Below are 72,089 nucleotides of genomic sequence, written 5' to 3' on the forward strand. Positions count from 1 at the left end.
GGACCTGACAGCTCTGTGAGTCTGGTCCCTCTTTTTGTTGTGTGTATTGCTTCAGCGTGTAGTGCACTGGGGCCCTGGTCCTCGTTGGATCTTCTGGGTGCTACTGTAATACATCTATGTAATTATAATTAGCTTTATTAGAGCCTGGGCACCAGAACTGCAATGGGAAGAGAGTGGAGATTAGATTAGATGGCGATGAAGAAATCCTTGTTACACCAACTGATGGAACTTTTTGCCAGAGAATGTAACTAGACTATAACAGGGTTCAAAAAAGAACCAGATAAATTCATGGAGTATAGGTCCATCAATGGCTATTAGCCAGGAGGGGCAGGGATGATATCCCTAGCCTCTGTTTGCCAGAAGCAGGGAATGGGTGACTGGGGATGGATCACTTGATAATTCTCTGTTCTGGTCATTCTCTCTGGGGTACCTGGCATTGGCCACTGTTGGAAGACAGGATATTGGGCTAGATGGACCTTTGATCTGACCCAATCTGGACATTCTTATGTTCTTATGTTCAACCTGCAAGGAAATAGGTGTGAGTGAGCACCTCTCACGGGGGCATGGAGATGGGAAAGGAACCTCCAATCCACAGGGAATTGCACTGACTCTGACTAGCACGGTTTCTCTCGCCATCTTGTAGAAGCTGCTCTAGCCAACAGTCCCTTGTTTCTGGCACTACGCCTGATTTCACAGGCTTTCCATGATGGCAGCCACATACTTTTGATGCGGTCACCTCGCCCAAGGGCTAGGTATCATTTTCTTCTTGACTACCTCTCCCAAGAGTCAGAAGGTTCTTTTGCTCTGGAATGGATCAGCTTGTGGGGTGAATCAGTTATAAAATGTAAACGCTCTTGAGTTCTGTGGTGGACTGCTCTGCATATTAAAATGTTTGCCCCATGCTCTTCCTCCTCCCTGCATGTTTTAATATCAGAGAGTCACTTGAAGTGGAAGATTAATATCAAAATGAACTCTCTCCTTAGCCTCTACATTCAGCACTAGGCACCAGCTTCCGCAGGCAGCTCCTGCAGTCCTTTTACAGGGGCAGAGAGACTGGTGAACGGAAATGTCTCTGTGGTCGGAATCTGCTGCTCCATCAGCCATGAGACTGCTGGGGGTTTCTGTCTCGAAGGCTAGAATTTCCTCTCCTGCTTGTCACTACCAGCTGCTGGAGCACTGGATGAACTAGGGGCTGATTGTTCTCCCACCATGTCCTGAGGTAGAGGTTTCTTCCAGGGTGCTCTCTGAGAGCTTTTTTCTACGAGTTTTTGGGGTCATCTTCTCCCTGTCCCTCTAGCTTCCCCAGACAAACACGTGCCATGGGAGGGCATGAGGAGGGGGAGGAGGAATCTCTTGCCTGCATCAAAGACTTTTTAAAGTCTGGAAATCCCAACATTTCCAGCTCAGTCAAGCAGCTGATTCCCACTCAGAGAAGACAAAAAAATGACAGGGGACTTGCAGCTTCCAGTGGAGGCAAACGGTCCCTGTCCTGGAAGTTGTAGTGTTCAATCCAGCTGGACATCAGGCCACCTAATGGAGATGGTTTGAAATGCTCAGTTTAGGTCTGAATAGGTGGCCCGGAGTGCCCACATATGAGGCAGTGGTGTGTAGTGCAGGATACTCTCCAGTGCAAAGGAAACGTGTCTTTTTAAAAACACATGTTGATTGAAATAACTGTACAGAAAGTATCTTAAACATGCTGTCTATATCTAGCAAGATTTCTGTTTCCCCCACACCAAATATAGGTACTTTTCTGGCAAGCACGTGCTTGCTTAGATTACTTTACACACAAGTAGATGCTCTTCCTCTCCCTGCATGTTTTAGTATCATAGAGACCTGGCACAGAGATTTCACCCTCCTTCTACTCAAGTGACTAAAGTTAAGCATGTGTGAAAGGGTTTTTAGGATTGGGGCCATATGGAGTGCAATGAAAAAGTTTATATATATATATAAACACACACACACACAAAATCGATATACAAATAGTCTATTCTATGCTATTGCACACATGGGTGTTGCAGGTGCTCAGTACCTCTGAAATCTGACCATGTATTTTGGTGGCTAAATATGGATTTAGATGCATTACGTTTGGACCTCCACATTTCAAGCCTGGCATTAGAGAAGTAGGTAAAAGTATGATTGCACCGAGAGGTGAAGAGCTGCCAAGTTTTGTAATGATCATTCATTCATTCCAAGCAGGAGCTGTGTTTTGATAGATAGAGAGCCCAATATAGGAACGGGCACATTTGCTCTGTGTGCAACAGTTCACATTTGTGTGCCCAGATATGTATTTGCATGAGCATATTAACTATGTGCTTAATACCTTCTTGCTACTACAGTTATCCACATTGCCTGTGAAAACGTGCAGGAGGAAATAGAAGGTTTTTCAAGTACATGTTTGTGGACATGCCCATTGCACACAATAGCTGCAAGTGTATCCCATGCTCTGAGGTTAGTAGCTTTATAGATGTCTAGTAAGTAATTGAGCCTCAGTACCTAAGCAGCAATTTGCTTATGTCTTGTTATTTATTTTCAAGTGCCATTATTTGAAAACCTAACTTGTGCATTTTATCTAATTGCTGGTTTTGCATGGGAACTTTTTTTCCCCTGCAAACTTTAAATTGACTTTCTTTGCTCATTTGAAGTATCTTTCAGCCAAGATAAATAAACAAAAACAAAGGGTCAGATACTGATTACACCTTCCTCAGCTTGCTGGTTTGATGAAAGCTTTCCCCCACTTGGAATAAGCTGTTTGCGATCCCATCTGGCAATTGTTCAGTCTTTGCAATGTGCACAATGTTGGAAGCATTGATCTCCATTCCCTTTTTCCTCTTTTCATGTCTCTTGCTGAGGGGCCAAGGACAGCCATTCCTGATTGTCACTGACAAAGCTCACTATGCAAAATATCCTCCTCTCCAATCTGGTCACCACGCCATCAAAGCCCTAACTGCCGAGAGATTTCTTTATGCTTCTCTCCGTTGTTCCTCTTTCAGATTATTTGTTACAGTTTTACAACTCCCCGGGTGAATGGTGAAGTCTTTTAGCTTAGATCTAAGAAGTATTCTGCAAATTACATGACACAGCGCCAACCAGAGATGAGCCTGAGCAGATCAAAACCCAGATAGAATTCATAACTCCACGCTACCTCTGGAAGGGGCCAAATCTGAAAACTCAGGCTCAGGGGAAAGTTCACATTTTGTAGCTGAATTTCAGACCTCCAGGTGTGGGGAAATTGAGATTTCGTGTGTTCTATTAGAGAGGCAGGAAGTTTGCATTTGGTGTTTGTACCTGGGACTTTGGTTCTGGACCAGCTCTGGTATAAATTATCCCTTCTCTTCTCCCAAACAGGTGACGTGGGTGTCATTTGCATCTTGTTTTTTTTAGGCACTGAAGTTGTGGCCATTTGTGTTGTTTTCAGGAGGCAGCATTTCTATGTTATGGCATGACAACACACTATGTTTTGACAGAGTTGGCAGTTAATGTTCAGTTCCAATAAGTGATTGAATAACAAACATTGATTTACACCTCAGGATGTGTGTAGTAAATCAGACCTTCAGTTAGCCTAGTTGGGGGACAAATCTTCTCTGAGCCTCCTTAAATGACCTCATAATCTCTGCTGATAATACATAATATAATCGTTCATTTCCATACACAGCATCTCACAAACAGGGCTCTGCACATGCAACTGGGCCTGCCTGCAAATGCTGGAGCAGCAGTTAGGGAGTTCTGTAGAAAGCTGGCTGTGGGGGGTAACTGTTCTACCAGGAGATGGTCATCTAGGCTCAGATTTTCAGATACAGCTTCCCCCACAAATATTGTGTATGCGCTCAGCAGCCTGGGCTAACAGGTAGATGCATGTTCAGACTAGCATCTCTAGTTACCAGTTTTTGCTGGTAAATATGTAAAAATCATGTACATAATTTTAGAGGGCAGCTTGAAACAGCTGCTCATAAAGACAGACATTTGGAAATGGTGAGCACAGCTGTTCTGCTCAGCTCAAGTAGAAAGTGAACGTGTTCAACAAGTTGAGAAGAAAGTAGAATTTCTAGCTGAACTGCACATCCCTGCTGTGATGTAAAAAAAACTTGAGGTTTTAATGACTCAAAGTTTTCCTATTAGCTAGAAGAAACAAGCAATGCACCAAATAGTTTGACATCATGGGTAAATAGCTCTGCTTCCATGGTTTTACAGATCACCTGTTTCTTTGCCCATGATACAGCTTCTTCTATGGGTGGGGGAGATTATCTGTCAGTAAATACACTATTGGTTTATTGTTTTGTCAGTATCCTGTGGTGTGAAATAATGCCCAGCATTACAGGAGTTTAACAATCCCTAACTAAGGAACTTTTTATTCCTCTTAGTGCACATTAAAGGCCTTGACAAACACCACAGCAGAGAAAAATCTATTTTTGAGTGTCTGACTGTGGCACTTGCTATAACAAAGCCATAATTCTAAAGGGAAAAAAATCAAACCTCTCTGTTATCCTACTGCACACATCACAGCCGAGGTGATGGCTCTAAAGAAGCAACAGCGAGGCACATTCAGCGTTAGAATCAATGTGCTTTCTGTGCTGGCTCTTTGCTAATGCCTAATGCTGGGCCACTCACAAAGGGATGAGGGCTGTGAGAAGAGATGTGGCAGAAAATTAATGCTAATGCTGCAGGAAAGATCACAGACTGCGAAAGGAATAAAACTGCTGCCCACGAGAAAGCAGCGTAGAACTGCATAGACTTCTCTGCATCTCCGGCAGGGAATCTGCTGCTCCGTCTGGCTTGGAACTGCTGGGTTTCTCTGCTTCCTCCAGCCCAGGGCAGCAGGCAGAGTCCTGTTTGTACCTATAGTGCAGACAGCCTGCCAGGGCCCTCTCCGGGCTTTCCTGGGGAAACACTCCCCACTGTGCTCAGAGCTAGAGGGTTCTGCAGCGGAGAGAGCGCCATCCTCGAGACAGCATCCAAGCAGTGCAAAGGGGCCCAGCTACCACCAGATGCGAGCTCATGTCCCTACATTCTGCTCCATATGTGGGCATCTCCCATCCCCCCGTTTTGTGTTGGAACGTCTCCGCAGCTGGTCGTGGGCTATTAGCCATTTCCCACAGCTTAGGTCCTGCTGCTCCAGCCTAATGCTGCTCCGTGGGGGACTGAAGAGTCACCCCCACATAACAGCTGGCAGCCCCCAGGATTCCAAGGAGGGTGTGTGACAGGGCGGGGAACAAGCAGCCAAGCCTGCACTCGATCACTCTGGCTTGCCCAGGGAGGGTGACTGGGGAAGGAAGTGTAATTAGCTACCTGGGGTGGCAGGCTGGTGAGCTAAAGGATTAATTAGCCCACCAGCTGAGGGCTGATGAAAAAGGCCCAGGAAGGAAGGGCTGGGGGAGATGCAGGGCTGCCTGAGCCCGGAGTGGGCGAGCTCCCCAGGAAGGGGACTGCATCTCCTCTTCGGGAAAAGGGCTGAGGACTGTAAATTGCATTGTGCTGTAAGGGATTGTACAGGGTGGGTGGAGGGACACAACGCAGCTGCCTCACCAGCGGAGGTTGCACAGGGTTCTGTGGAGCGCAAGGGCAGGAGCAGCCTGCACCCTGCTACGGGCTGCCGCAGGGCCTAGGGAGTGCCCCTCCTGCAAGCCCACTAGGGCTGGTTCCCAGGCTTTGTCCTGCTCCTGGAGCTGAATGGAGCCCAGCCACTGCCCCAGTCTCGGGGTCCCTGAGCACACGCCTTCTACCCGGGGTCCCCTCCAAGTGCTGGAACCTGCTGTCCAGCCACCTAGCCCCTCTGGGCAAAGCACTGACCCTTCAGAGCCCCCCCCCCCGCAGACCTGCACCCCGTGAAGCTGCTGCTGGTTACGGTGTAACTCTCAGGGCAGGCAGCAGCTGTGAAACAGTCAGTACACAGTCAGTACACATCTGCTTGGCACAGGCTAACACCTTTATACTCATTATATTTAATCATATAAACCCCAGAGAACACAGATCACTCAAAACAATCCAAATCCTGAGTCCCTCACTAGCTCCCCTTCATAGGGCGTCCTGGGGGGGAGATCACGCGTTTTCCATCAGGCAGGCAGGGGCCTCCACCCCACCGCCTATGCTGCCCTGGCAGCAGCCTCCCTCCCCTTCACCTGGTGCAAAATCACCCTTGCTTCCAGTTCCCCTGGGAGTCCTTTTATAGCCTTCTGCTGGGCTCCCCTGCTCCTTTTGTTCTGCCTCCTGGTAATTTCCCATTACTCCCCCTTCCCCCCATCAGACAAGAGGGGGAAATGGCTTCTCCCAGCTAGAGCCAACCTCTTGTCCAAAGGTCGTTTATCTTGAACAGACCATCTTTGTGTGCTGCTCACTCCCTGTTGTGGCCAGGCAGAGCCAGGACAGACCCCGGCTCACTCACGGGGGAGCTGCATACCTGAGAGCTTTCCATGACACAGTCGTTCCACGAGGTCGTTGTTGTTTGAAGCTGACCATGATCTCGCTGATCGGTTTGGTTTTTGTGAACACGTGAATGGCTGATTGGGCCAATTTGAGCTTTGAAGTGAGATGCTGCTGTGGGTGACTTGATTAACAGGGAGATTGACGCTCCTGGCGTTTCTGCTCTGCCTCAGCAGTTCTCTGCTCAGAGGCTGTAGCGCTCCAGTGTGGATGACGCTTCACCAGGCAGAATGATCATGGGTGAGAGGAACCTAAGCATCCTCACCACCCTCAGAAGCCCCGTAAGGCCCAGGTCCATCCACACCCCCTTCAGTCCATCCTCAGCTGCTCCCACAGATCCACACCACACAGACATCCTTGGTCATGACTCCTCCTCATCTCCTCCCCTTCCTGTCTCCTCAGATCCCTGCCAACATCAGGGCAGCCTCATGTGATGCTGACAAGGGGTTTCAAAGATGCTAGTGTAGACAAGGCTCCAGCTGGAGGGGGAATGCAGTGTATTGTGGGAGTGTGGATAGGCCAATGTAGGAAGAACTAGCAGCCTGGAATGAATGACAACCCCATCCCCAACTCAGATTTCATACTCCAGCCTTCAAGGAACTGAGCCCTTCTTAGCGTTTGCCTTGGTCAGGACTGAACAGAAGAAGAAAGACGCAAAGTGTGGATGCCAAATGGCCTTTCAAAGCAAAAAGCGACTTAAAACATCTTCTTCCTGGCAATGATTTTTAATTGTTCTGGCTGGGTCAGAGAAGCAGGTGCAACTGTGGGAGAGAAAGTGAAATTCAATTTTACTCAATGAACTCTAATGCATTGCTCTTTAAACAGCAAAGTGTTTTGCTTGTATTCTGACACCTGGTAGATTTAGGGAAATCTTTTCCTGCTTAGCAGAAATTAATAACACTTATAGTGCAGATATTAAATACATATTCACTGTAATCAAGCCAAATGAAGTACTCTTTCAGGAGGGAGAAATGTTGCACTGAATGGTAAAGATAAACACAGCACAAAATGTATTTCTTATTAAACAGTTGGGCCACATGATTTGTTTCATGCATTAGTCTTGATTCATGCTGCCCCATTCACATTAATAGCCAGCCATAAACCATTTTTGTCAGCTGAGTTTTACTCAGAGTTAAAATGTTATAGTTTCTGACATATTTACCAACTTTACTGCATCCTGTTGCTTTTCCATAAGAGCCTGAACATCATTTTTTTAAAATGCCTCTAACATACTGCGTAAGCCGTCATGAAGTTGTGGTAACATGTGACTCTTTCAGCGTGATTACACTACGAGAAGTGCTATAAAAGTGTTATGAGAGTACCAGAAAAGTGAACAGTGAGATGAAACACTCAACGCAAATGCTCCTCCCTGAACTTTACCAAGGAGCACGTGCAGGTTGGTAAGTGTGTCACAAGTCTTGTTAGAGGATGGGTGCTGAGCCTTAACCAGAGAATTGACTAAAAGTAACGGAACCGGATGGCTGAGTAGCCCACTAGCATTCGTGAAGATTGTTCCATGGCAGCTAGAGCCAGTGGACACATTTCAGGCTGCAAACTGAGAACAGCCAGCACAAAGCCAGCAGGTCACTTGCAGAGTTGAGCCTGGGTCTCCTGAGTCCCAGACCAGTGCCTTGCCCTTTGGGTCATGATGCCTCCTCAGTATCTGAAATGTTTTTTGTCAGCCATGATATTGTAGACTCTGTCCTTATCTACACACTGACCTCGCTCCAGGTTCATTAAAATCAAATTTTAAATCAATTTGAGTTAAACTGATGCAAAGCTTTGTGTGCAATCAGATTGCAACTGGCGAATACAACCTTAGCTTGTGTCTGTAAAGTCACCCATAGAAGCTGAACTGATATAAAATGATTAGCGTTGCAACCAGGGCTTTGCACCACTTCAACTAAATTGTTTTAAAACACTTGGTTGGTTAAAGCTCTGTAACTTTGTGTTTAGACCAGGCCCAAGGCCGCAGTCCTGCAGTCACCCGCCCTCAACGATGCAAGTCAGCCTGTTTGAGTCTGATTGGAGCATAATTTTCATCATTTTTCACACATTGTGTTCTTTTTATTTTTTGAGCACCCTAATGCTGCTTCATTAACTGTTGAAACAAACTGCCACAGGGAGTGGTGGGTCCTCCATCTCTTGAAGTCTTCAGATCCAGGCAGGATGCCTGAGTCAAACACTAGTTACTGGACTCAATACAGGGGAAACTGGGTGAGATTTAATAACCTGTGATCTACAGGAGATCAGACTAGATCAGGGGTAGTCAATTATTTTTTGTCAAGGTCCAAATTTCTTGGTCAAGGTATAGTTGAGGACCAGACTCCAGAGAAAATAATAAGAAAACTACAACAACAGTAATAATAATAATAATAATAAGTAAACAAATAAAAAGATTTCGGGGTCTGTTCAAAAGTGTCTGAAGATCTGGATTTGGCCCATGGCCCTCCTATTGACTACCCTTGGACTAAATAATTTAATCATCTCTTTGGGCCTTACTTTGATTTTTTTTTTATCCCAGTCACCTAAAAATGGTCCAACCTATTGTTTGTTTAAAAGAAAGTCCAGCAAAAGAGTCTGGATTAACTTCCAGACTTATGCTCTTCATAGATCTTACACAGGGACATTTTCATAGATAAGGTATAATTTCTTGAAAATGCCATTACTAATGAAAGTGCTGGTACAGTCATAACAGTAACTGCACAAACTGCCTGGCACATAATTAAAACCGACAGAAATAACACATGCGGAGAATGGCATTTTTAAGGCTGTTTTTTTCTTATTTCCCAAACATGCCCCACAACATTATGGGAGTGATTAGAAGAGCGGAATCGGACTGTGAGCCCATCCTCGGGACTCACCATTCTCCTGTTTTGCAACTTTTCAGCAGCATTTAAACAAGTGAAATTTGTTCCTGATGAACCATTGTAAAAATGTCTGGCTCAACGTAACTCCTGATTAGTACAAGTCCAACACTTGCATTTCAAATGGCAGTTTAAAGTTTTTGGTGTTCAGGAAAACAGTGTTTAATTGCTAGGCACAGGGCACAGTTTGATCTTTTACAGAAAAAAAAAACCCCAAGCAAAAGCCCTATTTTGTTTGTAATCGGAATTAACAAGATCAAAGCCAAAGTTTGCATGCTTAAGCAGTTGTAATTCAGAGGTACATCGCTAACCACCTCCGTTTAGCACATTTCTTGCAAAATGTTGAAAGAGTTCTAGGAGTTTTAATTCTTGTTGCTCATTACTGGGTAATTAATTCTGACGGGGCTCATAACTTCTCTACAGGTTGGTGGTTTGGAGTCATTCGAATGCTTTTGCATTCGGAACACAGCTGTGTGAGCGCTTGGATTCCTATGCAGTCCAGCCCTGACTCGCTCTTCTCTCTTCACAGAGACTAAGAATAAATCAGGAAGAGAACGTAAAAGCATTTGAAGTTCTTTAAGAAATATGGGGCAAAGCTTGGGAGATAATCTACTGTGGCTACAATATGCAGACATTGTGTAGTGCTTCTCTTTTCTTGACATAGGCTTGGCTCAGCATGAGCACAGGCCCTCAATTATCCTCCTGGACTTCCAGCAGACTCTCCAGACTGGATCAGCATCACCATGTTGCTCCAGGCTCTCTGGCTCTGGCCAGGACGATCTGGAAAGTGGTTCCATTAGGAACTGTTTCTAAATTTCGGCCATGCTAATGAGAACAGGCAATAAATTACACAGAAGATGTAGCCATGGCTTGAAAAACAACTCCCTTGCCAAAGCATGAATGGTACTAGCCCAGGGAAAGGTCATGAGCAAGAAGATGAGCACCTGCCCATTCCGTCAGAACTGCACTGCCCCTCAGCGACCTGTCCAGGGACCTAGCCCATGGGGAGGCAGCTGTCATTATTGCCTTGGCTAGCAGATGTCTTATTAGCTTGGAAATTGCTCCATGTTCTTTTCTCCTTCTGTCTCCCCGTGCCAGCATTCTCCAGCAGTTCTACCATGCAGGGCAGCTTTAGTTCCCACCAGAACTCCAGAAAATCTCATGGATACTGCTCTCCCATCCGCTTGAGCTATGCCCGCTCACAGGCCACCTACTTTGGGGGCTGCATGGGCCCTTTGAGGCCCCCTGGTGAAAGGGAGATGACAAGTGCCTTTCATTTGCTCCACCTCCCATGCCCCCCGGTTGGTCTTGTGCCCCCTGGAGCAATGGCACCTGATTCTGCACTTGGGGAAATAACGATAAGAGCGGCCATACTGGGTCAGACCAAAGGTCCATGTAGCCCAGTATCCTGTCTTCTGACAGCAGCCAATGCCAGGTGCCCCAGAGGGAATGAACTAAACAGGGAATCATCAAGTGATACATTCCCCATTGCCCATTCCCAGCTTCTGGCAAACAGAGGCTAGGGACACCATCCCTGCCCCTCCTGGCTAATAGCCATTGATGGACCTATACTAAATTAATGTATCTAGTTCTTTTTGAACCCTGTTATAGTCTTGGCCTGTCTAGCATGCTGAGTTAGAGCTGGTGGCTGGACATCCAGAAGACATGAGAACGACAGTCCCAGATTGAGAACAGAGCGGGGTGAGGCCAGCGAGGGGCCGACTTGTCCTGGGAAGTTTGACTGTCATCTAGGCCCTGTGATAATCTGTTTTGTGTCACCTTTGACATGATGCCTTGGTATATATAACTCTAGATGTTCCAAAGCCAACACCTTCGAACACGGCCTTCATCCTGGGTGCCTGGCTTGAGACACCTTGAGGCTAATTATCAGTTGGACCAACCAACCGCAACTGCAGCTGGAATCACTGGCCATTGGGCGAGCTCAGGACCCTTAGAATCAGGCCCGGCTCTCTCAGGTCGAGCACCCTGAATCTGAGGCACCTCAAATTAGTGGTACCTTTAGAATACTCTGGCTTGGGTCTGCGGTGCAGAAACAGTGATTCACTGTAGCCTGGAGGGAGGAGCCAGTCAGGATCTCACAGAAATTCAGAACAAATCCATTGTGATTTTAGATTGTATTAGACAGGCAAATTGGATCCTCTTGCATCAGCGCAGGTAACGATGACCCCCCATTCCAGGGGTCCCCACCTTGTCTATAGCAGCTTTGTGGGGCTTAGTTTCAGCCTGGCGGCTGGCTGCCTCCCCTTTTTCATGTGGTTTTTCACCCATATGATTATCAATAATTATTTATTTGCATTATTGCAGTGCCTAGGAGCCCCAGCCGTGGAGCAGAACCCCATTGTGCTAGGCACTGTACAAACACAGAACAAAAAGACAGCGCTTACAATCCATGTGTAAGGCAAGAGACAATACATGGACCCAGCCAGACTGACCGGGGAGTACAAGGAAACAACGAGCTGATGTTTGTCAGCAGGACAGGCTGCTGTCTGCACACGCCTGCACACACATGGTAGGCGAAGGGCTCGCCCCATTCAGGCTGTGTTATGTCCAACAGGTGGATGGTTATGATAATCCTTTTCCTCCCTTCTGGCTGGAGATGTGTAGCCCACTGTGCTCTGCAAAACTAACCGTAGCTTTTGGCATTAGCGAAAACAAAGCTTGTCGAAGGCAAGATACAGGAACATTTCGCCCTGGTACAAGCACAGGAACCATGATGACTACTGTTACCTGGAAAGTGGAAAACAAGACGTAAGGAAAGGTCCAAAACCAGTGAAGGGACTGGTATGAACTGGGCTTTGGATCTTAGGCAACATATAAATGCTTTTAGCTCGTAAACAATCTTATTATAATCCGAGGTAACTGTGAGGGTGTATTTTCGGAAGCACACCTTCAGTGTAAGGTGAACATGCTGCGAGATAAACATTGCTTCCCGAAAGATGGGGCATCTGCATCTCCCTTTCGTACTGGACTGTTCTGTCTGTAGGCAGTACATTGGCTAAGCTTGATTATTTGGTCTCTGGAACATTTTTGAATATTGAACAGCAAGTGCACTCAGTTGGCTATACGTTTTAATCAGACCTGCAGTCTAGTTTCTCTCTTTTTTGGGTGTTTTTGGTTTTAACCATGGAAGCCTCTGCTGCTCCTGCAGCTGCGTGTGCTTGGGGAATCCCTGCACCCGTTCAGGGCCCATTGGAGTCAACTCTTCACTTGGAATAATTTGCAGGATTGGCATCTCAGCCTGCTGTGGGTCAGCCGGGAACATGAGGCGTCCTCAGTCCCCTACTGTAAAATGAAATGACAAACCAAACAAACACACTGCATTCATCCACCCCCGTGAAAAGATGTCATGCTGTATTGCTGCCACAACACGGGGCAGGCTGAGGCTATAGATGGGAGCACTTCTGGGTCCCCTTGGCATTCTCAGTGACTACTGCTGGTTTTCCTGGGTTCCAGAATCCTGAGGAAGCCCAGAACCCCAGGGAACTAGTCCCAGGAGGTAGGAATGCCCAGGCCCCTGCCTATGTAATACAGTTGGGCTGGAAAGGGGGTGGGGAGGAAATCAGTGCTCTTATTTCTTCTTCTCAACCTTTCCCTTGTGCTTTCATGTTAGCTTTCAGGGAAGGGTTTCAGTGGAATCAGAATTTACTTCTGGGTAAATTCTTAGTGGCTCTGCCCCTTGGGCTCCATGCTCAGTGGCTGATTGCTCTGTCCCAAGTCTAAAATTGCATGGCCTTACTTTGCATTATATTGCAAACTCCTGTCTAATTTGCTGTTCCCCAATAACCCTGTCTCCTTCAGCATTAGCGCTTGCTAGTTTTTCCTCTGCTATTGAATATTTTCATTTGTTCTTATTTCCTGCACTCTCTCTGATGTACTAGCTTGCAATTTTCCTAACTGACTCTCCCATTATTGTTTCCCCATTTCTAATCTCTCTACACCTCTGTATTATTTCTTTGTTCTCACTGGTGTTAAGACTGTCTCCCTTTTACTCTCATCTGGGCATTTAATTAATGTACTGGTTAGTCCCTCTTCCAGATCATTAGTGAAGATTTTATGAGAGACTGTTCTTAAAATCAGTCTTGCAGTGTGATGCTGGACACTCCTCTGAACCTCAGCACCAGTGCATTGCTGATTATCATTACCCTTTGGACAGCCTTTCAGTATGTTTTCAGTCCACAGAAACTCTACATTCTCTACAAACTCGATAAATGTTTGAGTTCCCTTTATGGGAGCTGTCAAGGTTCCTTCCCCCCTCTGAACTTTAAGGTACAGATGTGGAGACCCACATGAAAGACCCCCTAAGCTTATTCTTACCAGTTTAGGTTAAAAACTTCCCCAAGATACAAACTTTGCCTTGTCCTTGAACAGTATGCTGCCACCACCAAGCGTGTTAAACAAAAAACAGGGAAAGAGACCGCTTGGAGATGTCTTCCCTCAAAATACCCCCCAAACCCTACACCCCCTTTCCTGGGGAAAGCTTGATAATTATCCTCACCAATTGGTACAGGTGAACACAGACCCAAACCCTTGGATCTTAAGAACAATGAAAAATCAATCAGGTTCTTAAAAGAAGAATCTTATTTAAAGAAAAGATAAAAGAATCACCTCTGTAAAATCAGGATGGTAAATACTTCCCAGGGTAATCAGATTCAAAACACAGAGAATCCCTCTAGGCAAAACCTTAAGTTACAAAAAGACACAAAAAACAGGAATACACATTCCCTCCAGCACAGCGAATGTACAAGCCAAACAAAGAAAACCTAATGAATTTTCTAGCTAGATTACTTACTAACTTTACAGGAGTTGAAGGGCTTGCATCCTTGAAGCAAAGGTCTCACACAGACAGACAAAAGCCTTTTTCCCTGCCTCGAAATGTGAAAGTATCTTGTCCCCTCATTTTGGGTCAGGTGCCAGCCAGGTTAGCTGAGCTTCTTAACCCTTTACAGGTGAAAGGATTTTGTCTCTGGCCAGGAGGGATTTTATAGCACTGTATACAGAAAGGTGCTTTATATTTATGACAGGAGCCATCTCAAAGTCCTTGGAAAACCTGGTTCAAGCTCTGCCTAATCTGGTCACCCCTTTTCACCCTCCAACATAAACCGATTTGTTTTACCTCTGTCTGCATTTTTGACACAATAAGGCAGGAATTTAGATAGCATTAAAGGAACAAAGGGCTGCAAAGTTGGAGACTTTTACTTGCAAATGAAAACTACCCACTGTGAATAGGCTTGCAGACATTCCTGGTGTTCATTTAAGCAGCTTTAATACAGCTACCATGTGCCACTTATCCGCTGTTTAGGGTAAATGAAAAGCATTACACTGATTCAGTATCTTGGCATCTTTCCAGTTATGTGGATGTAGCATTGAGCAGGGAAATCTATTAATTGCAATTTTAACTTAGCTCTTTCCCTCCAGGGATCTCAAGGCCCTTTAACAAGGGAAAATCACTTTGATCCCTGTTTAACAGATAAGGAAAGTGAGCTGGAGAGAAGTTAGTGATGGTGAGTCAGGGGTAGACCTGGTTACAGAAGCCAGGTCTCCAAACTCCCAGTCTGGTGTCCTGTGGTGTAATAAATCAGCTGCCATCATTGTTCTTGTTCTCATAGTGACAGCAGCCTCAGTGCTACTGGCTTTAGGATGCCAGCTGTGCCTGTTTCCATTTCCAGGGGTAGAAACCAGGGTCAGCCCCATTTAATTAGGACACAAGACTTGGGTCAGACCAAGACATGACTATGGGAAAAGTCCACGGGAAAAAATTGGCACCGCAGGTGAAATCAACCCCAAATTCCTGGACCTGAGCAAGTGAAGTGTTGAATGGGTTCACTCGGGGGTATTTACAGGTCCTGGGCAAAATGACAAGCGGATGAAGGGAGTAAGACTCTGCCATGTCAGTAGGAAATCCGTTATTCTGACAAACCAGCGACACCCATCAGAGAGGGATGGGGGTGAATTTTGGATTGGTATCCAGTGAGGGTTTCTGCAGTTTATTACCTGCCCTTCATGGGTGCACAACAAAAGTGCTCACGGTGGCCACTCTGAGGACCTGCAAGGGATGTTGCTGGGTGGGTCACGCCCTCCTGCGCTCACTAGTGCTTGTATGACAGACTGGCACAAATACGAGATAAATCTCTCTTGCATACACATGTGAAACAGAAAGTTGAAAATCCTGGTTAAAACTCAGGCCTCTGTTACCTGAGCTAATGGAGTTCCCCTCTAACTGTTAGTAGTAGTAGGTCCTTTACCCTCTCTGCGATCGAGACAGTAAGGGCAACTTTCCCCTCCCCCCACGAAGCCAGCACATTATACTGCCAAAGGGTTTATGATCTGACTTTGGAGAGCTGCCAGCTCCCCATGGGCCAGGTAGCCGAGACCAAACCTGATTCGCTCATATGCCCTTGGTGCATTCTTTCTTTTTTAAAGCGAAGTTAAATGTACAAGATGGCAACAGCCTCCTGCTCTTGGCATCTTTGTGGTCGCTAGTTGCAGGCTGACAGCTATTCGGTTATTTCCACTCTTTATGTAAGCGCGGTGCAACAACACGAAAATCATTACCATGATCTGTCAAAGCCAACTTGAAAAAATTCAATATTATTAGCAACAATAAGTGAAAGCTATGATTAAAATGTCCCAGCTCCTTACAGAGCAAGCAGCAAACACAGATCCTGAAACAATCATACATGCAAAATAAAAGTCCCCAAAGAACAAGCCTGACACAACAATAGTGCTGCTTAGTGCCCGTATATTGATGGGATTTGAAAGAAGGTATGTGTTCAGTGGAGATGACAATATCAATCAACCTAATTAGATCTTGTTTGCATAATCATATGCAATTTACATTAAGAACATAGAGATGGCTAAGAAAAAACAAGGTTTGAATGAAAAACAGAATGAGTTTTGAATGAGTTTTGCTGAAAAGGAAGTTGTTTACGAAGTTAAAAACTTGGCCAGAATTTTCAAATGTGGGGTTTGAGAGTTGGGCACCTAGACACTGAGAACCTGCAGCTTTCACCAATGTTAGCTCCCGTTAAGAATAAAGATTTGCAGGGGGGCTGAGAACTGAAGGAATCCAAGAATTTGAGCCCCCCTTTTGGAACATTTTTTGTTTAGCACTTCTAGCTGGACAGCAGCTATGTCTTTGCTTTTCTAGGGACACCTCTTTATTACAGCCTGCCAGGCTCAAACCCTGGTTTACAAGGCTCTTAAGCACAAGTGCTCTCCGACCTGCTAGGGTTGAAGTAGCTAGGGTAGAAGCTGAAACCCAAGAGAAGACCCCTGTCCTGGAACCTCATTGGCAGAATAGTGGGGGTCCTGATTGGTCCACAGCTTCCATATAAACCCAGTGCAGGAACAGGAAGCTGTCCATGCAGTTGGAAGCTACTGTGGTCTTGCTGCCACTCCCAGTCTTGCCTTCTGGAGTTCAGCTTGTGATTCTGATCTCTGGTTTGTCTCCTGCCTCTGACCTCTTGCTGTTGTGACCTGGCCTGACTCTGGCTACCAGTTCATGATTCTGCTCTCAGGTTCGTCTCCTGCTTCTGATCTCCTTGTACCTTGACTTAGCCAAATTGACTCCTGTCCCATGCCAGTGGACCCTGACTCTGACCACTAGGTCTGGCTGCCCATGACCTGGCTGTGACATGTTTTCATGGTTCCTCCACCCCACTGCAGGTTCTAAATTCTAGATTCTGTACAGTTTTGAAATACAAACACATATGTAGATCTGGTTGAAAATTTTCTGCTGGAACATTTTTGACAAAATTGCAACGTTTTCTGGGAACACATAAATACTATTGGAATTTTTTTACTCAAAATATCAAAATGTCTGATATAGTTGGAAGGTTTTGTTTTGACTTTGGCTTTTATGTTACTTTAAAGTCAGAAGCTTCTGTTCTATTCACTGAAATGATAATGTCGAGAAGAAATGTTTCAACCTTATCAAAATGAAATGTTTCAGTCAGGTCATTTTGATGTGTGTGAAAGGAAATAGGTTGGAATTTTGATTTCATGGTCAATTATGACATTTCAACTTTTTGTTCCGATTCGAACGAAAACAAAAGTTGAAATGTCAGCATTTCCTGTGGAATGGAAATCCTGTTTTCTGACCAGCTCTGTGCATAAGCTTGGGACTTCCCAAACCGATATCATGACTAAGGGGATTTTCTATCTGTCCTTTTGATGTTTTTCTGCTATGTCCATCACTGTAATATCTTACAACTGCTTAGCATCTCTTTCTGAGAAAGAGAAGTTGAGGTTTACAAGTTCCTGTTTTGTCATGGACTTGAAAAGATGTTGGTTAGAAGCACTGCTACTGTCAGAAGGTGCCACTCCCTTGTAGCAATGAAGTGACATCAGCTTTGCAGAGTGATGAATCTGGCCTCTTACGATGACTTTGGAAGTGGGTTATTGTATCACAGCCTTGATTGGGACAGCCCTTGATTACACTGTAGGGTCAAGAATTGGCATCAAACCTCTGACAGCTTCTCCAAACCAAACCTTCTCAGGTGCTCCCAGCATCAGAGTTGATATGAATTTCCTTCTTTCCCATGTTGCAGATAGGTTCTGCCACACGTAAATGATCTTTCTGGATCTCACATAGGACAGTAAAGGAGGGCTATTGAAAACAGAATGGATGTGCTGTCTCTGATCAGCCCTGCTGCCAAGGGAGAGCAACATAAACACAGTACAATGTAGGCACTGATTTCTTTCAGAGCTGATATTCTCACACTTCCTCTAAGCAATCACACTTTCCACACCCAGAGCCCATTTCCACCTGGAATCAGGATAAACCAGCTGTATCGTTACTGAGATTTGCAGGTAGCATTCGAAATGGCACAAGTGTATTTGGACCAGGGTGTTAGAAACAAACCCAGCCTAGTCCAGGTGCAATTGCTAAGGGTGGTAGGGAGGGAACAAGCAGCATCCCTAACTCTGCAGTCCCTGTGCTGGGAGACTACGCCTCCTCGAGCCTCCTGTTAGGTGGGGCTGTGATGTGACCATGCGTGAGGGCTGTCAGCCGTTTGGCTTGGATTGAGGAGGGCAAACTGTGAAGTCAAACCCAGTCTGTCCAGGGCATGAGGCACTGGTCGTACTTCAGGCTGGTAGGGCTATTGGTTGGAGCCTCTTGTTTCAGGTGGGGACTAGGGGAGAGGTAAGAAACTGTCAGGCTTCCTGGTGGAAGGACACACAGTATTTCTTGATGTCCCTTCCTATGTGCTTTGGGAACTTCGGCATCCAGCGACACTCAGTGTTGTCCCTGAAGCAAATGGGCTCCCATGTTTTTGCAACAGGGAAGCAAGGCATGATGGAAACGTCATGCCCAAACTTATAGCTTGGGCTGGGCCAGAATTGGAGCCGGGAAGCTCTGGGCCCCTTTAAAGCTCTGAATTTACCTCTGTGTGGATTAGCTGGCAATCTGCCGCTGCAAAAAAATTCCTTAGAAGGAGATTATGTTAAAAAAAGCAGGGCTACACAGGCACTAGCTATCCAAATCATGCTTTAAAACGGGAACTGCAGTGGCAGGTAAAAACTAACTAGCCTTTGTATTTCAAATGTATTAGTTTAATAGGGCTAAGCACAGGAATCCCCAGTGGGATAGTGCAGTTGGGAGTGAGAAGGAAATCAGCCATCCAGAAATATTGGGGAGAAGTGACAGATCCTCCACAGTTAAGGTGAGATGTGCCTTCCATTACCAGCCTGGCTTGGGCTTCACTCTAAGAGCTTTTGAAAGGGCCCTTAAGGCTTCCTGTTTTGCATCTGTGGCTAGTGGACAATTTGAGTGATTTGGCCAAACCATTTCTGGGAGGTGAACCTTAAACTAGGTGCCAAGCAAGTTCTGAAACTCCTGAGGTATTGCTGATTGCTGGTTGAGAAGGCCCCCTGGAAACAAGCTTCTGCTGGGGCAGTGGCTTTTGAGGAACAGAAGGCCGCTCTTCTCCATCCTTACGCCCTGGGTCCAAGGCCCTGTCTGCTCCCAGCAACACAGCCTCATCTCCAAGAGGGCGCTCAGCACCAGCCAGGCATGGACTCTCCAGCCCCTGTCCTTCCCGCCCCCAGTGGTGCTGTGGGCTCCTGCAGTCAGTATAGGGAGGCAGCTGGACCTTTCCCACCTTCTGACCCCTTGCACAAGGGAAGCTGGTGACAACAGAATCTGCCCCCAGCATGCTTCCGTCTGGCTGCCCTGGAGCGGGAGGGGCGACAGGGCGAGCAGAAGCCCAGCAAGGGCGGGAAGAGCTGAGCTTCTGCTCCTTAATTCTTCTCTCCTAGCCGCTTGGTAATAAGTGTCCCCAGGAGAAATACTCCAGGACTGTAATTACTGAGAGGCCCTACAGAATTAAACGGCCCAGTGGGGAGCTGCTCCTCTAAGCGAGAACGTCCGTCCCACTAGGGACAGCTGAAAGCCGATGTGTTTTGTAGTAGATCTTATTGCAGCATGCAGACTCCCGCAGTGATAGCAGCACCACAGAGTGAGCCCTCTTCAAAGATGCCCTTGGTGCTGTGTGTGTCTGGTTGCAGGCTGCTGTGGACCTGAAGAACACTATCCAGTTAAGCTGGATCTCACTCGGTGAGAACAGCCTGACTCTTCTGGAAAGCTCCAAACTCCCTTGGACACTGCCTTCTCTTGGAAAAGGGGCAGCTTGGAACTGTTCAGGATGCTGCAGAGACTCATCGGTGGGGATTGTACCTGATCCTCAGTTCACGGGGCAGCACTGGCAGAAGGGCCGTGCGATGCACGTGGGAGTGCGACAGAGAGGGAGAGTCCCACATATGCGACTATCCCCCTGCCCCTGTGAGTGGAGACCAAGCCAAGCAGCGCCTTTTCCAGAGGATGCTGCGTGTGTGTGTCAGACAGCAGAAACCACAGGGCCTGATCAAAGCCCATTGAAGTCAATGTTCCCCAGGGCTTCTGTGGGCTTTGGCTGAGGTCTCAAATCGTGAGGCAGGCAAGAGCCACCGGCAGGAGAAACAGGAAAGAGGGGTGTTCTAGGGTTGGGTTAAACAGGGTGACTGACCACACACAGCAGAGGTGCCGGGGCGGGGTCCCAACGGGGTGCTGGAGCAGCTCCCAGCCAGGGCAGCATGGCCACGAAAGGCAGTAACCAGGTAATACCACATTCCCATTTCTCAGCCAGCTGACCCTGAACTGAGCAGCCTCACGCTGACAGCCCTTGCTTCTAGCTGCCTGTCCTACCAGACCGTCTCGTGTGCATCAGTGAGTGCTCCTCCCCTGCCCCCGTCCCTGCGTCTTGCTGCAGCAGTAGTAAAGCAACAGCTGTTGCCCCTAGCGGTTCTGGCCCTTTAGACTCAGTGTGTGATTGTCCCATGAGTACCTCCTGGGCTTCATCTGTCAGGCCCTGTATGTACTAACCTCCGCGTGACTGGCTGTCATTTCTTTGCTCACTTTGCTTACTGAGCATGGGCTTATCTGGGGCCCCGATGTGACCATGCAACAAGAGTGAATGTTTGCCTGCTGCTGTGAGCTGCATCTTCCTTCCTGGGGAGTCACAAGCCCATCCAGCCCCAGCCTATTCCATCCTTTCCATTTCCCCCAGAGGAGCTGCACGTTTTTCTCCAGGGACCTGAGCCAAGAAACCACTGCCTCGGACCCGAGCAAGCCGTGATCCTTACAGAACCCTTTCCCTCATTCGTTTAATTGAATCAGCATATCGTGTGCCACAGCCTCAGACTTTTTGGGAGAGACGATAATCTAGAGGGAAGTCTCTCGGATCCTGTACTAAGGTAGTGAAATGGACTTTGCTGCTGTGTCTGGTCCCAGTAAAAGAGGCTTCATTTGTAGCAAAGAACCCAAATTTGCTAACGTTGCACTGAAATCACTGGGAGGCTACTCTTGAATCTTAAAAACCAAACCAAATCAAAACAAAAAACCCCACACGGTCGCTTTATTCAGAGAATTTTAATTTTGCTGCTTCTTCACGTTATGTATGTTTGACAAGTGACCTAGATTTTGATTAATGAACTGAATAATACATTCTTTGCTAGCTGCAAGCTACAGCGTTATTTCTGTCTTCCTCTTTAATCCTGAAAATAGGTTAGCCTTTATGTGGCTATATAGATCAAAAATACCTTTTATCAAGCTTATGAAATAAGGGGGTTATTTTCTGAAAGAATGTAGAAATTTATATTCGTGCATCATTTGTGGTCTGCAGAAGGCAGATAATCATGCAAAAAATGATCTGCGTGAGCAAGAAACAAACTGAATGGCCTGTTTCACATATTCTAGGAGACTTCCAGGTACAAATTCTATCAATGTGATTCCATACGAGGGTGCGAAATATCTTTGCATAACTGCTTAGGGCCTGAGGCCACTTTACCTCATTCTAGCAGCATGAAGCGCTCTCAGGTTGGGCATAAATTACGTATACACCAGAAAGAAAAGGAGTACTTGTGGCACCTTGCCACAAGTATTCCTTTTCTTTTTGCAAATACAGACTAACACGGCTGCTACTCTGAAACCTGTCAGTATACACTAGATTAAGGCTTTTTTACAGTGCCAGAGTGATAGTGCCTAGCACAGTGGGGCCCTGATCTCAGTTGTAATATAAAAATAACAATAGCTAAAACGGCTAGGAGGGAGAGAACTTTTCATGGATTCATAGAGTTTAAGGCTAGAAGGCCAGGGAATATCCCCTAGGCACCCTTGTTTTGAGCCCAGTGACTCTACTCCAAAAGAGATTCAAGTGTTGTTCTCTGCCAGTCACACACAGGGGAGAGTGAGGTGCCACCCAGGTCCCTGCACTAGCAGGGAATTGATTAGGTGAGACACGCACACATGATCCCAGCAGGCAACCCATGCCCCAGGCTGCAGATCAAGGTGACTGCGCCTCCCCCCACTGCCAATGTCTCTGTCAATCTGCCCTGGGGCAAAACTCCTTCCTGACCCCAGATCTGGTGATCAGTGAGACTCCTGAGCATGGGAGCAGGACACACCAGCCAGGCACCTGAGAGAAGATTCTTTGTCCCAACTCAGAGCCCTGGTGTCCCACCTCCAGCTGTGGCCATCTCGGCTTCAGATGAAAAAACAGACAACTCCCCAAACTTGGGCTTGTGCCCTCTTTTACTCTTCCCAGATGGCTGAATGGGCCCCAAAGCAGTATCTTTAGTATATTTTTATTAACGCTGAAAACACTGGGGCAAGTCATTTGTTTTCCTTAGTTTGTCTGACTGGCCTCCAGGAGGGCTCAGGCCATTGAGTCTCTAACAAACTCTTGTTCAAAATGTCAATTAGAAGAATCAGTCTGACCAGCCGTCCACCCCTCTTCTGCTCTCAGCCAGTGGGACGGCCCCACGGGAGTCGTTCTCTGGTCAGCACAGTCTCTCCTTGCCTAGCCAGGAACTAATTCAATCCCCAAACACTTGTTTTGCTTGGTCTGTTGCGAGCTGTGATGCTCGGCACTTTTGATAATTAAGCCGCTTATTAAGAGGTCTAAGTATGGAGCTGGTGTTAGGTACAAACACTTGAAAACTGGAGCTTCATTTCACCCTGGGCCCTCCTCATTTTGCTCACATGTGCAGTTCCTTGTCCTCTTGGGTGAGTCAGTTGTAAACCACTGTCAGTTGCTTAGCCTCTGATAGGGTTTTTGCTGAATTTTATTTCACTCTGTTGCCCCCCCATTTCCCAAGCTCTTAGAGCCAGTGGGAACTTTGTTCCCAGTTTCAGCTTCTGGTATCCGAAACTCTTTATCCGTTATAGGGTGCTTTGTATTCTGTGGAGCTGTATAAACAGTAAATATACATGTCACCATTACCATTATTAATTAACATTTAAATTATAGCAATGCCTAAAGGCCTCCACCGGGGTCCCATTGTACTAGACACTGAACACACACTTAGTAACGGACAGTCCCTGCCCCAAACAGGGTACGGTTTAAAAGACGAGGGGTGGGGAAGATGGATAACCATGTTAATAGGATGTTTTGATGCAGACTGGCTGTGTGCGGTTCAGCGGTAGCAGTAATTACAACTTGCCACCTCTCTAAGTTATGATGCAGGAACAGATTTTTGTCACACCCACCCCAGCGGGGAGGTAGGCTGGAGCTGGAGTGAGGCTGAGGTTTGTATTAGTTACAAGCTTTTCACTTTCCAAAAACCCCAGGAGTGGCTATCACAAAAACCTTGTGTGAGTTTAACTCCTCCCCAGAGAAGATGCATGTGAATAGCAGAATACAAGGACTGTATGAAGTACAAGCACAGTGTGAGCAGAAGTGTTCCTGGAACCTCAGCCCTTGTGGTGCCTCTTTATGATTAAATATCACATGCACCATGATTGCTTGCCCATTGCTCCTTAGTGTGGCCCTTTGTGGTTGGAAGGGTGACACTTTTCCTCACTAAGTTGTACCTCCACTATAGCTAGTCCCATGTGGCCATCGGAAATGGCTTTATAAAAAGTAGGGAACCAGCAGTGGCAGCTGTTCATTGCTGATGTAGAACATGTTTGTGATACAAGCACCAAAATGTTCCTTTTAAAGTAGTACTAAGAAGCTCTTTATTTCTGATTTTTACTACAACACGACTGAATCTTGCACGTTTATTATTCACTGCTGGAAGTAAAAGGTTGTGGGGGAGAGTGTGATTTGAGATCAGTAAAAAATTAAAAAGAAATAGTCTAACAAAACAAACTCAGGAGAATTAAACAGCTGCTGATTTCCACGTTTATTTTCATCAAAAAGGCAAAGCTAGAAGTGGCACATTCACGTGTTTAAAAACCAATGCCACTGCGAGCTCCAGCCGTATCAAAGCTGGGGAGGCCATTCACAGCCGAGATAACATTTATGCTTACTGGATGTGTTAGATATCAGACTGGCCAAGACTTATTTTGTTGTTCATAAACCAGAAGAAGCACAATGTGCCCAGGCAGTGCTCCGAGCGCAGGGGCAGGATAAAATGATACACGAAAACTGGTCTTTCCAAAGTCCAAAAAACGTGTCCCTGCCATGAAAAGCAAATTGTGCCCTCCCCCACACTTTCCCCTGTCCCAGGGAAAGGCATGGGAGAATAGAGATCCAACAACATTTGTTTCTGGGTTCTTCAGCATTGTACTTTCAAAAAAAACCAAACAAACCAGATCTTTTCGAAGCTGGTAAGTATACCCAGTGTGGCATAGTGGATGGAGCACTGGAGTGAGAGTCAGCAGACCAGGACCATCTCTGGCGCTGGCCTGCTTGGGTGATCTTGGAAAAGTCACTTTGCTGCTCTCTGCCTTGGTTTCCCCAACTGTAAAAGAGGGATAGTGATCCAGTCCACCTTTGTAAAGTGTTTTGAAATCTGCCAATGAAAAGAGCCAGGTATTAACGGGCAATGCATATATGGTCTTAGAGTTTGGTTCATGCAGACAGATACGGGGACCTTTGTTAATCCTACTGCAAGAACCAGGCCTTATTTTTTTCAGTGAGCATCAGGATTTGCTATTTGTTGACTTTAGTATTACCTCAGTCAGTATCTCCCTCGCGGATCAATGAACACGGATACTCACCTTAACAGAGCTCAATAGCTGTTGACAAATAATAAAAGTAGCAAGTATTCACCTCTTTATGGTCAATACATATTTGCACGTGCAGTGTACGTAGATGGTACCTTGATGCACACACATGAAAACAAGTAAATGTGCTCTCTCAGAATGCGAGTTCAGTTTGAGGGGTCAGAGGTGCACACATTTATCTCCGGAAGTCAGGAGGATACATTCAGATGGTTACAAATTTTCAATTCTTTTTGTTCTGGTAGTTTGTGGCTGTACTGTTATGTCTAGCTCATGCAAAAGCAATGCAGGCACCTGCCATATGTGCCCAAGGAAGGAGAGAGCGAGCTTCTGGTACAGACCACCACAAACGCCGACATCACTTCCCATATGGAGCTAAAACACTCTCACGGGAGAGAATCTGAGAGTGACGAGAGGGCAGCAGGTTAACAGTGCTGCAGTTTCTGTCCATAAAACCATTGTTTTTGTCCCAGACTGGGAAGCCTGTCTTCTGAAGGCATTCATGAAGATGCTCCATCTAACATCCTCCTTTGGCACAACTGCAAAGAGGAACTAGGAGAACTTGGTTCTCCACTCACAAGAGGAACACAATCCTTTTTCTAGGTGTGTTTCTTAATGCATTGGTCACTGCTGGGATATGCTGCAGGTGCATGTCTGACAGCAGGTAATGGGTATGAGATGGAGGGTCTTTGTGGGGCTCAAACTCAGTTAATGTTCCCCCTGATCCATGCTAGGAGAGGACTTTCTGCACATGTCTCACCTCTGCCATAGGCATGTGGGGTCAGGCATAGCTCTGGGGTCCTGAGAGTCCATGGAGCTGGGATTTTGAAGGAGATTCTGCAGATCAGGCAGGCCCATGATGGATGGGGACGGGCAAGAGGGATTTACCCCTTCCCCCAGCACTGAACCTGCAGGGATCAGCAGGACCACCAGCAAAAACACAAGTCAGTGCTTGTGGTTGTACCCATCTGGGACCTGATCCAAAGCCCATTGGAATACTTGGCAGAAGTTCCATTGACTTCAGTCAGCTCTGGATCTAGCCCTTCTAGAGCTATTCAAACCTACACCAAACCAAACCCAAGAGTCTCTTATTTCTAAAGACCCAAGAGGTTTCCCCCCCCCACTTTATGGCCTGTGAATGGGTTGACTGTCACCTGAGAGCCTCCTCATGGCATTAAGACCTTCTACAGGCAACTGGCCTCAGTTTCCCTCTTCTAGAGGCTTCTTAAATGAACTCGACATCAGCTTTCTAGTCCAATAGCACCCCTTCTCCTAGAATCAAATTTATTGACAGAAAACAAAACTCAGGCCTGGGCTTTCTCTTCTCCCTCTACATCTGCTCTCCCTAGCTCTCGGCCTTCTGGCTGCTAGGCCCAAATGCTACTTCTTGGCCAAGGGTCTCCTGTAAGTCTTCTGCTCACTGCAGCTCTTCTGCAGTCTCTCACACAGCTTCCTCAACTTGTCTCTGCCAGGCATTTCCCCCTCCAGCTTCCTGTTGCTCATACAGGGGAATTATCTTATCCTTCCTCAGGTGTGCATACTGCTGGCCCCAGGCATCTAGCTTCCTCCACCCTGTGCAGATACTTGGCTGTTTCACCCATGAGGCAAGTCTTCTAATCTTCAACTCTTGAAGTAACTGAAATCTAGTTGAATCCACCTGAGCACATAGTGTAATTCCTATGGCCTGGTGAAGTATGACATCCAAGCTGCCCACAAACCCCCCCACAGTTAAGTGCAGCTTTTATGATAGTTTCTTTGGCTGCCTCTCTGAATAGCTGAAAGGAAAACCAGCTGCCTCGTGTGAAAGCTGCATTAGCCCAATAAACCCAACAACTTTTAGAATTTCAGGTGACTTTCTGCAGATTCCCGCCATTCAGGGAGGCAGAGCTAACCAGGAAAATATCTTCAGTTCCTCCAAAAAGGTGGATCTGAAGGTCATAGTTGTGTGTGTAAATTCACAATTGCTTAGCCCAGCCGTTCTCAGCATTTGCCCTACCAAGCCCTCTATCCATCGCTCTTTCCACTCCTGCTAATCTAACCTACAGAAAGGGAGGGTGATTGTGACGTCTTTATGAATTTGCTCATGGCCACCCTGGGCATTTTCAGGTTCCTGGTTTAAAATCTCAGCTGTAGGGTAAATTTTCAAAAGAACCTAAGTGAGTTAGGAACCTGGGTCTCACTTTCAATGGAATTTGGCATCCTCAGAGCCTACACCAGTTTTGACAATGGGTTCTATGTGTCTAAATCACATAGGCACTTTTGAGAATTTCACCTTTTTTTTTTTTTTTTTGTATTTGGGTTTGCTGACTCTGGCCCAGTCCTGCAATGGGGTTTGTGTGCAGACCCCGCTGTGTGTGCCCCATTGTGTCAGCCCACAGGGAGTTCATTGTGGGATTGGGCCCTTGGATCTCTCTTCTCCAAGGCTCAATGAGCATGCTCTTGTGGTGTGGAAAATCTACATGTTTGTCCTGAGCCATAACACACAGGTCGTGTTTGGAAATACTCCCAAGAGCTCCGTAAGTAGGGCAAGAGGAATATCAAATGCCAGTGTGTTACAGATTTCCCCCTCAAAATTGTCACAGCATCTTGAAATTTAACACGCTGTCACCATTGATGAAAGTGGATCCCCTGGTGACAGTTGCAGCCTCTCGAGCTTTGCAAGGATTGAGAAGGATCCAAAGTTGTGAAGTTGAGAGTATAAATTTAGAAAGCTACATGAATAATTTCATCTGAGTTGGTTTTACTAATCCATAAAGAGCTGGGTAAATGCTGCAGGAATGGTTGGTTAAATTCTGCAGTTGAACTTTGATGGCACTAGTGATTGTCTGGATTTGTTTCTACATTAAAAAGTGGTTCTTTTGTCACACAGATGTTCACGGAAGGTCAAATAATTGTGCAAATGTGTTTGCACAAAGGTTTCCATAGGGGTGGTCTCAAGGAGGCCTTGCTATCTCATTCCCCTTTTTCTGCTTAAAGAAGTCTCAGTGGTCCAACCAGGATGCCAAACTAATACCATGTGGCTTAGGTGCCCAATCATGTGCCAGGACTAGTGAATGGTCTGTAGACAACCCAGAGGATGAAATATGTTCACAAACTATTGGTTCAGCAATTGCAAATTTCCATCAAATTATAAAAATAAGTCTATTCAGGGAAGATTCACAAAGGAGAAATATGCAAAATACATTATTTAAATCACTCTCTCTTCAGACAGGTTTCAGAGTAGCAGCCGTGTTAGTCTATATTCGCAAAAAGAAAAGGAGGACTTGTGGCACCTTAGAGACTAACAAAGTTATTTGAGGCATAAGCTTTCCTGAGCTACAGCTCACTTCATCGGATGCATTTGGTGGAAAATACAGAGGGGAGATTTATATACACACACAGAGAACATGAAACAATGGGTTTATCATACACACTGTAAGGAGAGTGATCACTTAAGATGAGCCATCACCAGCAGCGGGGGGGGGGGGGGGGTGCAGGAGAAAAACCTTTCGTGGTGACAAGCAAGGTAGGCCTTTTCCAGCAGTTAACAAGAATATCTGAGGAACAATGGGGGGGGGGAGAAATAACATGGGGAAGTAGTTTTACTTTGTGTAATGTAAAGGTTTTCCTCCTCCCCTCTCCCCCCCGCTGCTAGTGATGGCTCATCTTAAGTGATCACTCTCCTTACAGTGTGTATGATAAACCCATTGTTTCATGTTCTCTCTGTGTGTGTATATAAATCTCTCCTCTGTTTTTCCACCAAATGCATCTGATGAAGTGAGCTGTAGCTGACGAAAGCTTATGCTCTAATAAATTTGTTAGTCTCTAAGGTGCCACAAGTACTCTTTTCTCTTCAGACAGTTCATTCATCTCTGGTTGCATACCATTTTGTGGCTTATTTTCTGTCCCTATTTGCACCAAAAATCCGTTTGAATTTCCCCATAGGCCTTGCCTACACTGGCAAAAACAGGATGCGTGGAAGGGTGAAATGAGTTTGTCATTGAATTCCCTGAATGCTGTTTCTACACAGCAGCTTCCTGCAATGCCTCCTGCAGGGTGAAGTACAGACAGGCTGCTGTGGTTTTCCCCAATCCCAAAAGGTTCTTCTGGGGCATGTATCTGGGCAAGAGGATGAGAAAGTGAACACAACACAGACCACACAGTTCTCTTTGGCAGCGTAGTCACTTTTCAAACGTAAGGACACACCTTGGTCACATGTAGAAGCTTGCAATTCTGTGAACAGAACATAAGGATCCGATTCCTAGAGCCTTAGTCCTTGCCTAGCTAGGCCAGCCACTCTGTCCCTGCCCACAGCTACCCGAGACACACGTCTATCATCAGTCTCTCTGGTTTTCAGCACCTAGCCCCTTACAGACTTTCCCCCACGCCAATCAGCATATGCTAAAACCATAATTGTTGCTGGGCATTCAAATTTACAAAATTCAGATTTCAACTGCTCTGCCACTTCACTTCCCCCATTTCCCACCCTCTGCCGTATAGCACGGGGACACCGCTTCCTTTCCGTACCGGGCTTAGGGAAGGGACGCTGCACCTTTCCTTTTAAATGCAAGAAGAGAACAAAGTAGGGTGATCAGACATCCCAATTTTACAGGGACAGTCCTGATATTCGGGGCTTTTTTTTATATTGGCACCTATTACCCCCCACCCCGTCTCAATGTTAAATACTTTCTATTTGGTCACCCTAGAACGAAGGGACTGAGGATTGCTTGCCATCAGTCATATTTCACCTGTGCTCCTGTTCTGGAATCAGTCTTTGATCTTTTGTATTCAGGATCAGTCACATTGTCTAAGTAATGGGAAGGATCTGTGGCTTTTTGATTTTGTCCTTGTATGATTCCAATGCTAAACCAAGCCAGTTTGGGCTCCTGAGGTGTTGATACTTGTGTTATCAGCTTGTCAGCTGGGAAGTTCCTCAAACCTCCTTTAGTTGCTTTTGCACATTAGTGCATCTCTCTAGAGTGTCTTGGGAAATGGCCTTATTTTTTAGTTAGTTATTTTCCAGCCGCAGCATGAAGCCCAACCCCTTAAGGGAGTTCCAGTCTGCTCTCATTTTGCGCTGGCAATCAATTCTGGGCACCAAGGTTAGCTCTTTGAAGTCTATGTAGTTTGGATACGTCCGGGTGTTTGAGAGCTATGCTCTCCCCTGTGCCTGCTGGGGTTCTGAGAGGCTGGTGCCCAGGGGTGTGGTGATGTGAGCAGGCAGGCATAGCTCCCTAATGCAGGCACCAGGAGACGTGCACAGGGTCTCAAACGAGGCCATGACTTTATCCCGGATAACAGAAGATTGTGCTCTGATGCAGCCGGGCCATGTTCTGGGAGTCAGATAATCCTTTCCACAGTCCATCAGGATGTTTATTAGCCATTGTGTCCTGAACAGCAAACCCTGTTCTAGACCCTTGACATTATTGTCCCTTAACGAGGGGTGCAGGAGGAACACATGGATTTGTCACAACAGGTAGAGAAGCTTTCAGGAATGTTCTGTCTTTTGTGACTGCCCGGCATGTCCCCCACATCTCCTTGGATGTGTCTCCTTTGGAGCTCCAGGATCTTGGGCAGAGGGGATGATTGGCCTTTGACTCTTCAATCCCAGCTCCTCTAGGGCACGGCAGCTACTTCTGAGATGTGAAAAACGGGATGTCTGGGAAATCCTGAGCCCCTAAAACTGGTCAGCTGAAAGCATGTATGAGCACCCTGACGGATCTCCCAGTGCAGCCACCGCACAAATGGGACAAGCCTGGGAAAAACCTGGACAGGTGGCAACCCTAGGTTGACGCTGTGCACTGTGGAGCATGCCGGGATCTCCTAAGCACTGAGGGCAATGCAAAGATGCTGCTACAGGTGCAGAGGTGGCATTAGGCAAGCTCTTTTGGGAAGGAGGGGAAGATGTGGGCACCAACACAGGGTATGCAAGAAAAAAGCCTGGTCTGTAGTGATTAATATCCAGGAATCATTTCTGCTACAGAGTTGCGATGGGCAGAGTCTTGTGTGAATTCTATTTGAACCACCAGTTGGAACTCAAAGATGATTTCACCTTCTTTTCCTTTAATTTTCAAGGCACTTTGTCAGTCATGAACATACAGGGGGAGTTTGATTAGATGAGGCAGTGACAGCTTGACGGGTGCAGGAACTGGTTAGAGAGACGTTGACCCTGAATTGTTCAAACCCCAGGCAATGCATCCCCTTCTATTTTCAGAATGAGCATCAAGTTAGGCTAAGCTGGACTGGAGTCCCCTTCTCGCTGGGCATTCCCCATTCTGTCTATTCCTTGTGTGGAAAACAGTTCCCTCGAGGCCAATGTAAATGCATCTGCCATATCTAGCACTTTTCAGGATATTCCTCTAGCTCTCAATCATGGTTGATAGCAGGAAGGAGCTGAGCAAAGACACCTGTTTGCTGTGGGTGTGGCGATTTCTGCTGTCCCATAAAAAGCCACCCTTCCCCCAGTGGCCTCCCCTTCACAGACCCAGAACACTTGGGCACAGCCACCACCCCTCTTAGACAACTGCAGGGTAGTTCTAGCCTGCAACTCTCCTCTCCAGGCATCAGTATGTATGACCCTGGCTGCTCAACCAAACTATGGAGAGCACTCGAATGGCTTCCTGCCTGAAGTGTATTAACCATTGACCTGTTGGAGGAAAGACAGCCCAAGTCGAATGAACTGATATAAACAGTCGCTGATAGCACTTATTGTAGCTCATAATGTACTCGGCGCCCCTCTACTCCTGGTATGCTTGACAACCCACTCCTACAATACTTGTGTAATAGAACAGCTCGTACTGCCACAAGCTCTGTTCATCTCTGGCATGGGTTAAACTCTAGTTATGCTGACCCTGCCCCCCTCCTACCCTGTGGGTACCTCGCTGATCATTGCCAGAGACACCCGGTTGTTGGACTAGGGAAAGCATGGTCCTGATGAAGATGAGTGACAACAGCAGGTCATAACATGTCCTCCAGTGTGTGTGAATCCTTAGAGCCTCAGGTGCATTAGTATGGCAGCAGTGGGTCTGGTCAAAGAAGTGGGTCACCTCTGTCAAAGACCCCTGGAATGTAGTAGTGGTGTGTCACTGAGTGTACATGGCATAGATTCAGACACGAGCAAATGAGCAGGTTTTGTTAATTCTCTGACATGTACATTTAATGATACAGTTCAATACAAGACTGAATTGCTCATCATTTAGGCAAAGTCATTTGAGGGCCAGGTTTGGAATCCATGTCAACTGCTGGAAAGAAAATATTTGGATGAATGGTACCAAACACACTTCCTGCCTTCAGTAGGCACGGAAAGCCTGAGACACACAGATATGCGCTGGAGGGGCAGCACCCTCTGAGTGGAGTCTGGCATTGTAACCGGGACGGGGGGCTGGACATGGAAAAGATACAAGTTTTAATTGCACTGTCTCAAATATAGCAGACATGTGGGTGCACAAAAGAAGGACACAGGAATGCATTTAAGTGGGAGACTGAAACTTCGTTAGCATCCCTCTACAGAGTTAACTTCTCTGCCTCCCCCCATTACCAACCTTTAACTGGGCCCAGTGTAGGGTCACAGGGCTCCCACTATATAACTGATACCTAGGTTAGACCCTCCTGACCCCAGGACTCAGCTCACTGAATGACTTCTCTCACCCTGTCCCTGCCAGGGGGGTAAAGGATACGTGGGGGCGACCTCAGTCTGCCAAGGTCCAGGTCTCCCTTTCCCCTTATGGCAAAGGCCCCCATCCATATCCCCAGGCCCCATTCCCCTCTGGGAGCTGTCCCTGGGAGCCTTATCTCACAGGACACTGACCACAATGGTGGTGAACTCAACATTCCCATGTTACTCTTAACGTTCGCGTTTCTATTCTGACCCCTGTGGCCTGAAGCTGGGAGTCCACCAACTCTGCCCTCCAGTCTCTGCCAATTTGGCCCAGCAGGACAAAATCCTTCCTGACCTCCAGAACCGGTGATGGTTTAGGACCCCTCAGTAATCTGTAAACACAGCTCAATATCCTGCAGCCACAGAAAGAGCAACAACATATCAAGATGGCCCCTGGAGACGTGGGGATGCTGCACATGGAGAGTGAGGCTGTGAAAGCCAATCGACATGTTCATGACTGACAAAGACTCTGCCCATCGCAACTCTTAGCAGAAATGATTCCTGGATATTAATCACTACAGGACCAGGCTTTTTCTTGCATACCCGTGTTGGTGCCCACATCTTCCCCTCCTTCCCAAAAGAGCTTGCCTAATGCCACCTCTGCACCTGTAGCAGCATCTTTGCATTGCCCTCAGTGCTTAGGAGATCCGGCATGCTCCACAGTGCACAGCGTCAACCTAGGTTGCCACCTGTCCAGGTTTTCCCAGGCTTGTCCCATTTGTGCGGTGGCTTGCACTGGGAGATCCGTCAGGGTGCTTAGTACATGCTGTCAGCTGACCAGTTTTAGGGGCTCAGGATTGTCCCAGACATCCTGTTTTCACATCTCAGAGGTAGCTGCCCTGCCCTAGAGGAGCTGGGATGGAAGAGTCAAAGGCCAATTATCCCCTCTGCCCAAGATCCTGGAGCTCCAAAGGAGACACATCCAAGGAGATGTGGGGGACATGCCGGGCAGGTCACAAAAGACAGAACATTCCTGAAAGCTTTTCTACCTGTGTGACAAATCCGTGTGTTCCTCCTGCACCCCTCGTTAAGGGACAATAATGTCAAGGGTCTAGAACAGGGTTGCTGTTCAGGACACAATGGCTAATAGACATCCTGATGGGTTGTGGAAAGGATTATCTGACTGAGCTGGGGCAGGAGATGAGGGGTTTGGGGTGCAGGAGGGGGCTCTGGACTGGCTGGGCAGAGGTGCGGGTTCCAGTGCACTTACTGCGGCTGCAAGGAAGCAGCCACCAGGTCCCTGCGACCCCCTACCCCAGCCCAGTGAAAGTGAGTGAAGGTGGGGGAGAGTGAGCAACTGAGAGAGAGGGGATGGAGCAAGCAGGGGTGGGGCCTTGAAGAAGGGGCGGGGCAGGGGGTAGGGCAGGGGTGTTCAGCTTTGTATGATTAGAAAGTGGCCAGCCCTAGTGGGTGGGTGAAAACAACGCGTCCAACTCGAGGGGGGTTAAAACCAGTGCGTCCCCCTCCCGGCGGGGAAGGGTTGAAAGCAGCGCAGACCGGAGCACGGCTCCTGCTCTGCTGGCTCCAGCTTCCTGGGCTGGCAGCCCCAGCGTCTTGCGGTAAGTGGCTGCCCCGTGGGGGTGGACAGGCAGCCCAGATGTGCCTGCCTTTAGATCAATACAGGGACAGTCCAGTATTTGCTTTTTTCTTTCCATCTCTGCTGCTGCCTGATTGGTTCCTTGTGGGTTTCACAGGGTGGTCGGTTGGCCGGTCAGTCCGGAGCGCTGGTGTTCGTACTCTTCAGGTTCTGCGGTACAGCAGCCTGTTTATAACTCAGCCCCTGGGGAGTGGGAGAGGCAGAGAAAGCATGTGGAGAAATCACTAGGCTTGGGAAGAGGAAAAATATTCCTAAGGCCAGGGACAGCTCAGGGATCAAGAGAGCGCATGGTCCCATCACGAGCCCTGTGGCTGCTCCTCATGAATCCCTTGGAGCGGGCAGAGCAGTGGCACACAGATCCCTGGCTGAGAAAATGGTTTGGTGGGAACCAGGGCAGGAGGGTGATGGTGTGGCCTGGGCTGCTGCCCATCTGGCACCATTGCTGCTGAGTTCATTGTCAGACAATCTCCCTGAATGGGGGTGGGGGCTGTGCCACGAGCTAACCACAATGGACACAGTGACCCCCGGGGAATGGCAGCTGAGGGGCAAGAAGGGGGCTCCCATGCAGCCAGGGAGTGGTTAAAGCTGCATCAGTAGCCAGCTGAGGGGTGATCCCTTTCTGGTCGCTGATGTCAGTGGGACTTTGGGTTCTCAGCAACACTCTGCTGAATGCTGCCTTTTGCTTGTGCTGCAGTGGGTCACACCGTGACCTTGCATTTGCTGCAGCCATCCAACGCACAAACTGTTGCCTTTGTCCTGGGTGTTTGCCTTTGTCCTGGTGAAGGAGCAAGACCCCTTCTTCTTCTGTGGCTGCTTGTGGTTGACGAAAAAGGGGCTAGGCCTTAAGGACCATGTCACTTGGGCTGGGACAGGAGACTGGCTGCACAGGGATAGTTCTTACTGTGGGACAATTCCATTTTGAGACTAGATCTGATTGTGAGATGGGCTAACAAGAATGGATACTTGATTTAAGTGGTTGAATGTGATGTTTTCATCCTTTGTGGGGGTTTTGAAGGGGCTCCTGCAGCTTGGGATGGCAGTTTATAGTACCTGCTCTAATAAATCTTCAATGAATGTGTAGCAATCCGAGTAACAGAGTCACAATCTCTGACTACAGTCAGTGGCACTGGCTCTCTCTGAATGTGGTTCATGACTTTTCTACAGCTGTGAATGTTCTGGTGCAGAGGCAGCTGTGCAGGTAGGTTGGACTCATTGTCAGCCAGAAGGGAACATTTTCAAAGACCGAAGTGACCTAGGACTCTAGGAACTAAACTTCTATTTTCAGGAATGAAGTGCAGCCCTAGGTGCCTAACTTCCTTGGGCTTTCAATGAGATTAGACTCCCAAGTGCCCAAGTCACTTTTGATGATGGGACTCGGGCTCCTAAGTCTCTAAGGCACTTTTGAAAGTCCTTGCTTTTGAAGTAAAGTGCATAGAGGAAGGTGAAATGCTCAAGCCCAAGCCAGAGTGCCAGGGAAAATAGCCCGAAGTTGTTCAAAGGCAATGCTGTGTCTATGGAGAGTTTCTCTAGTCACTAACCTCTCTCAGCTCTGATATTTGCTTTCCTTTTTTAATTAAAAAGCTAAGATGAGAGGATTACTGACTTTAAAAAAAATGCAGCCAGAGTATTAAGCCATGCTATTAAAAAATCAAAAGGCAATTTGAGCTGTAGGGGTTTGGTTATAGAGGGAAGGCAATGGTGTGTGTCTAAATGTATTTACATAACTATGCAAAACTAAAAGCCCTCCCAGTCGCTGTCACTCTATCCTAATCATTTTTAAGTCATGTATTTTGATTTGGTTGTTTACCTACCTCTTCACTGGCAGATTTAATGAAGTACCGTGAAAATATATCGAGTGCTGAGCCTTCTGCAATTCTCAATTGCCATTGATTGTTTTTCCAGCGTCTCTGCGACAGCAAAAATATACCGAGTGGTCCAGAAACTGCAATGTCCCTAAGAGCCCTGGGCTGGGACCTGGTGGAGTAATAAGGGGCCAGGTCCCTGTCCCCTTGCTCGTGACAGAGCCCCAAGGGGAGAAGCAGGGGTGTATAGGAGGGAGAGACTGATTGTAAATGATGTGACAGAGCCCCTCCAGAATTAACAGACAAGACACAGCTGGCCATCGGACTGACCCCCATATTGGGAGACGGTGATCAAGTGCTGCCTCAGTTTCTTTTCTCAAGACTAAACATGTAACCTTTTTTTGTAACCTTTCCTCACAGGTCAGGTTTTCTAACCTTTCATTGGTTTTGTTGCTCTCCTTTGGACTGTCTCCAATTTCTCCACATCTCTCTCAAAGTGTGGTGCCCGAAATGGAATACAGGACTCCTGACGAGTCATCATCAGTGCCAAGCAGAGCAGGACAATTACCTCCTGTGTCTTACATGTGACACTCTGGTTAATACACCGAAGCATGATATTAGCCTTTTTTTCACAACTGCATCACATTGTTGACTCATTCAGCTTGTGATCCACTATAACCCCCAGATCCTTTTCAGCAATACTCCTGCTGAGCCAGTTATTCCTCATATTGTAATTGTGCGTTTGATTTTTACTTCCTAAGTGCAACGTATAGCACTTATCTTCATGGAATTTCATCTTGTCGATTTCAGACCTGTGCTCCAGTTTGAAATCTAATCCTGTCCTCCAAAATTCTTGAAATGCCCTACCAGCTTGGTGTAATCCTCAGATTTTATAAGCATCCTCTCCACGCCATTATCCAAGTAAGTAATGAAAATACTGAATAATACTGAACCCAGGACAGACTCTTGTGGGACCCCACTAGATATGTCCTCCCTGAATTTTAATAGCTCTTCCATATTCAAACTCCACATCCTTGTTTGGTACCAGCCACTAGATCTGGGCATGGGGAGTCTCATGCTAGGAGTTGCACATCTTTTAGTCACTTCCCCTCCCCCTGAGCTGAGCACAAAAATGCAGTGAAGACTTCGGCAACTTCAAATTGGTCACATTTTAAGGTGTTGTGTCTTGGAACAGCCTGATCAACTGATCTGAAGTCTTCCCATAAAGTCCACCCTACATTCTGACCTGGTGACCAGTCTCAACATAGCCTTTGATCAATGTAGGGTACAAAATGCACCAGTCACTAGTAACAGGTTCTTGTAGTCAGGCAGCTCCTTGAAATTTGTTCTAGGAAATGAGATTGGTGAATCACATATATAGAGACACAAAGCCTTTATTTAATACCCAAGTACAAACAAGTATCATTGCAACCATAGAAAAATACCCTCCTGTATGGCGCATACTCATCCCTTTATGCAGCCCATCAGAAGCGAAGATGGCAAGAATAGGAAGTGAAGACGCACTGTCAATGGGATTGATGGTAATGTTGTCCCGATGTCCAAACTAGGGGTTGGTCTGAGAATCTTTTATAATGCTTTTTATTTTAATCCCCACACAACTGGCTCAGATTTGATTAGTTCGGGGCCTCCTGTTTGTTATTCTGGTGGGCCATTATTAGGGTTTCAACTGCTAGTATAAGCTATTTCCATCAATACATTCCCCTATGGTTTCAATACACAGAGGTGGTTTTGCTCCATGGTTACTGGCACCTAAAAAAACCCTACTAATTTAAATTCAATCTTCTCTCAGTGGTTTGTTTTTATTTCAAGTTACATATTGCTAAATCTTATAACCCGAGATCAAACACTTAGTATCAGGCCTGAGTAGTTAGCCTCGCTGCTAGGCCTGAAGCTTATCGCAAAGCCTATTTCAAATACTTTTATGTCTTATTTTTCCCTACTTACATTATAGCTTAAATTGTTCTATTGCATCTTAGCTTTTCCGAATATAGAGATTATAGTGTGATCCTAGGGAAGGACTTCTTAAGATCAGGTTGGGTCAAATGTCAACCTGCCTGTATTTGTGGATTTTTAGAGAGGTTGCAGAATTCATCTTGTTGGCTAAGTTTTCCTTTAAACCTTAACTACGGAGTGATTAACTAATCAATGCTTCCTAATGATGTCTCTTTCATTGTGGTACCTGAGTCAGACCAGTGGTTAAATTAGCCATCCACTCAGATTTTTTTATGCATTCAAAACATTATCAAAAGCTCCATAAGCTTCATATTTACTTTAATGAGATGCTTTGAAGGGAAAAATGCTCTATAAAGGTCATTAATGTGTAAAGATAAGTGTTTCCTTTGGAGTTACTATTTTACTGCTATGAATTAAAGTGCAGTGGTTTTCAATGTCATCTGTACCATGCCCTCGGATGCCCTTGTGTTACTTCCCTGAGGGTAGGCTAGGGTGTGTGTGTGTTCATTCATCTGCTGGAAGAATCTGCCCTTGTAATTAGAAAATGGATTTAGATTTTGAGAACACAATTGAAAATTGTATATGAGAAGGAATGCAAAGCATGTCTTTTGTAAATATCATGACAGTTTATTATATACTCTCAGTTTAATAGCTTTTTCAGAGTGTAGAAGACAATGCATTCCATTAGCATTCATGGCTGACAGCATTCATCCATTTTTCATTTCTCCTCTGCTGGCATATAACCAGGACAAATAAACCTGGGCACTGAATTACGTTAGTTACAGTACTCTGGCTATGTATTTTCCTTTCAAAATAATCTCTTTTTAACCAAGCACACTTTGATGGTTTAAAAAGCTTAATATGCAGTGTTTTGAAAGCCAGCATCTTTTATAATGAGAACTGGCAATTATAGCATTGTCTAGTGGTAAATATGTGATTCATGCTGGTCACCAGTTAGATGCACTTTAAAATGCTCTTGTCACAGCCCTGATTTCTACAAATCTACTGACTCCCCAGACCTAAGAAAAGCTCATATCCATACTAATCTATGCTGGGAATTTTCATATTTATATGAGAGAAACTTTCTTCCTTACATCCCTGTGACATTCTGGAGTGCAATCCAGACCAGTGAGGGGCTGTGTCACCCCTCGCCTGCAACGTGGTGTGCCTTACAATGCTTTGATGCTATAGCACCCAACTTAGGCTCCTCACAAACAGCCAAACAGCTGGCAGGTCACACCTTGAGTGTCTGTTTAGAGCTGCAGCCCTGGCCCCAGCAGCCTGCCAGCAAACACCAGCCACACTCTGGCTTCCACCAGCCTTGGTTACTACTCGCAGGGTGACCCCACCACCACCAGTCTCAAATTTTTCCCCAAACTGTGTATTCTGCACTTACCAGCTCTCTCCTGGACAGTCCACAAATATTGGGTCCATTGCCCCTCTAAGGGACTCAACATACAACAGTCTGCTGCCTAACATGGAGTTACCCAAACAATTCACAACACTGGATTAGTTCTAATTAAAGAATACAACAAGTTTATTTACCTACAAGGAAAGGGGATTTAAGTGAGTACAAGAATAAGGCATTGAAGTCAGAAATGGTTACAAGAGAAATAAAGATCAAATGCTTCCTAGTTCTAAACTTAACAAACTAGACTTGGTTCATGATGTTTCCAGTAACATTGCTGACCAAACTCTCAGGCCAGGATCTTTTCCCAAAGTCTGTTTCTTTTGTCATCTTAGGTGAAAAGGAGAGAGATGGATAGGGAGAGAACTTTGGGATGTTTTTGCCCCTCACTTTTATAGTTTAGTCCCCCTTTGAAATGCCGTTTCTCAAGGGTTACCCCTGGATAGAGTCCGTTCCCCTGGTGCGGTTGGAGGCAAGGAGTCTGATGGTGAAAGAGCGTCTGTGCTGTTTGCTAAGCTGCAGATCTTCCTTGCCAAAAAATGGCCACTTGATAGGTGATTGCCTACCTAGCTAGAGGCAGCAGCTTGGCCTTTGTCTTTACCCACTCCCCAGACTTGTCCAGTAAGCTGAAATCAGGACTGAAGTGTGTTTATGTTCCTAACTTTACATATATTGTTGCTACATATGTTCATGATATTATTGACCAGCAAGTTATTGGTTTTCAGATGATACCTTACAAGGCATAGTCTGTATAAAAATCATTATCGTGTTGTGTAGGATGTAGGTACATGAGTGCCTTCCATCACAGCCCCAAATTATTTGTAAGAAGAGTTAAAAGGAGGAATCTAAATGACGCTACAGCAGAATATGACAGATACACTGGGTGTTGCTGTATCCCAGACAGCGTGTATGTGGGTGGATAGGGTCTGTTACGTCACTGTGTCATGTGACAATGGCACAGAATCACAGTTGCTTTTTTATAACACTGAACAGGGAGCTTTATTACACTAAGGCAGCAGTTCTACCCTTCTCCACACTGACAGGTTTCAGAGTAGCAGCCATGTTAGTCTGTATTCGCAAAAAGAAAAGGAGTACTTGTAAATTTGTTAGTCTCTAAGGTGCCACAAGTACTCCTTTTCTTTTTCCTTCTCCACACTGGGACTCTCCCGCGCCACCTTGCTGGGATCCCTCTCTCATTTAGCAATATGGGAAGGGCCAGGTGGGTTGCAATCCAGCACCCTCCAGCCTGGTTTCTTGTTATGGGTTTAATGAATGAAAATGCCTCCCCCCCCGCCCCCGGTTTCATCATGGGGGATCAAGATCTTGGGAGCTGCCTCCTTCTTCCTGCTCCGCCCGGGCCAGGAGAGACTTAGAGCCAAGTGGAACTTTTCTGACAAATCTTTTATTCCCTGAAAAGTGCAGTTCCAGGTTGGTCGATGCTATTTATGAATTGAGGGCATATTTGGTGATTGCTTCAGCAAAAGAAACAAGTTGAAACATTTTGACTTTTTGTCTCCAAGTTTCACTAGATCTAGTTGAAAATATAAACATGTAAAAATACCCCCACAATAAACACAAACAAAGAAAAAACAAACAAAATTCTTTCAGATCAAGCAAAATATTTGAAAAAACAGGAAATACTTAATTTTGTCGAGAAACTGACAGCTGTCAGGCAGTGGCACAGACAGCTGCAGTGGCACAGGGGCCAGCAAGCAGAGCTGTAAACGGGGGAGTTTGAGTGGGAGCTCTGGTGGAGGACAAGGCATTTGTATTTGGTTTTGTATTTGCATGTGTAGAGGCTTGTAGGGGCTTTGTGCTGGGAGAGAAGCTGAGCCCTGATTATGGGGCGGGGCTTCTCTGACTATAAAGGGAGCCAGACAGTGGCACAGGAGCCAGCAAACAGAGCTGTAAACAGGGGAGTTTGTAAGGGGAGTTTCTATTGTGGTGCTTGTTTGGGGTTTGGTTTTGCTGTGGGTGGTGGTGTTTTGGTGCGGTCTGTGTTTCCCAGATTAACAGGATTTAGTTGGGAAGGCGATGACAGATATGGAGGCAGCAGTGGGAGTGACTCCTGTAGTGGAAGACACATTGAGGATGACTGGATGGGAAGCTGTGGTATGTACATGATCCTGGAGGGGGACCGGTAAGAGTTTTTTTCTGCATGAAATACCGTCTGATAGAGCTGATGGAGGAAAAAATCCGAGGTTTGGAGATGCAGGTGGAAAGTCTGGTTGAGGTTAGGAAGGGGTTTGAGCAGATGATGGAGCAAAGACATGAGGTATCTGAAGGGAAAAGCTCAGACTCACAGATGGAAGCAGGGCTGGGGAATTTTGAGGGGAGACTGGGTGAGGAAAGTGGTCAGTGGAAGCATGTGACTAAAAGAACCAGGCAGAGAAAAAGACGGGCTAGTGAAGGAGAAATAGAGCTTAGGAACAGGTTTGCAGAGTTGGAAAATGAAGAAGGGGCTCAGCAAGTAGTTGCTGAAGGTGGAAGGGTAAGGAAGAAGAGAAGAGCGGCTAGTCCTATAGGAAAAGGGAGACTACAACAAATATAGCTCCAGGAGGATACAGGATGGGTTGAAGAGGATTACAGGAGAATAGGAATGGAAAGAACTTGCACCCAGAGGGAACAGGGGAGACACTGGAGAATAGCACCGTCACCAGGAAAAGGCAGGTCTATGTGATCGGGGACTCTTTATTGAGAAGAATAGACAGGCCTGTAACTAGAGCTGATCCTGAGAATAGAAGGGTGTGCTGTCTTCCGGGTGCTAAGATACAGGAAGTAGACCTGAGGTTGAAAGGATCCTAAAGGGAGCAGGAAAGAATCGCCTAATTATCCTTCATGGGGAACAAATGATACGGCTAGATTCTCGCTGGAAAGTATTAATGGAGACTATGTTAGGCTGGGGAAGACGCTTAAGGAAATTGAGGCTCAGGTGATCTTTAGTGGGATTCTGCCTGTTCCTAGAGAAGGCAACAAAGGTGTGACAAGATTATGACTATCAACAGATGGCTTAGGCAGTGGTGCTATAGGAGGGCTTTGGGATGTATGGCCACTGGGAGGCATTCATGACAGAGGATAGTTCTCTCAGGATGGACTTCATCTGAGTAGGGAAGGAAATAGACTTCTAGGATCGAGGCTGGCACAACTGATAGAGACCTTTAAACTAGGAATTTGGGGGATGGTTGGGAGAGTCCAGGTAATCTCCATGCCGGATTTTAGCATTGAGAGGGAAGAAGACGAAGTAAGAAATGATACAGCCGTGGGTAGGAGAATGTATATAAGGAGCGAGGGCGGTGTGGATACCAGTCTAATAGGTGATACTGGCTGTAGAATGACTGTGCCTAATAGGGTACAAAATGTAAGCGAGGCCAAACAGCAAAAATTAAGATGTTTATACACCAATGCGAGGAGCCTAGGTAACAAATGGAGGAACTAGAGCTACTGGTGCAGGAAGTGAAACCAGATATTATAGGGATAACAGAAACATGGTGGAATAGTATCGACTGTACTACAGGTATTGAAGGGTGTGTGCTGTTTAGGAAACCGAAATAAAGGTAAAGGTGGTGGAGTAGCATTGCATATCAATGATAAGGTAGAATATAAAGAAATAAGAAGCGATGGAATGGATAAGACAGAGTCCGTCTGGGCAAAAATTACATTGGGGAAGAAAAGTAGAGCCGCCCCTGGGATAGTGCTTGGGGTGTGCTATAGACTTCCAGGATCTAATTTGGATATGGATAGAGCCCTTTTTAATGTTTTTAATAAAGTAAACTGATGGAAACTGCGTGATCATGGGAGACTTTAACTACCCAGATAGACTGGAGAACCAGTACTAGTAATAATAGGGCTCAGATTTTCCTAGATGCTGTCATAAATATAAAGGGAAGGGTAAACACCTTTAAAATCCCTCCTGGTCAGAGGAAAATCCTTTCACCTGTAAAGGGTTAAGAAGCTAGGATAACCTCGCTGGCACCTGACCACTATGACCCATGAGGAGATAAGATACTTTCAAAGCTGGAGGGAGGAGAAACAAAGGATCTGTTTGTCTGTGTGATGCTTTTGCCGGGGACAGAACAGGAATCGAGTCTTAGAACTTAGTAAGTAATCTAGCTAGAGATGCGTTAGATTATGATTTCTTTAAATAGCTGAGAAATTAGACTGTGCTGAATAGAATGAATATTCTTGTTTTTGTGTCTTTCTTGTAACTTAAGATTTTGCCTAGAGGGATTCTCTATGTTGTCAATCTAATTATCCTTTAAGGTATTTACCATCCTGAGTTTACAGAGGTGATTGTTTTTACCTTTTCTTGTATTAAAATTCTTCTTGTAAGAAATTGAATGCTTTTTTCATTGTTCTTGAGATCCAAGGGTTTGGGTCTGTGGTCACCTATGCAAATTGGTGAGGATTATCATCAAGCCTTCCCCAGGCAGGGGGATCAAGGTTTTGGTGAGGATTTTGGGGGGAAAGATGTGCCCAAACAACGTTTTCCCAGTAAACTCAGAACGTTTGGTAGTGGCAGTGGAAGTCCAAGGGCAAATGGTAAAATAGTTTGTACCTTGGGGAAGTTTTAACCTAAACTGATAAAAGTAAGCCTAGGAGGTTTTCATGAAGGTCCCCACATCTGTACCCTAGAGCTCAGAGTGGGGAAGGAACCTTGACAGATGCGATAGCTGATGGATTCCTTCATCAAGTAGTTGCTGAACAGACTAGAGGGGATGCCATTTTAGATTTGGTTTTGGTGAGTTGAGGACCTCATAGAAGAAATGGTTGTAGGGGATAATCTTGGCTCAAGTGATCAGCTAATTCAGTTCAAACTGAATGGAAGGATTAACAAAAATAAATCTGCAAATAGGGTTTTTGATTTCAAAAGGGCTGACTTTCAAAAATTAAGGAAATTAGTTAGGGAAATGGATTGGACTGGAGAACTTATGGATCTAAAGGTAGAGGAGGCCTGGGATTACTTTAAATAAAACTTGCAGAAGCTATCGGAAGCCTGTATCCCAAGAAAGGGGAAAAAATTCATAGGCAGGATTGTAGACCAAGCTGGATGAGCAAGCATCTCAGAGAGGTGATTAAGAAGAAGCAGAAAGCATACAGGGAGTGGAAGATGGGAGGGATAAGCAAGGAAAGCTACCTTATTGAGGTCAGAACATGTAGGGATAAAGTGAGACAGGCTAAAAGTCGAGTGGAGTTGGACCTTGCAAAGGGAATTAAAACCAATAGTAAAAGGTTCTATAGCCATATAAATAAGAAGAAAACTAAGAAGAAGAAGTGGGCCGCTTAACACTGAGGATGGAGTGGAGGTTAAAGATAATCTAGGCATGGCCCAATATCTAAACAAATACTTTGCCTCAGTCTTTAATAAGGCTAATGAGGATCTTAGGGATAATGGTAGCATGATAAATGGGAATGAGGATACGGAGGTAGATATTACCATATCTGAGGTAGAAGTGAAACTCAAACAGCTTAATGGGACTAAATCGGGGAGCCCAGATAATCTTCATCCAAGAATATTAAAGGAATTGGCACCCGAAATTGCAAGCCCATTAGCAAGAATTTTTAATGAGTCTGTAAACTCAGGAGTTGTACCATATGATTGGAGAATTGCTAACATAGTTCCTATTTTTAAGAAAGGGGAAAAAAGTGAACCGGGTAACTACAGGCCTGTTAGTTTGACATCTGTAGTATGCAAGGTCTTGGAAAAAATTTTGAAGGAGAAAGTAGTTAAGGACATTGAAGTCAATGGTAAATGGGACAAAATACAACATGGTTTTACAAAAGGTAGATCATGCCAAACCAACCTGATCTCCTTCTTTGAGAAAGTAACAGATCTTTTAGACAAAGGAAACACAGTGGATCTAGATTTACCTAGATTTCAGTAAGGCGTTTGATACCGTGCCACATGGGGAATTATTAGTTAAATTGGAAAAGATGGGGATCAATATGAACATTGAAAGGTGGATAAGGAATTGATTAAAGGGAGACTGCAACGGGTCCTACTGAAAGATGAACTGTCAGGCTGGAGGGAGGTTACCAGTGGAGTTCCTCAGGGATCGGTTTTGGGGCCAATCTTATTTAATCTTTTTATTACTGACCTCGGCACAAAAAGTAGGAGTGTGCTAATAAAGTTTGCAGATGATTCAAAGCTGGGAGGTATTGCCAATTCGGAGAAGGATCGGGATATTATACAGGAGGATCTGGATGACCTTGTAACTGGAGTAATAGTAATAGATGAAATTTAATAGTGAGAAGTGTAAGGTTATGCATTTAGGGATTAATAACAAGAATTTTAGTTTGAGCTGGGGACGCATCAATTAGAAGTAACGGAAGAGGAGAAGGACCTTGGAGTATTGGTTGATCATAGGATGACTATGAGCTGCCAATGTGATATGGCTGTGAAAAAAGCTAATGCGGTCTTGGGATGCATCAGCAGAGGTATTTCCAGTAGGGATAAGGAGGTTTTAGTATCATTATACAAGGCACTGGTGAGATCTCACCTGGAATACTGTGTGCAGTTCTGGTCTCCCATGTTTAAGAAGGATGAATTCAAACTGGAGCAGGTGCAGAGAAGGCTACTAGGATGATCAAAGGAATGGAAAACCTGTCTTATGAAAGGAGACTCAAGGAGCTTGGCTTGTTTAGCCTAACCAAAAGGAGGCTGAGGGGAGCTCTGATTTCTCCCTATAAATATATCAGAGGGATAAATACCGGAGAGGGAGAGGAATTATTTAAGCCCAGTACCAATGTGGACACAAGAACAAATGGATATAAACTGGCCACCAGGAAGTTTAGACTTGAAATTAGACGAAGGTTTCTAACCATCAGAGGAGTGAAGTTTTGGAATAGCCTTCCAAGGGAAGCAGTGGGGGCAAAAGATCTATCTGGCTTTAAGATTAAACTTGATAAGTTTATGAAGGAGATGATATGATGGGATAATGGGATTTTGGTAATTAATTGATCTTTAAATATTCATGGTAAATAGGCCTAATGGCCTGTGATGGGATATTAGATGGATGGGATCTGAGTTACCCAGGAACGAATTTTCTGTAGTATCTGGCTGGTGAATCTTGCCCATATGCTCAGGGTTTAGCTGATCGCCATATTTGGGGTTGGGAAGGAATTTTTGCCTTCCTCTGTAGCATGGGGCACGGGTCACTTGATGGAGGATTCTCTCTGCTCCTTGAAGTCTTTAAACCACAATTTGAGGACTTCAATAGCTCAGACATAGGTGAGGTTTTTCGCAGGAGTGGGTGAGTGAGATTCTGTGGCCTGCGCTGTGCAGGAGGTCAGACTAGATGATCATAATGGTCCCTTCTGACCTTAGTATCTATGAACTGAAAAATTTCAATTTCCGGTTGACCCAAAACATTTTTCAATTTATTTTTCAGTGTGGCCACCACACTGAATTCCGTGACTTGCCCAGCTCTGGAGGGAGTGTCCTGGGTTCTCTGTGGAAGTAAAATGGGATTGGGAGTCCAGCTGGTGAACAATGGGAAGGGGAGAGAAACCATCAGGCATTGCCTACAGGCAGCCTGGGGGGTAGAGATGAAAGAGGGAGAATCGAGCACCGCCCCATCTAGCAATAATGCTGGGCAGACAGGCAGGGCAACCCCTAAATACACCATCCTAGATGGCCGTCTCCTTCTAGCTTCACTGCAATCTCTGGCTGATCTGCCGTCACTTTCACTGCCTTTGGGAAACCAGCCTGCTGGGCTTCCAATCTCCCACCTCCTCCCCCTGAAGACAGAGCGCCTCAGCATCCCCTCCTTGGTGCCATCAGCAGCGGGCAGGGCTGGTTCCTCAGAGCAGGCAGAGGGGGTGCCCCTAAGTTCTTCCTCCTTCCCTGATTCAGTTTAAAGAAATACATCCAGTAGTGCTCTCTCGGGGGAACTGACCCTGAATCTCCCTTGTGGTGATTGAATGGCTGCCCTTTTAAAAGTCTCAATTATATTCCAAATGAAATCAAGAAACCTTAGAATTAAGACTAATAACATGGGGACTGATGCCCCATCCTTAATCCCCTCATTAACCAAGATCATGTGTTAAAAGAGACCATCCCCTGTGATGTGGGTGGAAGGCAGCTCCCTAGCTGCAGTGTTATGCAACATGCCGCACTTTGATATGGGCATGTGACTTCAAACCCTCTCTTAGAATTTGTTAGTCTCTAAGGTGCCACAAGTACTCCTTTTCTTTTTGCGAATACAGACTAACACGGCTGCTACTCTGAAACCAGCATTCGTTCTGTAGCACTCCCTTCTACTCACCCCAAACTGACAAGTGTTTGATGTACGCATCTGGATGCAGGCCAGTGCTGTTCTAAGCCATCAAAGCTTTTAAGATGTCACACTTTTTTTGTTACATTCGTTTTTCGCATCCATCAAAGTGAGAGCGAACAGAATTGAACATCCATCCCAAAGGCTACCAAGCAATTTACAGTCAGGTACTGTCGGCTCGTGACAATCCCAGGCCAAGAGAGAAGCACGAGTGGCTCTTCACAAAGCTCCCAGGGTGGGTGCCATTCAGTTCCATTGCTCATGTTAACAGCAGCTGTGTGTTTGGAGAGAATGCAAACTGCAGTGCAAAGACGGAGTGAGGAGAGGGCTTTCTGCAATGTGAACAGGGCTATGCAGGGAGAGCTGAGTGCTTAACATGTCTGAACTGGGCATGGAGGAGCTGTTTGGGCTAGTCTTTTGCGGGGGGGGGAGGGCTGCATTGCAAAATTTCTTCCTCTATTATTTTCATTATCTTTTTTTTCTCCCAATGGAGGTTCAATTAAAAAGTTTTTCCTAGCTGATGGGGAGCCTGTGTTGAACGTTAGAGATGAGGAAGATCTTGGCGGGTAAACTTGGGCTTGGTCCAATATCCATGTCTGCCACTGACCTCCTGTGTAACCCTGGTCACATCGGCCCAGAGTTTTAAAGATATTTTGGTCAATGGGACTAAGGAGCCTAAGTGACTTTTGAAACTGAGACTTCACTCTCTAAGTCACTTGGGCTTTTCAGCACCTAAATGCCTGTAAAAATCTGGGCCATGGCCTCTCTGTACCAAAGTTTCCCATCCATAAAATACGGATCATCCTTTCTTTCTCACACTCTTTATCTTTCCTGTCCATTTGGGCCCTGATCCTTCAAACACATTCCTGTGCTCCTGCAATATAAATAGCAATATCAGGTGACAGAAGAGCTCCCCAAAGAGAGGCTAGCACACGTTGTTCCCTGTACATTATTGTGGTGGTTTTTTTCCAGCTGAATTTCTCTCCCCAAATTCTCTGAAGCTGTCTCAGGATATTACATTCTGCCTGGACTAGCAGTCGCTGTTGATATCATTTACCCTGCTGTCAGTGCTTCATTGTTGTGTTCATAAGGGTTAAACTCCTTGATGGTGCTACACAATGAGGGGAAAAAGGTTGCTAGGGATGGGAGAGTCCAGTTATAACTTTCCTGGTCTTTAACAATAGAAGGCGCTGTCAGTCTAGTGCACAGGCCTCTCCCTGGTTTGTGGGTGGAGGGGCCGAGTTCCCCTCTCGGCAATGCTGATGAAGCTAGGGCAGCAAGCACATGGGAGGCTGCTTTATACCATCTGCTTGCAGAGCAATAGGTCATTGCTAAGACATATGGGCTTGTCATTTGCCAGCTCTCTCAAGAGTGATGTGTCACTTGACGGGTGCCCTGGGCTGTCCGTGTTCTCTGTTGCTCCCCGAAGAAGGGTGGCGATGGGGAAGTGATGGTGACGCTGTTCTGGAAACCTGTCCTGTCAATTTCACAAGGTCTTTCATGGCCATTTAGCACCGAGGTCTGAATAGGCAGAAATCGTGCTGCAGCTCTTTGGCTAGCCAGTGCCACGCTGGGACCGCTGTGATCAGCTTTATGTGATGGGTGGAGTGGAGGGGTAACTGGGCATGTGTGGCTAGGGACAGATGAGCTAGTGCAAGCTGGTCTGAATCTCCTCGGATGGTGGCACTCGCTGTCCTAATCTCAAAGCACTTGCTGATGCAGTGAGCTGTGTAACTGCAAAGTGGTGTTTGGTGTCCATTCTCCAAAGAACTGTTTCTGAGGGTTGGTGCTTCCTGCCCTATTTCTCCCATCTCACGGCTATCTTTTGGGGTGGCTAGTCTCATCCCCCAAAGGATGATCAGTCAGGGGGACAGTGGCATCCGCTGCTCTCCAAAAGTAGCTAATGCTTCCAGGATCTCAGCAGCATCTCCACTTGCACTCGCTGCCAGCATTGTCCTGCGGGCCTTTGTCACTCCTCCTCCTCCTCTGATTTGTAGGGCCCCCTGAACCTTGCTGCTCACCTCAGCTTTCCTGTAAACAAATAACTGCACTAGTTGTGTTTGGATAATGCCCATGGATTATGTCAGGTTTCAGAGTAGCAGCCGTGTTAGCCTGTATCCGCAAAAAGAAAAGGAGGACTTGTGGCACCTTAGAGACTAACAATTTATTTGAGCGTAAGCTTTCGTGAGCTACAGCTGAATGCATCCGATGAAGTGAGCTGTAGCTTATGCTCAAATAAATTTGTTAGTCTCTAAGGTGCCACAAATCCTCTTTTCTTTTCATGGATTATGCGTTTGGATAATGCCCATGTGTTTGGGGCCTTCATCTCTCACTGGGATTATCCATTGTGCTAAGTGCTCTACATGTACATGTGAAAAGAGGACAGTCCCGTCCCAGAGAGCTTAAACTAAGTTTTTACCCAAGGTGCCTTGTCTGTAGTAAGAAGAACGGCCATACTGGGAGATAGAATGACAGACAGCAAGTGTGAAAAATCTGGATGGGGGTGGGGGGTAATAGGACCCCATATAAGAAAGACCCCAAAATTGGGACTGTCCCTATAAAATCGGGACATCTGGTCACCCTACTGGGAGACCACAATGGTCCACCTAGCCCAGGAACTGGTCTTCCAACAGTGACTAGTGCCAGGTGCTTCAGAGAGAATGAACAGATCCAGGCAAATTGTTGAGTGATCCATCCCCTGTCATCCAGTCCCAGCTGCTGGCAGTCAGAGTTCCACAAGTTGACTCTTTGTTGTGTGAAGAAATGCTTCCTAGTGATCAATGGCTCCATGTCTAGTTGGCAGCCGGTGTCAAGTGGAGTGCCCCAGGGGTCGGTCCTGGGGCCCGTTTTGTTCAATATCTTCATAAATGATCTGGAGGATGGTGTGGATTGCACTCTCAGCAAATTTGCGGATGATACTAAACTGGGAGGAGTGGTAGATACGCTGGAGGGGAGGGATAGGATACAGAAGGACCTAGACAAATTGGAGGATTGGGCCAAAAGAAATCTAATGAGGTTCAATAAGGATAAATGCAGGGTCCTGCACTTAGGATGGAAGAATCCAATGCACCGCTACAGACTAGGGACCGAATGGCTCGGCAGCAGTTCTGCGGAAAAGGACCTAGGGGTGACAGTGGACGAGAAGCTGGATATGAGTCAGCAGTGTGCCCTTGTTGCCAAGAAGGCCAATGGCATTTTGGGTTGTATAAGTAGGGCATAGCGAGCAGATCGAGGGACGTGATCGTTCCCCCTATTCGACACTGGTGAGGCCTCATCTGGAGTACTGTGTCCAGTTTTGGGCCCCACACTACAGGAAGGATGTGGATAAATTGGAAAGAGTACAACGAAGGGCAACGAAAATGATTAGGGGTCTAGAGCACATGACTTATGAGGAGAGGCTGAGGGAGCTGGGATTGTTTAGTCTGCAGAAGAGAAGAATGAGGGGGGATTTGATAGCTGCTTTCAACTACCTGAAAGGGGGTTTCAAAGAGGATGGCTCTAGACTGTTCTCAATGGTAGCAGATGACAGAACGAGGAGTAATGGTCTCAAGTTGCAATGGGGGAGGTTTAGATTGGATATTAGGAAAAACTTTTTCACTAAGAGGGTGGTGAAACACTGGAATGCGTTACCTAGGGAGGTGGTAGAATCTCCTTCCTTAGAGGTTTTTAAGGTCAGGCTTGACAAAGCCCTAGCTGGGATGATTTAACTGGGACTTGGTCCTGCTTTGAGCAGGGGTTGGACTAGATGACCTTCTGGGTCCCTTCCAACCCTGATATTCTATGATTCTATGATTCTATGATTCCTTTTGTTTGTTTTAAACCTGCTGCCGATTAATTTCATTGGGTGATCCCTAGTTCGTGAGTTATGAGAAGGAGTAAATAACACTCCCTTATTCACTTTCTCCCACCTGACGTCTATCATATCCCCACCTGAGTCATCTCTTTTCCAAGATGAACACTCTGTCTCTTTTAATCTCTCTTCACATGGAGGCTGTTTTATACCCCTCATCATTTTTGTTGTCCTGGGCCCTTTTTCCAAATCTAAGATCTTTTTAGAGACGGGCTGTCCAGATCTGCATGCAGTATTCAACTATTATGTTTTCCAATGTGCATTACTTTGCATTTCAATATTGAATTTCATCTGCCTTTTTGTTGCCCAGTCACCCAGTTTTGTGAGATCCCTTTGTAGCTCTTCACAGTCTTCTTGAACTTATCTTGAATAATTCTGTAGCTTTCACAATCTTTACAACCTCACTGTTTACCCTTTTCTAGATCATTTATGAATCATTAGGGCCCAGATCCTTAAAAAGTAGTTAGGTGTCTAATTCCCATTGCATGTGGAGAAACCTGAAAACATCCTTCCAGGGGCAGAGGCTGGTCCCTGCCTTCTCCCCTCCCAGGCAGGGTGGGACAGCGCTGTCCAGCTCCCAGAGGCACTTACCTTCACAGCACTTCACAAACTTCTTTTTATAATCCTATCCATCTGCCACTCACCTAAGGTTTCCCCCGCCCCCCTCTTCTGCATCATAGTATCTGTTGTCCTCCTCTTTCCCTGGTCCTACCACACTGAGGATGTTGGGCTTTTCCTCTCCCATTCCTGCCACTTCCAATCCCTCTATGCACCCCTCCCTCTTCTTTCTCTTCTTTTGAACAGCACAGCATCCAACTCTTCTCTCCTCTCCCATTCAATGTTGCTGTTATCAACATCCACCCAATTCCTTCCCAGCAGCCTGCCTCTCTGGTCTTGACTCCTGGCTCTCTTTCTCTTCTCACAGTCTCCCACACTCATCCTGGGTGACTTCAGCTTCCATGACACCTCCTTAGCTTCTTAGATTTTACTATATGATTGTTACTGCAATGTAATGAATGATGTCCCCTTTTATGAATGATGTCCCTTTTATGTCACAGGTAGCTTATCTGTGCCATATTACTGGTCACTTGAATTTCCTCAACTTGCAGCTCCAAAGCTTTGCAAGTAGTGTTGGGGATCTGTTTTTAAAAAAGTGTGTTCTTTTCAGAGGAATCTTGAAATCTTCCATACAGACTTGCCAGGAAAGATGTTGCATTTTCCCATATTGCATGTTGTTGCTACAGATGAAACTTTGATGAAAACAATGCAAGAATTCCTAAACCATTTGATTGAAAATTTTAAAATGTAGGGCTGCTCTGCACTTAGAAATTGTAAGGCTCCAGAGCTCAGCTGTCTTGAAGGCAAAATTCAGAGAAGCAATACTTTGTGATTTCTGGACTCAATATGCTGACCAGTTTCAGAATAGCCAGAATCTAGCCATCTATCTTTTAATGATGTTCAGATCAATGTGCCTCTGTGACTCTGGATTTTCTACCACAAACATTTGTAAAAAAAACCAACACCACAATCGCCTGAAGATGAGGATCTTCAGCAGTGTCCTGACTTCCCACAAACCACTCTTCACAAAGCTTGCCAGAGATAGTTGATGTCACCTTTTCCATTAGAGATTGCTACAAACACAGGTAATTATGATTTATAAACATTGTTAAAAGATAGAAACACTCATACTTATGTTGCAATCAAGGTCTTTCTTTATTGGCAGCTGACGGTTTTTTTTTTTTTTTTTGGTCAGCCTTCTGTGCCAATGGCCCGCGTCTTGCCATGAAATTCTCCAATCAGTCCATGGGTAGATCTAACTGAGTATCTCTGCCCTAGAGAGTCAGCTCTAAGAACCTGGTCTAACAGAGTCTATGGTCCCTTTTCGGGGTTTACCTTCAACCCTCTTCTGGGGCGTGTTGTTTTACTTTTGGTCAGGGCGGCTTCGGAAGCAGTGTGTCTTGTGGCTGCTTCCTCCACTGCTGGGCTCATTCTACTCCCAGCAGTCCTGGGTGGAGCAACCTTCTTCGTGTTCACCGCCCCTTCCTGTGTGAAGTTTCCCCCTTTTAAGCTGCTTTCCCTCCAGACTGAGTAAGCCTTGCAGGTGTGTCTCCTCAGCCAGGAGCAGGCCCAGAGGAACTTGTTAGGGCGTGTCCCTTTACAACGCCAAATTCTGTGCTCCCAGGCAGGCTGTGCCCCTTCCTGTTCAACTTCTTCCCCTCCGAGAATCCCCAAAAGCCTTAAATCACAGACAGGATATATTGGAAATAGACAGAAAATTGGATTACAACGAGAGTCCATAGAACAGGTCTAGTCTGAAACTCTGCCAGAGCATGTCCAGAGAAGTCCCTTGGTGTTGTAACAGGAACAGCAACAATGCCTTGCACTTCTAGGGACAGCATCAGCGAGTCGCTCTGTGTCCTTTGGCAGACAGCATGTCAGAGAGACAGCTGCGGCTTCAGGTATCTTGTGCCATCCTCCTACTCTTTCCTCCCTGCAGATTCATTTATACCTTTCATGCCTCTTTGTTCTGCTTTCTGTGACATCCCTCACAAAGGCACCTCCCAGATGTCCTGTCTGACGAGGACAGGACAGTCTCTTAGGGTATGTCCATTGTATGTGTCCTGAATTCATTCTGGGGTTTGGTTTTTTCTGCTTTGGAGGAAACTGTTTCAGTTCCTGTTTTTCCTGCACCCTTGTTACAATGTACAAGTTCTTTTGCTCACAATGCTTGTCACCTTCACACTTCGAGGCACCTCTGCTCTTCCCTCTTGCCTTTCACGTGTCAGTTGTCCCAACTGACGGTGCTAACCTGGAACCAATATGCTGCTTGCCTTGCCAGAGAGGGCATGTCTTCACTGCAGAGATAGCCCAGGCTAGCCTCGCCTGGGTGGAATATCCCCACTGCAAAGCTTTACCAGTGCCAGACTGGTGTTACTGCAGCCACGGTCGTGGTGTACTAGCCCCTGTGCTGGGATGAGTTTCTGGTGGGCTAGTGGTTCTTAGTGGTGCATCAACTGGGCCACTCTGTGAATTCATTCATTGTGCTAAAAGCACTACAGCCACCGGATGCACCTGTGTCGGTGTAACGTGTCTGGTGTAACGCTTGCTGCCAATGGGAGAGAGCCCACCTGTCAGCATAACAAAAATAACCTCTGCGAGTGGCTGTAGCTATGTCAGCGGGATAGTGCTGTCCACACCGGCCCTGGTTCGCTCTAACTCATGTCACTTGAGGAGTGGTTTATTCACACCCCTGGGTGACATAAGTTATATTGACAGAGGTGCTAGCGTGTGCAACAAGCCCTGAGTGTGGTGTCTCTGTCTCTCTCTCTCTCTCTCTCTCTCTCTCTCATCTAGCGTGGTGCCTCTGTCTGTCAGTGACAGGAGAACAATGCTGCATGTAAAGAACTTCTAAGTACAGTTACTCGTTAGTAATGCCAGCCAGTCTGAAGGTGAAAGATTGCCATATTTGGCAACAGGAACATCTCATGAGAAAGTCATTAAGGATTTCTATCTGCAGACCCCAAAGTGATTTGTAGCGCAGCTGGAGGACATCTCTGTCTCTCCGTGTCTTTCCTGTCCATTAAACATAAAATGTCACTTTGGGTCATTTCCCCCAAATTCTGGGTTTTATTGATATCTCATCACAGCTTCACCAGATGGCTTCTCAGCCTCTGGCAGACTGGCAGCATGAGAGGTGGATTTTCTGGATGGCACCTCAGTTCAAATGCTGTGTAAGTGCAGCAGAAATGGAGCAGGCAGTTGTGGGACTAAACCACTGAACCAGTACAGAAAGGAGGAGGTAGACAAAGTACAGCTCAAGTGGAATTGTGGGATAGCATTGGAGGACAGCAGTCAGGCTAGATTAGCCTGTGTTCTCACTGAAAAATAGACAGGTTACCAACCTGGGCTGAAGCAAACCTCGAGTTCAAGCCAATAGCCTCAGCTGTGCCTGCTAACCTGGGTTAAAAGCTTCAGCAAGCCTGGGTTATACATTTTTCTGTGTGGACAGAAGGGGATGGGATGGGGACAACACCCAGGCTATAGCTGGAACTAACTCTGCAATGAGGACATACCCTGAATTTAAACAGACCTGGCTCATATTATTGTAACGTTCTCCAAACAGTCATTCTCTGGTATATCAGATGTGAATTACTAGTTGATTTAAAGGATTCCCTTTTCTGTCTTCCCTTCTCTTCCCTAACCATTCTTCTGTTCAGTCAGTCTTTGCCAGGAAAATGCATCATGCTAGAAAACTAACTAACATGGTTAACTGACATGGTATTGGTATAATTTTGCCCTGATTGTAGGTGGGAACAGTTGGGGTTAAAATGGTATTCACTGATCATGTGAAGTGTAAGGGTGAACAACCAGATGAGAGTGGCGAAATGAGGACACTTGTGTGAAACAGGGATATATTTTATCTCCGCTGTTGAGTGACATTGCCACAGACTGGATAATGAGGAAGTGTAAAGCAACATACGTTAACAGATGTTTGGCTGCGGGTGCTTGTTATCCCTGTGTGCTGTCTTAGGTCTACACAGACAGTTGGCACAGCAGACCTCAAGCGAACTGCCCAACGACCACAAGATTCGTTAAGGGACAAAGGCACTCAACCAGGTTGATTGTCGACAAAGCACGGTACTAGTATCCCACAGACTTTACCGGATCACTAATACATTTATGCCCGTAACAATGGACCAGCTCAGTGAATGGCAGGACTTTTTCCATTTCTCCCTCAGCCAGACAGAGACACTCCCTTAGAGGCTCCATTTTATACACCAATACAAACAAGTTACATACTGCCACTTTGACGTAGTTAGTTGACACACTCTGACATAACCGGTTACCACCCATCACCTTGTACATCTCTATTCATCATAGACCTTATTAATCATAGACCTCTATTCATCTGTCATCCTGATCTTATATTTAGGATGGGTCAGTGTGTTCCTGTTATCTTTGGGGAATGTGCTGGTATCAGGTGTTCTGGTACCACCTTTCTGGAATGTGTTTACATGAGTGCTCTGTGCCTAGCACCCCTTGGGAATATGTGTTTCTGCAATATCAGCCCTGTTCTTGCAAGGTTCTGTGAGCAGGACCTGCCTAGCTCACAGCTTGATTTGCTTTATATCAGCAAAGTTTTGACCATTACTTTAGCTCAGGCCTCTGATAGAAGGGCTTGTGTCTCAGGCTCTCTTCCTACTACAACATGAATGCTGGCATTGCATGGATAAATGGCACATGCCTAAAGGCCTGGACTTTACTGCTGATATTGTGCTATTGAACAACACCCCCGGAAAGTTATAATCAGAGACTGACAACCTGGCAAAAAAACCCAGGCAAAGCAGGGCTCAAAATTAGTTACGTTAAAACAAACATCCTTGAACGCAGATGTCAAGCGGTAAAACATCACGTTAAAAGACAAAAATAGTTCACTTATTTGGGCAGCACCATATTGGCCAATGGAGACCTCAAGAAGAAAGTGACCTCAAGGTTAGGAAAGGCATGCACAGCACTTACTAAACTCAAAACGTACCGAAATCAAAGATGTACAATCCCAGACCAAAACTGAGACCAGCGGCGGCTCTACCAATTTTGCCACCCCAAGCAGTTGCCGCCGAATTGCCGCCGCAACAGCAGTAGAGCTGCCGCCGAATTGCCGCCACCCCCAGAAGAACGGCGGAGCTGCCACCGAATTGCTGCCGCGGGACACGGACTGCCACCCCATTCTGAATGCCGTTCCAAGCACCTGCTTGGAAAGCTGGTGCCTGGAGCCAGTCCTGACCGAGACTCTTCAATTTAAACATGGTCTGAGTGCGAACATAGAGCTGCAAGAGCTGGAGATCTACCAAAGTGTTCAAAAATGAGGCACCTTTGAAAGTAAATGCCCGTGAAAGATTCTGGGCGTTGGTTGGAAAGAGGTCACCCCCAACGAAGAGACAGATATCGCCAACCAGCGGTTTGTTTCCATCAGAATCGGAAGGCAGCTCTGGATATATGTGGGGCATATACTCTGAATGCCACCGCACAAACTCTCAGGTGAAGTTGTCAAGTAGAACTGGAGTGCGGCAAGGAGAGACCTGGAGAAGAACTCTTAGCAGGACAGCAGAACAGTTGACCTCAACACCATGGAGCAGATGGAAATAACAGAGGGGAATGGAAGAGTCTAGTTTCTGTCCCATGCACTACCATTGTCATGGGAAGGATGTAATGTAATGGCTGCTCATGATTGCTCTGAAAAGAAATTCACCTACAATCTACCTGAGGCACTGAGAAGCCCATGGGGATCTCACTGAATGGAAGGGCTTCATTATGGAAATGCATCTATTGATAACTATTCAGAAAGGTTTTTGTATTGGCAAGTAGGTATATAGGCAGCAGCTGCTGCACACAACGCAGCACAGACAGTACGGAGCAGGCGAGGCTAGGCCAGAAAAAATACCTGCTTGTCTGCTTATGTTAGAATGAGCTTATACACAGTGGGCTGCAAATGGTAGAGACTGTAAACAGCCAGGAAGACAAAGGATCTTCCTGCCCTTAGAAAATGTCATTGTCAACTGTGAAAGAGACTTCTGTGAGATTAACAAGCGGTCAGAACGAAGGCAGACATGACGCCCTGATGCAGCCCCAGGATCTACAGGGGTTTTAAATGAAGCCAGCTCTAATGCTAACAGATTCAAGATGAGTGTGGGGAAGGAATACATACAACATTTTACCAGCTCAGATGCAAGCGAGAGATTAGAAATGGGAAGGCATTTTAAAACATTCCTCTGATTTCTTTTAGCTTCTTATTATTCTGTTTGGCTTTCTTTCACTTTCTCTCTTCTGTCTCAGTCCAGCCTCTGTGCCCAGTATTAAGAACTTTTTTTTTTTTTAAATAGAGCCTGGTTTGTTACCAAATGTTTCTTCACGATTGCTGTAGCTGCTGCTGCATGTCTGATGCTAAGGAGGAGTTTTACACCCTATATAGTATTGGATCAGATGTGTGTGTGGTACAAGGAATCATTGTGTATGATCATTACTCAATGCTGTATCCTCAAACTAAACAGAATGTTCATAAGAGAATGAGATGATATAGGAAAATAGACTAGACAGTCAAACAATAGAAACATTCTTCTATAAAATGCAGAACAACTCAGCAAGATAAAATACCACAGTACAGCTATCAAGTATCTATTAGGTCTCATTGTTACCAAGTTGGGCATATACCAGTAATCCCCCAAAGATCTTTAAAATTATGTTACTACTGTGTAAAGGTAAAGAGAACATAATGCGACACCAGTTGTGGGCTGTAAGCAGCTTAGGCACACGAAATACAGCAAAGGAGAGATTTACAAAATCTGAAACAGTTTCAAATAACACAAATGTAAACAGAATACCAAACCTCTTGCTATCAGTCACTCGGAAATACCCCCTATCAAAACAAATTCATACTTCCTTCCAGCAAGGACTAAGGCCCAATTGTCAAAGATATTTAGGCGTTCCTGCACTCAGCATCACAATGCCTGATTTAGAAGTCTACATTTCATTGACTCCTAAGTGCCAAATCCCTTTTGAAAATGGACTTAGGCTCTTAAATCCATTAGGCCTTGCAACACTAAGCAACAGCTATGCCTAGATTCTTTTAAAAATCTGGGGCTAAGTGCCCTGTCTGTCAATATATATTTGTGCGTGTGCAATATGACCTATAGAGTTTAAGGCCAAAAGGAGCAAGGCTCATCTAGTCTGACCTTTTGTATATCACAGGCCAGACTACAGCACCCAGTTGCACTGTCTTGAACCAAATACATTTTTTTGGCTAAAGCATGTCTTCCTGTCTTCATTTGACAATATCAAGACTAAATCCACCACTTCCCCCGGGAATCTGTTCATGGTCAGTGACCCTCACTGTTAAAATTATCTCTAATTCAAATTTATCTGGCTTCAACCTCTAGTTCTTGGGTCTTTGCTCTGCCTTCTCAGCTAGATTAAAGAGCTCTTAGTACAACTATTTGCTCCCTGCCAAGATACTTACGTAGGTGTATTCAAGACACCATAGGCGTGGGAACTAGGAGTGCTGCAGCACCCCTGGACTCCCAGCTGCCAGCCCAGTGCCCAGGGTCTCAGTTGCCAGCCCCGCACCTGGGGTCCCGGCTGCCAGCCTCAGCTCAGGGGGTGGGGAATGGACAGGGGCAAGGGGCTGGCTTTCAGCACTTCCACTATTAAAATGTTCCAGCACCACTGCAAGCACCTCTCAACCTTCTTTTTGATAAAATCACCGGATTGAGCTGTTTAAGTCTCTCATTGCAAGGCATTCTCTCCAGCCTTGAATCATTTCTATGTCTCTTTCTTCACCCTCTCCAATTGTTCAACGTCGTTCTTAAAGGTGGACACCAGAACTGGGTGCCATATTCTAGTACCAGTCTCACTAATGCTGTATACAGAGGTAAAATCACCTCCCTACACCTGCTCACATTCCCCCTTGTTATACATCCAAGGACTGCATTAACTCTTTCTGTCACAGCATCACCCTGGAGCTTATAAGACATAAGAATGGCCAGGACTGGGTCAGACCAAAGCTCCATCTAGCCCAGTATCCTGTCTCTGACAGTGGCCAGTGCCAGGTGCCCAGAGGGATGAACAGGACAATGCAATTTTGAGTGATCTATCCCATGTCACCCATTCCCAGCTTCCAGCCATTACCGGGGGTCGCATCCTGAGCATCTTGGCTAATAGCCGTTGATGGACTTATCTAATGCTTTTTTGAACCCAGATATACTTTTGGCTTTCACAACATTCCTCAGCACATCAATTTCACAGGTTAACTGGTGTGTGTGTGAAGAAATACTTCCTTTTGTTTGGCTAAACCTGCTGCCTATTAATTTTATTGTGTGACCCCTGGTTTTTGTGTTATGCAAAGGGGTAAATAACAACTTCCTGACTCGCTTTCTCCACCCCTTTCAGGATTTTGTAGACCTCAATCATATCTACCCTAGTTGTTTCTTTTCCAAGCTGAAAGCCCCAGTTTTTTAGGGAAACTGTCAGGATAGCCTGAATTCTTGTTCCTAGATGTAGGACCTTCCATTTTACTATATTAAAACACATTTTGTTTGAATGGGCCCAGCTTGTCAAGTGATAAAGATCCTTGTTTTCATCCTTAATACCGCTCTGCCAATCTTTGTGTCATCAGCAAATTTTATCAGCAGGTGATTTCTTGTTTATTTTGAGATTCCTGTTGAATATTTTGAATGTCAGGCCTAGTGGATCCCCACTAGAAAGACCTCTATTTGATGATGATCCCCTATCAACAACTACTTTTTTTTAGGTCTGTCAGTTAGCCAGTTTCTGAATTTATGTAGTGTGTGCTCTATTGGTATTGTATAATTTTTAAAATCAGGATTTTGTGCGGTTCTAATTCAAAGTCTTACAAAGTCTGTGATTACCTCTATAAACTTACCTTTATCAACCAATGTAATCGCATCAAAAATCAGGTTTGTTGACCAAGACCTGTCCTCCATAAACCTGTGTTGACTGGCATTAATTATTTCACTATCCTTAATTCTTTACAGTGAATCCCTATCAGCATTCCATTATTTTTCTTGGGATTGCTGTCAGGCTAACTAGCCGTAGTTAGCGGGGTCATCTCACTTGCCCTTTTTGAATATTGGACAATATTAGCCTCTTCCAGTCTTCTGGAATTTTCCCATTGTACTAAGGATGTATTACAAATTAATATCAGCAGGCCAGAAATTCCTCAGACAGCAATTTCAGGACTCTGGGCAGAAGTTATCTGTGCCTGCTGATTTTAAAATAGTTATCCTTAGTAGATGCTGTTTAACATCTCCTTAGTTACTAATGGGCTGGAAAGTAGTTCTTTGTACTCATGGGTTACAGTACATCATTCCTCTTCTTGCCAAATACAAAACAAATATTTATTGAACACTCTGGGTTTTTTGCATCATTATTAACAATTTACCATCTCCATCTAGAATCTGTATATAATATAGCCGGACTGGACTCTAATCAATTGGCATGCTGACAGTCCTGCCATCCCTGAGAAATGGGTGGCCCATTCTTACCAGGATGCAGTCATATTTCTGGGAACAGTGTAGTAAAGATGTTCCTGCCAATTCCCCTATTGTACAGTGTCTGTATCTTCTCTTTGCAGGTAGAGAAGTCTTAAGTTTCTTGGGCTGTCAGTTTCATAATATAATTGATGACCAAATTTCATTTTACTTTTGGCAGTTAGTTCACATTTACCTTGTCCGACCTCTTTCTGAAATGCACACAGATCTTTGGCCGTAGTTTTCTGTTCACTCATGTCTGCAGTCATCCAGTCAATGAACATTTCATTTTGTCATGTGTAACTATTGTCAGCCCACATTCTTTGCTGCACAGTCCCTCCGGTTAACCAGGGAGTGGGTGAGGGTTTGGGAACATCCCTTTTCTGCTGTAGTTGGACAGTAACTACATGGGATCTAGTCACTTTGTAAGGTAAGAATTTTTCAAGATAAGTCTCAATATTCTGGGCCTCACTGAGAGCCAGGTGTCAACAGGTTCCTGATTTTTGCATCCACAAATGACCGCTCCCACTATTCACTGCATGTGCAGTAGATAGCCCCCGGACAGCTATCTAGCTAATTGGGGGGTGCCAACAGATAGCTAGAGGTATATATTTTGCTTGAGCACTAGAGGACATCGCTGAAAACTAGACTTCTTACAATCAGTAGGGAAATAATTTAGATGATTGACGTTAGCTGTGAAGGGTTTGTGATGAATGAGGGTGCTTGGTAGTGCATATTTATTTGGACCCCAAAATGCAGTTTTTGTATCAGATTTTTTGAGATGTGTGCGGGAATACCAGGGCAGAAGATGGTTGCAACACGCTCATCCACAGGTGGATTCAGTCATGAGACCAGTGACTGCAAACCATTAGGGCTAAATGGGTCTAACTGCTGAACAGTGGCACATCTGTCACAGGGGCATTCTCCCCATTGGCCCATCTGGCTGACTGGAAAAAGCCGTCTGAGAGTGGGGAAGACATTCTCTGGGAGACAAACTGAGTGCAGGCTGGGTCTCAAGAGCTAAGAGGACATAAAATGAGGCTGATCGGACTGTGTAACTCCAGGTGGAACCTGTCAACGGTAACTTGCAGTGAAGTATAAGTTTTAGAGGAGTCCAGATTGTGTGCTGGCTGTTTGTTTTAAAATCATTTTCTCATATGCTTTGTTCCATTTGCTGAACAACTATATGTGTTCTGAGAAGGCTACTGGTCGCTGTGGAGCTGTGGTCACAAGCTCCCGAAGGGAAGAGACACACAGGGCCAGTCAGACCTGCCTGGGGATAACCAATTGGGATAGGTGGGGTGTTGCATCCAGATTCCCGTCTTGGGATAGGACAACTGTAAGATCCCTCCCTAAGACAGGCAAGGGCATGAGGCCGAACTCCTGAGGGGGTCATTCCTGAGAGGAGACAGGAGTTTGAGCAGCCCTGTAACAGCATTCATAATGTTTTAAACTATTTCTATATAAATACAGCCCAGCCTGACTGTAAGGCCTCATGTTGTCTGTGCCTCTCTGACCTCTCTGAGCGGCTGCCTCTACCCAGCAAACCCTAGAGCTGCGATCACTAGGAGCTGGGTCTGGTGCTCATGGTGCTGTAAGGCCTGGGCCAGGCCAGACGAGACCACGGATACAGCAGGGCAGTGCTGAGACTCCATAAAGGTGACAGAAGCTAGCAGAAGAGGTCTCACTCCACCGTCCCTTTTGGGATAGGAGCAGCCTGTACAGGAAGGATGGGCTCCACCTAAACTTCACATTACAAAGGTTTGCAGAGCAGTTTTTAAAACTAAGAGATGGGGGTGGGGGGGGGGGAAGCTGATGGCTGGAGAGGTGCACATGGGTCGGACAGAGACTTCTCTTAGAGGAGAGTCTATGATACAGATTCTGAGGTTTTAGTCAGGAGGAGGGGATGGAAGAGGACAAAGCAAGGGCCAGATCAGACAAGAACATTCACATAAAGAATCTGACACATCAGAAAGGGCAAACAAATAAACAGCGACAAGTTTTAAAGTGCTTGTACACAAATGCTAGAAGTCTAAATAATAAGATGGGTGAACTACAGTGCCTCTGTGTTAAAGGAGGATATTGACATAATAGGCATCACAGAAACCGGGTGGAGTGAGGACAATCAATGGGACACAATCATTCCGGGGTACAAAATATATCGGAAGGATAGAACGGGTCGTGCGGTGGGGTGGGTAGTGGCACTATATATGAAAGAAAATGTAGAATCAAATGAAATACAAATCTTAAATGAATCCACATGTTCCATAGAATCTCTATGGATAGTAATTCCAGGCTCTAATAAGAATATAACAGTAGTCATCTATTACCGACCACTTGATTGGGACAGTGATAGTGACAATGAAATGCTAAGGGAGATTAGAGAGGCTATCAAAATAAAAAAACTCAATAATAGTGGGGGATTTCAATTATCCCCATATTGACTTGGGTACATATCATATCAGGATGAAATACAGAGACAAAATTTCTCGATACTTTAAATGAATGCTCCTTGGAGCAGCTGGTACAGGAACCCACAAGGGGAGAGGCAACTCTTGATCTAGTCCTGAGTGGTGCACAGGATCTGGTCCAAGAAGTAACTATAACAGGACTGCTTGGAAACAGTGACCATAATATAACAACATTTAACATTCCTGTGGTGGGAAGAACATCTCAACAGCCCAATACTGTGGCATTTAATTTCAGAAAGGGGAAACTATGCAAGAATGAGGAGGTAGTTAAACAGAAATAAAAGGTACAGTGACTAGAATGAAATCCCTGCAAGCTGCATGGACACTTTTCAAAGACACCATAATAGAGGCTCAACGTAAATGTATACCCCAAATTAAAAAAACACAGTAAAAGAACTAAAAAAGAGCCACCATGGCTTAACCATGTAAAAGAAGCAATGAGAGATAAAAAGGCATCTTTTAAAAAGTGGAAGTCAAATTCTAGTGAGGTAAATAGAAAGGAGCATAAACACTGCCAAATTAAATGTAAAAATGTAATAAGAAAAGCCAAAAAGGATTTTGAAGAACAAGTAGCCAAAAACTCAGAAGGTAATAACAAAATGTTTTTTAAGTACATCAGAAGCAAGAAGCCTGCTGATCGTCCAGAGGCCCCACTGGTTGTTTGAGATACAAAAGGAGCACTTAAAGACGATAAAGTCATCACAGAGAAACTAAATGAATTCTTTGCTTCAGTCTTCACGGCTGAGGATGTGAGGGAGATTCCCAAACCTGAGCCATCTTTTGTAGGTGACAAATCTGAGGAATTGTCACAGATTGCAGTGTCACTAGAGGAGGTTTTGGAATTAATTGAGAAACTTAACAGTAACAAGTCACCGGGACCAGATGGCATTCACCCAAGAGTTCTGAAAGAACATGTGAAATTGCGGAACTATTAACTATGGTTTGTAACCTGTCCTTTAAACCAGCTACTGTACCCAATGAATGGAAGATAGCTAATGTAATGCCACTATTTAAGAAGGGCTATAGAGATGATCCTGGCAATTACAGACTGGTAAGTCTAACATCAGTACTGGACAAATTAGTTGAAACAATAGTAAAGAATAAAATTGCCAGACACATAGAAGAACATAAATTGTTGGGCAAAAGTCAACATGGTTTCTGTAAAGGGAGATCATTCTTACTGATCTATTAGAATTCTTTGAGGGGGTCAACAAACATGTGGACAAGGGGGATCCAGTGGACATAGTGTACTTAGATTTCCAGAAAGCTTTTGACAAGGTCCCTCACCAAAGGCTCTTATGTAAATTAAGTTGTCATGGGATAAGAGGGAAGATCCTTTCATGGATTGAGAACTGGTTAAAAGCCAGGGAACGAAGGGGGGAATAAATGGTAAATTTTCAGAATGGAGAGGGGTAACTAGGGGCGTTCCCCAAGGGTCAGTCCTAGGATCAATCCTATTAAACTGATTCATAAATGATCTGGACAAAGGGGTAAACAGCGAGGTGGCAAAGTTTGCAGATGACACTAAACTGCTCAAGATAATTAAGATCAAAGCAGACTGTGAAGAATTTCAAAAGATCTCACAAACTAAGTGATGAGGCAACAAAATGGCAAATGAAATTTAATGTGGAATAATGTAGAGTAATGCACATTGGAAAAAATAACCCCAACTATACATACAATATGATGGGGGCTAATTTAGCTACAACTAATCAGGAGAAAGATCTTGGAGTCACCATGGATAGTTCTCTGAAGACGTCCATGCAGTGTGCAGAAGCAGTCAAAAAAGCAAATGGGATGTTAGGAATAATAAAAAAGGGTCAGAGAATATCTTATATCCTCGTATAAATCCATGGTACGCCCACATCTTGAATACTGCGTACAGATATGGTCCCCTCATCTCAAAAAAGATATACTGGAATTAGAAAAGGTTCAGAAAAAGGCAACTAAAATGATTAAGGGGTTGGAACGGGTCCAATATGAGGAGAAATTAAAGAGACTAGGACTTTTCAGCTTGGAAAAGAGGAGACCAAGGCCAGATATGATAGAGGTCTATAAAATCATGAGTGGTGTGGAGAAAGTGAATAAGGAAAAGTTATTTACTTGTTCCCATAATATAAGAACTAGGGGCCACCAAATGAAATTAATGGGCAGTAGGTTTAAAACAAATCAAAGGAAGTTCTTCTTCACTTAGTGCACAGTCAACCTGTGGAACTCCTTGCCTGAGGAGGTTGTGAAGGCTAGGACTATAACAGGGTTTAAAAGAGAACTAGATAAATTCATGGAGGTTAAGTCCATTAATGGCTATTAGCCAGGATGGGTAAGGAATGGTGTCCCTAGCCTCTGTTTGTCAGAGGGTGGAGATGGATGGCAGGAGAGAGATCACTGATCATTACCTGTTAGGTTCACTCCCTCTGGGGCACCTGGCATTGGCCACAGTTGGAAGACAGGATACTGGGCTAGATGGACCTTTGGTCTGACCCAGTATGGCCATTCTTATATTCTTATGTCCCTAGACTCCAGAGGTTAACCCACTTGACTGTTCCTCGCCCCAGATTCTGGTATGTCGCTGACCTCAGATTACAGACCAGGATTGGGGTGCAGCAGAGGGAAAGGGGGAGTGGCACGATCAAGGGACATTCATTCATTGGACTTTCACTCCATACATTGGGAAACCGAGGCAAAGATTAACTGCCCAGGATACTGTGGGGTGGCTGTTTTACATGCTGTTTGCAAACCTCTCAGTTATAGTTTTCCCAAATTAATGCTGGGTTCCCTTTCCCCTTAGTAATTTTTTTTTTTTGGTCACACACAGACTTGGAGCTTGCAAGCGGGGAAGATTTGCCTATTGGTGGCACCCAGGGGAGGGATTTGGTTTTCCCAGGTTTTTGAGTGGGACTTCAGCTGGTTCAATTCGGTAATGTTAATATATTGTACCCGGTCATTGGTGTAGCTAACACCATCTGACAAAAGGGTTACATTAGCCAGAAGTTGGGACTGGATAACCCTGGATGGATCAGGTAAATGGATCACTTGGTAAATTACCCTGCTCTGTTCACTCCCTCTGAAACACCGGGCACTGCCCAGTATCAGAGACCGGACACTGGGCTAGATGGACCACTGGTCGGAGTAAGTGGCCATTCACATGTTCTTATGGAAACCTGTAGATTTATATGTTGCTAAGACCCCTTGGAAGTTATTCCCCCAGGGCAGCATTAACTTCAGATCTAGCTCTGCCACTTCTTTGGGTGGGATGGGTAATGGTGTCCCGCTGCAGCTTGGGGACAGCTGCAGGCTGTGAGGCAGGCCAAGGACAATGCACAGAAGGGGAGGAATTTGGCTTTCCTGTGCAGTCCTCATGCATCCTGAGACTCTATGCAACTCGAAGCCCCCTGCCCACTTGCATGTCCCCTGGCAGAGCATGTGCATTGGGGTTTTTTGTCCTATGAAATCCATTGAGTTGTTAGTCCTCTTCCCCCACCCCTAATCCTCCCCTATGGAAGGAAACAATTTTCCTGTATATTTATAGATAAAAACAAAAATCCATCAAGCAGTGGCATGCTGACCTCTGTTTCCATGCAATAACTCTGTGCTATGTAATAATAAAACGCACAGCACTTCCACTCCACCATGAAAAAAACCTGCTCGTTAATGCTGCCAAATGTGCATCCTTCCCTTTTTCTGTTCTCCTTCTGTAAAACTTAGAGTATTTTAAAACTGGATTGACAGCTTGCCTTGAAGAAGACTGATTACTTCTTCCATGAAGCATAGACTTGAATGTTAATCGTACTGAACATCAGAATGGCCATACCGGGTCAGACCAGTGGTCCATCTAACCCAGTATCCTGTCTTCCGACAGTGGCCAATGCCAGGTGCCCCAGAGGGAATGAACAGAACAGGGAATCGTCAAGTGATCCATCCCCTGTCGCCCAATCCCAGCTTCTGGCAAACAGATGCTAGGGACAGTTCAGAGCATGGTTTTGCATCCTTACCCATCCTGGCTAATAGCCATTGATGGATCTATCCTCCATGAACTTATCCATTTCTGTACTGATATGCTGTACTAGTTAAACGTGCAGATGTACAAGTAATAATTAACTAGGAATATATTTCCTGACTGATACACAGTAAATTATACATACAAGCCCCATTCACAGAAGCTAGGTGAATAATTAATAAAGAATAATTCATTTGACCAATTTCTCATCATTTTCTGTTCAGATGGGTTTTGAACAGACCCCAGTTTCTCAAGTTTATTCATTATTTGGAATTATTTGTTGAATAATTTTTGGTCAGTATCAGCTGACTTGAAAGCAGTTCACTGAGAGAATTGAGGTTTCAGGCCATTTTGACTGGAGTGTTCCTGTTCTCCCACTGGATGAAAATAACTCTTGGACTCCAGGTACTTGAGTGCTCACTATTAGGCATTTGGGGCATAGTCTGCAGCGTTTGTGTGACGTTATTTGTCTTGGTGCACGTTCCTGGTGATAATCTTTTTTGCTAGAAGCCAGAACCCTTAATTTCCACACACAGACCACATACCTGTCTTTTTCCAACCCTTCTGCTCACTGTGGCACAAATGACCTTGAAGGGATTTGGCTAGAAGGTACGCATGGGGGAGGAGCAGCAACTAGGGGTGGAGATTGTGTATGTCCTAGCTGGACGCACCTGACAGAAGAACATGACATGGAATCCAGTGGGGCTGTATGTGGATGCAAGTGTCCCCCCGGAAAGCATACAAAGGCTGGAGCGTGGGTGCTGCTCCTGACGGTCCTGAAGAGGAAAACTGCATTAGGAGGATCAGCACAAGGTTAATGCTAAAAGTTGGGTAAGAGCTGAAGGATGAGTAAATTGCTGTGCTAAATAATACTAGCCCCTCCCAGGTACCCTAAAGGAAGCCATGCAAAATGCTATGGTCACAATGGACCTCAGACACGAACTCTTATAGACGTAAAAACCAGTTTTGAAAACTGAGGATTAAAGGTAGAAACCCTGAAGCTGGTTCCCTTAGCTTTAGTTAGCGATGTTCCTGGGTGTATTTCAGATGTGAAGGTTAAAGCTGTCTGGAGTGGTGCATTTGCAGCTAGAGAAGGGATTTTCATTCATAAGTAGACACACACAGCTGCGTTCAGGGTCACAGGATGCCGTGGTGCACCGGAGGGATGGCTCATTGTACTCATTGTACCAAGGATGGCTTGGGAGAAGAGGCTGTATCGGAAACACACCGCTAGTGTGGTTTGTCTAGGCTCTTGATTTTAAGAGCTTGCATTAAATTGGCAACACAGTGACTTCAGAGCACTCAGACTTGCATTTGCACAGGGCATAAAGATGATCACAACTCCCACAGAGGTTGTTGCACAGCCCGTGTTACGCTGTTTGGGGTGTTGCAGTGGGAGGGGTATTTGCATGGATAGCTGGTTGAAATACAGCCCATTATGGTGTGCCAGCTATGAGAGGCACTCATCCATGTGAAGAAAACCCTCTCACTTCAGCTTGATGAGTCCGCTCCAGACAGCTCTCTGCGGGGAAGAGACCGCACTGCGTTCTACTGTGAGCACAATTGGTGCCGCTGAAACCAGCTACGTTGTTATGATTTGATTCAATAAATCATTAAGTAAGAAAAAAACCGCACGGAGAGTGGAAGGAATGACAGGAACTCCTCACTTAGCGGTGTCCTGATGAACGTTGTTTCGTGTTACGTCGCTGATCAATTAGGGAACATGCTCGTTTAAAGTGGCTCAATGCTCCCTATCACATTGTTTGGCAGCCACCTGCTTTGTCCACTGCTGGCAGGAAGAGTAGCCCATTGGTGTGAGCTGGGGGGGGCTTGGAACCAGGGTGGCCCGGCAGCCCCACAATCAGCTCCCCGCTCCCATAAGTTCCCTGTGTAGCAGCTGCCCAGCAGGTGATCAATTGCCGGCCGTTCAGCTGTCCCTCCCCCCACTGCTGAGGGGAAGAAGGGGGCTAATGTCAGGGTGTCCCCCTCCCCCCTGCTCCTGCCCCCTGCTCTTGTACCCCATTTCCACAGAGTGTGCGGCGGGGGTGGGGGGCATGACAGGGCTCAGGATGGAGGGAGCTTGCTGGCAGCAGCTGCTGTCTCAACTTGCTGATCTACTTAAAAAGGCAGCGTACTTAAAGGGGCAATGCGCATCTCTCGCTCTCTCACACACACGGTGTGCATCTCTGTCTCTCTCTGCCATGCTGTCTCCGCTCCCTCCATTCATGCTGCCTTGTAGAGTGCGAGGCTACATTAACAACAATGGGTTAACCCTGGAGGACTCAGCCCAGTGCTAATTCATCATTTAGCAGTAAGGCATTCCCTGGGAAACATCCCACCCTCTTCCATCCGAGTTCCTGTACATGGATTCTCCTGGCATGTGTGGGAGGCTGCCTTGTCCAGCCAGAGTTTGTGGAGTGTGAAGTAGGAGCTGGTAGTGTAGGCGACTCTCCTCCGCCCGTAAGAGCAGCACAGTGGAATTCAGCAGTGCCCAGACATGGCTCCTCACGTGGATGGAGTCACTCACCATGACAGCAGGGGCAAGAAGCTCGGGCGGGAATAATCGGTGTTGCTCTGGGTCAGCCTGGCAAAGGCCGGTCAGAAGCAACTTTCCAGCAAAGCTGGGGTCTCATGCGTGCCCCTGGTGACCCAGAAGCTTCCTTCCTCCTTGGAAGGTGAATTGGAAAAAGGCATAGAGATGCCTGAAAACTTCCCAGAATGCACTGGGGAGGGGGAGGTGATGGTCCTCGGGTACCCAGGATTGTGAGTCACCTTGTTCCCCCCTTGCCTCCACTGTGATGGAGTCTTCCCTGTGCCTCACTGAGTGTTAGCTCCCTAACACCACTGGCCTTTCGGCCACTCAAGCACTTTCCTCTGGGCTAGGCCAGGCCTGTAGTCCACTTTCAGATTATCAACAGGTGCACCGCAGTCCCCGAGTCCCTCTGACTTGATCCCCTGTGATAGCCAGCCTCTGATACTGGCTACTCACAGAAATCCCAGATCCTCTGCCCCCAAAGGAGCAGGGCACCCCAGTTTATTAGTTTCACTTTAAACCACTGCTCATGGACAGCGAGGGTGACCAGATAGCAAGTGTGAAAAATCGGGACAGGGGCGGGGGGTAGTAGGTGCTTATGTAAGAAAAAACCCCAAATATTGGGACTGTACCTATAAAATTGGGACATCTGGTCACCCTATGCACAGCACAGAGCTCTTGTAATAAAACAAAAGATGGTTTATTTAGGAAAGACTAGAGATGCAGTGTGAAGTGAGAGAGGGATGGAAATAGATGGGTACCGTACATACACCTCCTAATGACTGAGTCTTGATAAGTCACAAGCTTTCTGCAGATACCTTTACATATTACTCTGTGTTGGTAAATATCCTGCAAGACGTGTTTGGCATAGTGAGATTGTCAGGTCTGAGGTGAGAGTTTGCAATGAAGAATCACCCACCACCACCCTTGGTAAATTGTTCTAATGGTAAATTACTCTCCCTAATTTCTAGTCTGAATTTGTCTAGCTTCAACTTCCAGTGATTGGCTCATCTTATACCTTTCTCTGCCAGACTGAAGAGCCTATTATCAAATACGTGGTCCCAGTGTAACTACTGTGGGTACAGCTACACGGCAATAAAATATCCACAGCATGGCAGCAGCTGGCCCTTCCTCAGCCCTCTTCCTGCCACCCACAGCTGCCTCCTTCCACCATGGGCCCCTACCCCTTACAGACTGACTTGCATCTCCTGTAGCTCAGGGGCATTGTACCAGAAACCTCTGCACTCCTCTCTGTCGCCAGTTGCTGCCACCCTTAGAAAGGCAGGAGAAGGGAGAGGAGTGGGAGTTTGGTGCTGCTGGAAGGACAGGAGAGGCAGTGCAGTGTAAAGAAGCTGCTGTAAACCTCGTAACTGTGGCTACCTGGCCACGGTGCTGGCCACACTGAGGGTGCTGGTGGCTATAGAGGCTACAAAGAGCCGGGCCTTGCATGGGCTGGGATGCCTGAGGTTGGGGAAGCCTTGTCTCGCCCTGTACCAGCTGCACGGCCTGCTGTGCCCTCTGACCTCCCCAAATGCAAAGGAGAGAGTCCACCCAGGGCAGGCAGTGCAGACACTCCCGTGGGGTATCTCCACAGGCTGGTCCTCCCTGTGCAGCAGCATCATGGGCGTTTGGCTCATTGCAGCGAGACCTCAGCTGCCAGGTCTGTGTGCCTGGGTAACGAGGCCTTTAGGTTGGAACCTCTTTGCTGGAGAG

General features: G+C 45.9%; 1 long non-coding RNA gene across 1 annotated transcript; it reads left to right on the forward strand.

Annotated features, from left to right (window-relative positions):
• Positions 1-32,322: 32,322 nt before the first annotated feature.
• LOC122460528 lies at positions 32,323-55,941 on the forward strand. Its single transcript, XR_006281887.1, has 3 exons — positions 32,323-32,334; positions 49,225-49,233; positions 55,821-55,941. It is a non-coding gene; the product is annotated as an uncharacterized LOC122460528 (long non-coding RNA).
• Positions 55,942-72,089: the final 16,148 nt, after the last annotated feature.

The sequence above is a fragment of the Dermochelys coriacea genome, chromosome 6 (assembly GCF_009764565.3).
Source record: "Dermochelys coriacea isolate rDerCor1 chromosome 6, rDerCor1.pri.v4, whole genome shotgun sequence".
Classification (NCBI taxonomy): domain Eukaryota; kingdom Metazoa; phylum Chordata; order Testudines; family Dermochelyidae; genus Dermochelys; species Dermochelys coriacea.